This window comes from Pholcus phalangioides, unplaced genomic scaffold, assembly GCF_987345545.1.
Source record: "Pholcus phalangioides strain wild (caught in Gottingen) unplaced genomic scaffold, Ppha-v1.0 ptg000010l_1, whole genome shotgun sequence".
In the NCBI taxonomy this organism is placed as follows: domain Eukaryota; kingdom Metazoa; phylum Arthropoda; class Arachnida; order Araneae; family Pholcidae; genus Pholcus; species Pholcus phalangioides.
In genome coordinates, this window is record NW_028301603.1 from 29752628 (window position 1) to 29824716 (window position 72089).

The following is a 72089-nucleotide window of genomic DNA, read 5'->3' on the forward strand; positions in this document are numbered from 1 at the left end:
CGGACTATATTCGCTGAATAAGTGGCAAAATATACGCTGAAAAGTGCTGAGATATGCGTTTAAAAATTGCTGAAATATGCGTTTAAAAATTGCTGAAATATGCCTTCAAAAATATCGAAATATGCCTCCAAAAATATCTAAATATGCATAAATGAAAAATATGCCATGCAAATTTGTTCAATATGCCTTAAAAGGCATATACATTATACGTAGATCAAAAAATATACGTGAAATATATTTGTGACCGGGCTGTATTCATCATAAACCGAAGTCGTCGCGTTCCTCTAAGATGTCGTAACACAGCGTTATCTCATTGGAGTCGATGTGTTTAGCGCGAAATGTCAAAGTTTTTTGCGCGACTTCCATTTAACTTGAAAAGACATCGTTGCGGAGGTGATGTGTCTTCGTTCCTGTCTACACGTGGCACACCGTTGCATGTGCTACTAAAAGACTACTATCAATAATAATAAAAATAGTATGGAGAGAGAGAAAGAAAGAGAAAAGTCTTTGGTGTGATATTTTGTTTGTTTCGTCTCTTCCTGAAGAGGGTGCTGCAGCACCACATCATAGCACAGGCATTCGGTTTAAGGACCACCCATGGCGGAACAAAGAACCGTTTCCGTGATGTGCCAACAGTTTATAAAAGACCAAGGAACGATTTGCAGCGAATCTTCGGCACAGATGATGTCTTCTTCTTCTATTCCGTCTGGCGAAGAGCCAGTTCAAGTTAAAATTTCTCGCGATGTTAATTTCAATACTAAAATTCGCACTGAAATATCAATATCCAGTCGGAATTTACCGGTGAGAACTAAAATTCAAGTACATCGTAACGGTTTTGTTTTACGGCTTAATGCTATAAGGGGGCCATTCAAGTATTACGTCAGCATCGATGGGGTGGGGGGTGTTTCCGATTTGCTGACTTTTGATGACAAGGGGGAGGAGGAGGGGGTTTGGATGGTGCTTACGTCATCAACCACCCTTTATGAAAATATGAAATTTTTTAACTGGCATCTTACTCGGTGCGCCAAAAATGATAAAAACCCTTTGAATTGATCAGTTTTCACCTGCAAAAATTGAGAAATTTTTAATTTTCGTGTCTGTAAGAATTCAGGTAAATTGATCAGTGTGCATGTGTGTAAAAGTTTAGATAAATTGATGTTTTTTCCTCTATAAGTATTGAGAAATTGATGAGTTTTCGTATCTGTAAGAATTCAGAAATTGTCAGTCTCATGTCTGTAAAAATTCAGATAAACTGGTCAGTTTCCGTGTTATAAGAATTCAGACAAATTGGTCAGTTTTCGTGTTATAAGAATTCAGATAAACTAGTCAGTTTTCGTGTTATAAGAATTCAGATAAACTGGTCAGTTTTCGTGTTATAAGAATTCAGATAAACTGGTCAGTTTTCGTGTTATAAGAATTCAGATAAACTGGTCAGTTTCATCGATTTACATGCCAGTAAGAATTCAGATAAACTGGTCAGTTTCATCGATTTACATGCCAGTAAGAATTCAGATAAACTGGTCAGTTTCATCGATTTACATGCCAGTAAGAATTCAGATAAACTGGTCAGTTTCATCGGTTTACATGTCAGTAAGAATTCAGATAAACTGGTCAGTTTCATCGGTTTACATGTCAGTAAGAATTCACATATGTTAGTCAGTTTCCATGTCTGTAAGAATTTCAGGTAAATTGATAAGTTTTTGTGACAGCAAAAATTGAAACTCACCGGTTAATTTTCGTATCGGTAAGTACTGGGATTAACCGTTCAGTTTTCTTGACTTTAAAGATGCACCTGTTAGTGTTTGTAAAAATTTGTATTGAATTGTCAGTTTTTGTGTTTGTCCTCTTTCTCTCCCATTAAACTCTCAGTTTCGGTGCAGGTAACGATTCGGATTAATCAATTCTCGTGAAGATTTGGAATGACCAACATCCTTGTCTAAAAACTTAGATTAACCGGTGAGTTTACATGTGCATTCGGAATAATTTTGACACACATTTCGTGACGGTGCAAGCATGGATCCAGAAGGGGGCGACGGGGCTCTCACCCCTCGCAAGAGCCGAATAACATTGGGAAAAAATTTGTCTTACCAGTAAAATACGGGATCATATGCACCCACACGGTAAGTCACTTCTCCAACACATCGGCCTGCCTCCGGTCCATTCGCAGCTGAAGTTGTCTGGCTCTGCTTCATTCGCAGTTGAAAATACCTGCATCGGCTTCATTCGCAGCTGAAGATGTCTGCCTTCGCTCATGTGCGGAATCAGGGAAGGCGATGGGAACAACCGCTTTCCCAAGAGCCGAATAATATGGGAAAATTTGTCTGTCCCGTAAAATATGGGACGGTTATTAAACGAACTTATTCGCTCCTCCCGTCCTGGATCCGCGCCTGTGTCAGTGAAAATATATATTAACTAAGATTTTCGATGGTAAATACTTGGAATAGCCTGTGAGTTTTCTTGTAGATAAGGTTTCATGCTAGAGAGAGAGATCGATTTAGAACTTTACCAGGATGGGACGCTGAAACATACCTATCGATGTTAATATATCGAGAAGCATTTTTTAAGAGCCATGCGTATCTTTTCAAGTAGGAGACAAACTAAAAGAAGACATGCGCGTGTCTGTTTGAAATGAGAGCGAAGACATAGATCAAAAGCATTCCTCTCTCTCCAGTTGAAGAAATACCACAGGGTGATGCCATCATCCCAACACAACGCATAAGAATGTTGCCGCTGCCATTACTATTATTTTTAAATGTGAGTGTCTCTGTGTTTTTCACCCCCTATTTTGCCACGGAACAGACAATAGTTGTCAAGTTCAAGCAAAACGTGGGACAGCCGCCAAACAACCTTATTTTTTCCTCACTCTCTTTGAGGTAGGGGCCCTTGGAAAAATTCAAAAAAGTCTAGAAATATTATTTGTCAGAGAGAGAGAAAAAACACGCGCGCACACAAACACACACACACAACGAGCAACGCCTTAAGACTGAATATTAGCCTTTGCGGAATTCAGGGTGCCCTGTTGTGAGAACCCATAGAAGGAAAAACCCTATAATTTGGTTTCTTGTAGTACTAATTTTGTGATTTTCTTCCCCAGGTATGCGTTTTTATACTCGGGTGTAACTAATTTACCCACTCCCATTGGACGAGGAGACGTAAATGTTTACCGGTTTACAACTGTATGCTAGTTTGGGTATTACTTGGCTGTGTTGGGATTCTTCTAGTTTTTTTTTTTTTTTTACGAATAATGCCCATTTTTTTTATCTTTGTAGTGATTTTTGTTAAGGATAAACGGCAACAACGTATAATAGTCACCTAAAAGTCACATATCAAAATGTATCAAAATTCTTTCTTGAACAGTAGGCTACGCCATGCACGAAAACCGACTGTTCAATCAGAATTTTTTATTGACACGCGAAAGCTGACCGTTTTATCCGGATATTTCACTGAAAAATGACCATTCAATTCGAATTCTTACAGACAAGAAAGTTGACATCTTATCAGAAATCTTACACATACAAAAACTGACCGGTTAATCAAAATTTTTTATAGATACGAAAACTTGAGTTTAGAGTTCATGTAGCTCATGTTGAGTCTAATGGAAATTATTAGACAAGAAAACTGATCGTTCAATCCGTCTATTAGACACGAAAACTGACTATTCAATCTGAGTTGATAGACACGAAAATTGACCGTTTGTTTCGAATTCATACAGACACGAAAACCACCATTCAATCCGAATTTCCCCAGACACGGAAACTGACCGTTTGATCTGAATTCTCACAAAAAACGATAACTCACTGTTTAATCCGAACTTTTAAGACACGAAACTTACCATTTCGTTGAAATTCTCAGAGACAAGAAAACTGATCTTCAATCTCTAATCTTCAAACTAATCTTGATTCTCGGACACAAAAAACTGACCGTTTAATTAGAATTCTCAGGCACAAAAAACTGACCGTTTAATTAGAATTCTCAGGCACAAAAAACTGACCGTTTAATTAGAATTCTCAGGCACAAAAACTAACCATTTAACCCTAATTCTCACACACAAAAACTAACCATTCGATCCGTTCAATAGAAACGAAAACTGACCGTTAAATCCTAAGTCTCAGACACGAAAACTGACCGTTTATATAATCCGAATTTTCACACACACACAAAAACTCACCGGTTAATTCGAATCCTTACAGACACAAAAACTGCCCGTTTAATTCGAATACTTACAGACACGAAAACTGTCCGGTTAATTCGAATCCTTACAGACACGAAAACTGTCCGGTTAATTCGAATCCTTACAGACACGAAAACTGTCCGGTTAATTCGAATCCTTACAGACACGAAAACTGTCCGGTTAATTCGAATCCTTACAGACACGAAAACTGTCCGGTTAATTCGAATCCTTACAGACACGAAAACTGTCCGGTTAATTCGAATCCTTACAGACACGAAAACTGTCCGGTTAATTCGAATCCTTACAGACACGAAAACTGTCCGGTTAATTCGAATCCTTACAGACACGAAAACTGTCCGGTTAATTCGAATCCTTACAGACACGAAAACTGTCCGGTTAATTCGAATCCTTACAGACACGAAAACTGTCCGGTTAAGCCAAATTGTTACAGAAATGAAAATTGATCGTTTTATCAGAATTCTTCCATGTATGAAAAGTGGTTCGTATGATCCGAATTTTTACAGGCCCGGAAATTTACTGGTGAATTCAAATCCTCAGAAACCAAGCCATTAAAGAAACTAACTAGGATGTTTCTTTTTTATTCTTGAAAGATAACAATTGGAAAAATATAAAACTTATTGAAAAATTATGAAAGCTTCTAATTAAAGGAATGTAATTTATTGCTCCAAAGAAAATTATATTTCCTGTTATATGCTGATAATATTCTGTCGGGAGTTTGCACACAGGTATATATATGCACTATATTTTATAGATAAATATTATTTTCAAAAAATGTATGTAAACTCTTATCGATTATATACTTACTATAAATTTCAAATATTCCTTAGGGAATATCCACGCTATTAATAACAGTGCCGTTTATAACAGGGATTAACTATTATAATACGCTATAATAGTTTAAGAATCAAGAAACTTTCGGAAAGTTGGGAAAAAATTCTGGAAATTCCAGAAGCTTCGAGCTTAAAAGATATGATTTTTTGTTTCCGTAACAATGAAAGATATTTATTACCTTTTAAGAATATATATCTATGTGAAAACTCCCATAGGCCATAGTGTTAGTTTATTTTCTCTCCTCAACAATATGACTTTCAGCCAAAAAAATCGTTTTTTCATTGTTCAACGATGATGATTATCAGTAGCTTACGAGTAAAATATGTGTCATCGTATCTCGCCTCGTTTGTCAAAATCTTTTTTCATTATTATATACAGTGTGCCAAGGGCGTAAGGCTTGCTATTTGTTAGTAATAGTTTTTATGTACCTCGATTTTTGTCCTTTCTGTTGCGGAATTTTCCATTCTTATTCAGCTGATAACAATCGTCTGGAGGTGTATTTTCTCGAGTTTCTTAAAAAGGAAAAGCCCAAGGCTCCAATTATTTCGTACGAAGTCCAAAACATGTTTCTTTTGTGCCTTCACGGGAATTTTTTTTCTCACTTGTATAAGATATTGCATAAAGGTACATAAATGGATAATACTGGAGAGGAATGTTCGTCGTTTCCTAAACTGAATGACTTTTCACGTTTGTGGTAAATTAACTACACGGATAAATTGTATAGTTCGTGTTATTGTATATTATTGTATAGGTAAAGGCGGCTTTCATTTTCGTACGAAATATTTATTTTTCTCTGGGAAAGTTATCTCAAACTATTTCTATAAAATAGTACATATCTGTATTGGTGTAAAAACGTTGCTGAATGCGTGTTGTAGGCAATACTTGTGATTAATGAGTACATTCAAACCCTTTTATCAACTTGCTCATAAGATTCAATTCCCAAGTTATCGTTTCACGGAAGTGGAGTGTTTTTAGAAACCTCGATCAATAATAATGTTTCTTGAGCCTGCAAATTTAAGAGGGCTTTACACAGGTCCTTGTGGTCTAAAAGCTAACCCGACTCCAACAATCATTTCTAGATGCAACAGTTCTTTTAAACATCACATGCGAAAATATTTCGAAAGGAAATCTCAGTTATGGTAACTAAGTTTTTTTCAAGCATTCCAGATGCAGATCAGCAACGATGTTTGTTCGTCTGCAGCTCCTCAATCTGCAATAATATCTAAACACCGCCGCAGTTATCTATACGGGGTAGTTAAAAATAAACTGACACTTTTCAGACATATATAGTGCCCATTTTGATGGAGGTACTTTGATGAAACTTGATATATAGGATATATGAACCATGAGAAATAGAAAGATTCAATAGAATAAAAATAGTTCAAAATTTTTTACCACCAGGGGGAAAAAGTCGCGCCAGTGTGGCGGACTTGTGTGGTGGATGCATTTCATTGAAACTTGGTATATACGTTATTTGGATCATGGGGGAAAAAAGATAACTGCAATTAAAAAAGTGTCACTTTTCCACCTGGTGGTCAAAAATTGAACTTTTTTATATATTGAATCTTTCTATTCTCCATGGTCCCATACATTAGCGTATGCAAGGGGGAGGGGACAGTTTGGGGTTCTTACCCTCCCCCTCAAGCCGAGATTATAGTGTTATTTTGCAGAAAAAAACGTAACCCCTCCCCTTCAGAAGGAAAAGATTATGTAAGCTCCTCAGTCAGTAATACTGATTTAAATATCTCGGCCCTCAGTAAGCAAAAATATTTGTAAGCTCCTCAAATAGTGATAATGTTAATAAACTCTTCTGCCAGCAACAATATTAATAAATTCTTCTGTCAGCAACAATTTTAATGAACTCTTCTGCCAGCAACAATGTTAATGAACTCTTCTGCCAGCAACAATGTTAACAGACTCTTCTGTCAGCAACAATGTTAATGAACTCTTCTGCCAGCACCAATATTAATAAATTCTTCTGTCAGCAACAATTTTAATGAACTCTTCTGCCAGCAACAATGTTAATGAACTCTTTTGCCAGCAACAATGTTAATAAACTCTTCTGTCTGCAACAATTTTAATGAACTCTTCTGCCAGCAACAATGTTAATAAACTCTTCTGTCTGCAACAATTTTAATGAACTCTTCTGTCAGCAACAATGTTAATAAACTCTTCTGTCAGCAACAATCTTAATAAATTCTTCTGTCAGCAACAATTTTAATGAACTCTTCTGTCAGCAACAATGTTAACAGACTCTTCTGTCAGCAACAATGTTAATAAACTCTTCTGTCAGCAACAATCTTAATAAATTCTTCTGTCAGCAACAATTTTAATGAACTCTTCTGTCAGCAACAGTGTTAATAAACTCTTGTGTCGGCAACAATGTTCATAAGCTCTCCAGTCTATAATATTGTTTGTATATAGTATGTGTCAGTCGGGAACAATATTGCAAATTCCTCAGTCAGTAATAGGCACTCCGAGGCTTTCAGACCTCACTTAGCAACAATATTTATAAGATCCTCAGTCAGCGCATCAATGTTTGACAACACTCCCGTAAGCAACAATCTTCACAAGCTCCTCAGTTAGTAATATCACTTGCTAAAAAAAAAAAAAGCACCTCTGTTCATCTTACACCTATTTATAAAACCTCACAAAAGCTCGTAATAATCAATCGATATAAAAAAGGGAGAAACCGCAATCTTATCGAAATCCAGATGCTCTCCCCTAGAAATAACCTTAAAAATTCATTCTGACATCATCTGAGAAAGTTATCAGAAAAGTGAGCAAATTTTTCGATTTAACGGTCATATCTACATTTATAACAAAAAAAAAAAAAAAATGCCTCGGTTTAAGGGAGAGGAAAAAAAATGGTGAAATGAGGGATTATTCGGGAATATACGTTCATGAAACGGAAGTTCATTATGCAAACTTCCGGTTATATTACTATGGCAACAGCCACATGGCATCATGGACTTGTCGTATAAGAAAAGGAAGAGAGGAGATGGAGGGAGACACACACCAAAGGGAGGGGGGGGGGAATGTATACACAGTATTCTTGGATACTTTCTTGTTGTTTCTTCCCCACCGTGGGTTTCCCACGAAAAAAACTTTTCTTTTTTCGGTATTTCTCAAGTGGGATAAGTTCTTACAAGAAAAGCAGCAAAAATGTTTCTTTTAAACCAAAGTTCTTGACCTTTATTTTCTGTATCTTTGGATGGCGAAGAAGGTGAGGATACGACAGAAACAGATTCTAACGTGTAGGAATCGCATTCACAACTTTGTTGTCATTGTTGTTGTCATTTCAGACTAGATTTGCTTTGTCCAGAGAGAATTCGAAGGTCGGTTATTTATATACCGGAATTTTTTTTTAAATATATTTACAGCACTTGAAACTTGATTTATGTAAAGAAGCATTCATTATTCTTTGCAATAGTTCTTCGGTTCTTAAGGATTTGTTTTTTGGATACTGTAATCATATGAGTCTGTTGGATAGTTTGGATTATCATTTAAAAATGAAGCGTAAATGCTGAACGGTACGTTCTAAGGTTAAAGGATGCAGCATTTTAAAGGACAAATATAGTCGTACATCCCCTCAGGTGTTATTGATTTCGGACAATTCATACTGATAATCCTTTGGATAAATAGCAGAAAATAATATTTGCTTTTACAACCAGCGTCACTTCTTGTGAATATTTTCATTTCGGTTTGTACTTAATATCATCGCAAGTCTTCCCAATTGCATGACACACAAGTAAAATAAACTATACAATTTTTTCATTCTCCATGGAACTTATAAGAGGCATTACCTTAGAAAGAGGCACTCTCCTCAGAACCCTCTGTGGGTTAGATACCTCCTGAAGCCGGTCACGTGACCACCCATAAAACGGCCTCCTCCACTACGTGAAAACTCATTAAAAACTTTTTAATGGTAGAAGAGAAGGCCTCGGTTGTACCAGTGACACTTGGCAATTAGTGCCACAATATTATACCCCCTCCTATATAAACTGCATGAAAAAATATACACACACATACTCGTGTATATCATGCCTCCCCCCCCCCCCACCACGAAAGTACACTCAAATTATCCTTGGTAGTCGAAAAAAGAAGCTATTAAACACGATTGTACATTTTCTAAATGTGTGTCCTGTGGATGCCCTCTTGAGTGACACAAGACACTGTCATTAAGTGTGTTTCTTGGGGACGTGATGTGATGTCAACTAGACGGGTCAGAACGGGACGTGTATTATTTTTCAGTCGGGTGACACCGCCCAGAAGAAAAACCCCTGCTGTTATCCGAAAATTACATCGTAACTATATTTTAGATTCAAGGAAACAGTTATTTTCCGGATATTATGCTGAGGTGAGCTCGGAAAGAAAAGTCATCACGTCTCCGCCGGGACTCGAACCCAGGCCCTCTTGCATACCGGGCAAGCATGCTACCATCTACACCACTGGAGACACATGAATCTGCCTTCCTAATTTCACGCACTGTGTCGTGAGGCGCTGAAGTAGAGGCATTAGTAGCCTCTCTTAACTTCAGGAAATGGCCCCCGGGTGGGACGGTTTTAGAGAGATTTAGATGGCTTTTTTTCTCAGCCAGAGATATCAAGGAAACAGTTATTTTCCGGATATTATGCTGAGGTGAGCTCGGAAAGAAAAGTCATCACGTCTCCGCCGGGACTCGAACCCAGGCCCTCTTGCATACCGGGCAAGCATGCTACCATCTACACCACTGGAGACACATGAATCTGCCTTCCTAATTTCACGCACTGTGTCGTGAGGCGCTGAAGTAGAGGCATTAGTAGCCTCTCTTAACTTCAGGAAATGGCCCCCGGGTGGGACGGTTTTAGAGAGATTTAGATGGCTTTTTTTCTCAGCCAGAGATATCAAGGAAACAGTTATTTTCCGGATATTATGCTGAGGTGAGCTCGGAAAGAAAAGTCATCACGTCTCCGCCGGGACTCGAACCCAGGCCCTCTTGCATACCGGGCAAGCATGCTACCATCTACACCACTGGAGACACATGAATCTGCCTTCCTAATTTCTACTAATGCCTCTACTTCAGCGCCTCACGACACAGTGCGTGAAATTAGGAAGGCAGATTCATGTGTCTCCAGTGGTGTAGATGGTAGCATGCTTGCCCGGTATGCAAGAGGGCCTGGGTTCGAGTCCCGGCGGAGACGTGATGACTTTTCTTTCCGAGCTCACCTCAGCATAATATCCGGAAAATAACTGTTTCCTTGATATCTCTGGCTGAGAAAAAAAGCCATCTAAATCTCTCTATATTTTAGATTGTTGATGTGTCTGCTGTAAATTTCATCTAATTTTTGAGGAACTGGAGCAATTTCCTCGGATCAATTATCATTGATTATGATGGACAGTTTTTTTAAATGAAATATAAAAGGCATTGAACTCGCTCGAACTTCTGAGGCACTGTGTAAGTTTTCTACTAACCTCGATCAGTATCATTCTTTTATACCAACCTTGGACAGTAGCAATTTTTCCCACAGATTTTGGCCAGGAAAAATCTTTTCCAATTATCTCGGACACTAAATAACAATCTCGTAGAGAGAGAAACGATTTCTCGCAGAGGCATATGGGTTTTCTTTCCGAACTTCATCTCCGCTTGGTATGTAGTCTTTCGTACTTTGTGTTAACAATCTTTTCTACTAACCTCAAACAGTAACAATATTTTCTAATAACATCGGACATTAACAATCTTAGACAGCAGCAATCTTTTCTACTAACCTCAGACAGTATGAATCTCTTCTACACTTATTCAGTGAGTAATGAACTCCTTTACTAACCTGGGTCAGTAAATCTTTCCTACCAATCTGGATAGAAAAAAATCTTTTTTTACAAACCCAAGACTAGCAATTTCGTCTACAAACCTGATATTTTACACAAACCTCGGACATTAACAATATTTTCAACTAACCTCGGACAGTGACAATCTTTTCTTCTGACCACAATCATTAAGAATATTTTCAAGGATTCGGCTAAATTTCACAAGCATCCACAAGTTCCCATGAAAAAATTTTAAGGGCTCCTGGAAGCAGGGCTGCAACTAGATACTTTGCCAGCCGGGGGCAAGCATGTGTTTTGGAGACCCAATGTCATGTAGAAGGAGCATTTAAAGGGTGAATTCGGCACCCTCTCTAGTCCAGCGACCGTGACAACTGACCAGCCTGCTTCTTCGCTATAGCTGCGTACCTGCCTGGAAGTTATACAGTTGTCTATATATTCCAGTTGTCTGTGTCTTTGAATTTGTTAGGTTAAAAAGCATCCATTTAGCCTTGTTATCATTTAGCCTAAGTCGAAGATTTCGAATTCTTTTATTTATTGTATAAATATCTTTTCCCAAATTTTTGATCAACTCTTCAGATGTTTCAGCCGAGGAAACCAGAACAGTATCGTCTGCAAACGAGACCAGTTAACCGGATATATTGATATTATGAATTTCATTAATATAAATCGAAACAGATGGACACCAGGACCGATCCCTGAGATACACCTGAATCTAACAAATTCAAACACACAGACAACTGGAATGAAATTTCATGAATGTAATGACTTTCCCCTTAATAACTGTACGTACATTGAAAGAGTAATGCAAATACAACGCCACAACAGGCAAAATGCCCAACGAGGTGGCTGATAAAAAGATGCCCATAAAAATATAGATGCCCATATTAATGCACTATAAATATCTTGGAATTACTATTTCAGCTAACCTACAATGGAAAGATAATTCTAATCTAATTGTCAATAAATTAAGAGTTATCTCAAGACTGATGTTTAGAGAAGTTTGAGAGAAGTATTTTTGGATGTTTCTCCACATTTTATATGGACTAACAGTTTGATGGGGGCTGGACAGTGGCGCGTATATAGTTTTGCCACCCGTAGGCTATGCGAATTTTTCCGCCCTTCTCCCATTCTAGTTTAATTCTCTTGACTATACCATTAGTGATCCCCAAGATGAAGGAGATGTAGACCATTAAAATTAAAATGGGTCTGGCGCTCTACATAACTGTTTCACGGTCACGGCCTTGACTACTGTTTTCTCGAATTCGCCATCTTGTGCCATAACCCGATTGCATCCCCCCCCCCTCCACTCCTGCAAGTACTCCAGTTATGCAAGTACTCATGTCTCTAAGCGACTCTTTTGGTCGCTCCTATGCTATTGACTTCAACTCACTTGTTTTATTATCTGGTAGCTATAATACCCGGCGCTGCCCGGATTTTCTTCAATTACTGAGAGGATTAAGAAAGTGACAAACCATTACAAAGGAATGAACTATTATACATAATAATTTGCAACTTTAAAGAAGTGACAAACCATTGTAAAGGCATATACATCTCTGAAACGCATTTTTAGGGAACCACGGTAACCAAAGTAAACATTCCGAAAGTGATTGTTGAGGCGCAGGAGCCATTGTTGCCCGAATGGTTTTTTTTCCCATTTCGGGCATTTGCCCAGCTCTGACAAGCTTTCAAAGTAGCTATCGTTCAAGTCGGTAACGGTTTGGTGTAAATGCAAAATTTGGTGACCATAGATTTAAAACTGTAGATTTTTATAGAGAGAACACACACAACCGGCCTGTTTTCTATTTGTTATGAAAGATCTGAAAAATACTGTTAATTTTACGAAACATATGGTGCATATTATTGTTCTAGCGTTCGACAAGCTGTTTCGCAGGTATGGTTATACAAGAAATCTGAAGAGGAGACAGAGAAAATTCCCTATCTTTATTCTGGAAACATTAAAAAAACCGAGCAATTTTTGTTTGGGGGTGATGGGGAATGGGATCGAATACCTTCTCTTCTCACACCACAGACAAGACTCTTCCGGGCACCTGTTTCTTATGAAGGTGTTTTTCTTATACAGTGTGTGTGTGTGTGTTGTGTGAGAAAGTTTCTTTCCTTAGAAGGAGACGCGAAAACTTTTTTCCCGTGGGCTCCTTACCATCGCAAGAAAGGAAACAATTTTTTTTGGGTCCCGTTTCTTTCTTGGATGTACACACAATGCCGCTTAATTTTTTTTCATTGTAACATTGACCGATACCAGATAAACAAAGTTACTTGTGATTCGAGATGGTCTTGTTCAGAGGGATGCATATACTCCGACCCGAGAGTCAAATGTGGCCCGCCAAGCGGTTCTATCCGACCCGTGAAAGTTGTTGCGGTAGGAAAGTATCAATACACACAACACGATTAACACCTGAGCTGACCATATTTCTATAGTGAAAATAAGGGATATCGCCAAAACGTTATCAACGTTTATCAAGGCCAGTAAAATTGCCAGTTACAGTCGAAAAAATTGTCAAAGGAAAGTAAAGTTCTCATTTACAGCCGAAAAAATTGCCAAAGGCAAGTTAAGTTGCCAATTACAGCCGAAGCATTTTTCAAAGGAAAGTAAAGTTCCCATTTACAGCCGAAAAATTGTCAAAGGCAAGTAAAGTTCTATTTACAGCCGAAAAAATTGTCAAAGTTGCCAGTTACAGCCAAAGAATTTGTCAAACGCAAGTAAAGTTTCCATTTACAGCCGAAAAAATTGTCAAAGACCAATAAAGTTGCCAGTTACAGCCGAAGAATTTGTTAAATGCAAGGAAAATTATTAACTCTATCGCTAAAATTACTGAAAAATCGCCAATCGCGGAAAATGATGGGTACTGTATGTCAAAATGAAATTCACCAAAAAAAGTGTATGTTTGACAAATATATTGTAGTGACCGATCATAAACGATGCTCTGTGACGTCATGATGTCACGTTTTCCCGTTGTAGCGCTTTTCGCCTTGTGATGGATGGTAACCTAGCAACGGGCGCGGTAGCCCGGTCGATAAGATGCTCGCCTAAAGTACCAAAGGATGTTTAGAGGTGTCGCGAGTTCGATACCCAGTTCGTCCTTGTCAGAAAACTTTCCTGACACAGGGGTACAACAAAAAACGGCGATTTGACCGCAACAAAAATTGCTACCGCAGGGAGTCCCCCATCGAGGGGTTAGCGCACCAACCTCTCGATGAGTATGAAAAACAAGCCTGCCGTTCGGAATCGGCAAAAAATTGTAGGTCCCGGTCTAATTAGCCCTCGTGTGCAGAAAATGACCGTGGTGCGACAAAAATGATCAAATGATGATCAATAACCTAGCAACGGATGGCCAGAGAGTTTTTCGAACGTTTTAATGAGTTGATTGTATTTCGTCGTACAGAATGGATGCCGCGCATAACTTGTCCGTTTGTGTAAATAAAATGTTCATGTCTTTAAAAATGAAATTTACATCTTCTCACTGCCGTCGCCTTTACTGGTGACCCGGACGTGATCCCGAACCTGCCAAGAACTTATCGCCATGGCTGAACAGCAAGAGAGCGATCTTCGAATTCAAGCTGACCACGCGAAACTGCCGACATTCTCGAAGGACAGGATCAAACTTTTTTTCGTCCAGCTCGACGCTGCCTTCAAGATCAACCATGTTACAGCCGAAGGAACCAAGTATAACTACCTAGTCAACTGCCTAGATGTGGAGGTCTTGTCAACGGTAAGTGACATTGTTTACGATCCTCCCGCATCGGATCCGTTCTCGAAACTCAAGGAGAGACTTCTCGCTGTGTATAAACATTCAGCCGCGAAAGAGGTCAAGATATTGTTAGAAGACCTATCCCTAGGTGATCAGAAGCCTAGTACGTTGCTACGTAAAATGCGCGAGCTTTCGACAGGGCGAATTAGCGATGAGACTTTCCTCAAAAATGTGTGGCTTCAACGGCTACCAAAGAGTATGCAAACGGTGTTAGCAGCTAGCAGTGAAAGAACTGGACAAGCTAGCCGAGTTAGCTGATCGAGTAGCTGAGCTCACCGAACCCAATTACGGTCATGTAGCAGAAGCCTCGTCTTGCTCGGAAATAAGAGACCTTAAACTGCAAATCTCGGAGCTGACTAAAAGAGTTGAGCAGTTGGGCAAATATCCGAGGAATAGCCGGAACCGCTATCGAAACTCCAGTCGAGACCGACGTTATTCTGATTCTAGGAATCGCTCGCGATATCGAGACTCCGATGAAAACTCTAACGTGTGTTATTATCATAGCAGGTTCGGAGATAAAGCTTTCAGATGCAAGTCCCCCTGCGCTTACAACGCTCAGAATATTCAGGGAAACGGTCCAAGCCCCCCGCAGTAACGGCATGCGGTGGCGGCGATAGCAGTCTTCACCATAGCCGTTTGTTCATTATGGAAAGGAAAAGCGGCATGAAGTTTTTAATTGACTCTGGAGCTGATATATCAATTTTACCTAACAAAGGCAACGGCAAACCAACAACTTTTGAGCTTTTCGCTGCAAATAGTTCCCGTATATCTACCTACGGTTTGAAACTCCTGGAATTGGACTTGAACTTACGGCGGAATTACAAATGGCATTTCACCCTCGCTGACGTTGAGAGACCAATTATCGGATCGGATTTCCTTGCTCACTACGGACTCATCATCGATATCAAAAACAAGCGACTTATAGATCCGCTCACTTCTCTCACGTGTAAAGGTTTTACTTACAATGGACCTTCGACAACGATTAAAACAATCTCAGGAAACAGTGCTATAACTGAAATTTTGAAGGAATTTCCCGAATTAACGAGACCTCGTCCGTTTTCGAAGAAAGCCTCCCATAATACCTTGCACTACATAGAAACTAAAGGTCCTCCTGTTTTCGCAAAGCCACGCAGATTGCACCCAGCTCAACTCAAGATTGCCAAGACCGAATTCCAGATGATGTTGGACCAAGGTATATGTCGTCCATCCAAATCAAACTGGGCTTCCCCGTTGCACATGGTTTCAAAAGGACCGAATGAGTGGAGACCAACTGGTGATTATCGAAGTCTGAATCGAATTACTGTGCCGGATAACTACCCAGTGCCACATATACAGGACTTCGCGCAGAATCTGCATGGATGTAAAGTTTTCTCTAAAATAGATCTGGTCAAAGCATTTCATCATATTCCTGTAAATCCCGACGACATTCCCAAGACAGCAATCATAACTCCCTTTGGATTGTTTGAATTCGTAGTCATGCCGTTCGGACTCTCAAACGCTGCACAAACGTTCCAACGCTTCATCCACGAGGTGCTACGCAATCTCGACTTCTGTTTCTCGTATCTTGATGACGTGCTCATCGCCAGCCATGACGCAGAGCAACATCACAAGCACCTTAGAGAAGTGTTTGAAAGACTCGATAAGTACGGACTGACAATCAACACATCTAAATGCGTGTTCAAGGTACCGGAAATTTCCTTCCTGGGCTATTTGGTCAATGAACACGGCTCAAAGCCTCTCCCAGACAGAGTTCGTGCAATCCAAGAATTTCCTCTTCCAGAAAACATCAAGCAGCTTCGAAGATTTCTAGGAACTTTGAACTTTTACAGGCGATTTCTACCATCTACAGCAGCTGTGCAAGCACCACTTCATTCCTTCTTGTCCAGCACCAAGAAGAATGACAAGACATCAATTCCTTGGACTCTTGAGACCAGACAAGCATTCGAAAAATGCAAAACACAGCTCGCTAATGCTACTCTTTTGCACCATCCTTTAGCATCATCACCATTAGTTTTACATGTGGACGCCAGTGATTTTGCTATAGGTGCCGCCTTGCATCAAGTATCTAACGATAATCAGCTACAACCACTTGCATTCTTCTCGAAGAAGCTTTCAAGCGCACAAAGAAGTTATTCTGCTTACGATAGAGAATTACTTGCAGCTTATTCTGCTGTCAAGCACTTCAGGTATATGCTAGAAGCAAGACAGTTATGCATTTTTAGTGACCATAAGCCGTTGGTGTATGCGTTCAGCCAGAAACCAGAAAAGTGCTCACCACGCCAGCTACGACAGTTGAACTTTATCAGCCAATTCACAACAGAAATTCTCCATATAAAAGGTGTCGACAATATTCCAGCTGATACTCTTTCTAGAATATCGGCCATTTCTGTACCCACACCTTTAGATTATGTGCAACTCGCAGCTGACCAAGAGAATGACAACGATCTCAAAACCATCTTAAATTCTAGTGTATCATCTTTACAACTGAAAAAACTCAGCCTTCCTGACGCAACAGCCGAAATTTGGTGTGATGTGTCAAACGGCAAAATAAGGCCTTTTGTACCAATTTCTCAACGACGACGAGCGTTTGAATCATTGCATTGCTTATCACATCCTGGCATCCGAGCAACATCAAAACTGCTGAGCGACAGATTTGTTTGGCCTTCAATTAGATCTGACTGTCATGAGTGGACTAGAGCATGTATTCCATGCCAACGCTCTAAAGTTCACCGACACACTCGATCCGCGCTGGCTGAATTCAAGGTACCTAACAACCGATTTCAGCATATCAATCTTGACATAGTTGGTCCATTACCATTATGCCAAGGTTCTCGGTACCTCCTAACGATGATAGACAGATTCTCCAGGTGGATCGAAGCCTCTCCAATGCCAGACCAAACTGCCGAAACAGTCGCCAAAACATTAATTGCCACTTGGTTTTCAAGATTCGGCATACCGCACAGGATCACCACCGACCAGGGCAGGCAGTTCGAGAGCCAGCTTTTCCAAAGCTTGAGCAGATATCTAGGATTCCAACATCATAAAACGACTGCTTATCATCCACAAGCAAATGGGCTGATCGAGAGACAACACCGATCGCTGAAAACTGCCCTGAGATGCCGTATTCAATCGAATCCTGCTTGGGTTGATGCTCTTCCATTCGCCCTACTGGGTCTAAGAGCAGCAGTGAAAGAAGACCTGGGATGCTCTTCCGCAGAAATCCTCTACGGAACACCATTGCAGTTGCCCGGCGAGTATTTTTCGAAAACACCAGACATTATACAATCCGATTTCGTCCATCAAATCCAAAAGCTAATGCGTTCAATGAAGCCGGTGCCTACAACAACTCACGGATACACGCCGACGTATATTCCTAGTGATCTGCAATCCGCGTCGCATGTCTTCGTACGCAACGACGCACCACATCCTGCCTTACAACCAACATATCAAGGCCCGTTTCCTGTCAAAGATCGCAGAGAAAACTTTTTCGACATTGGCATCAATGGGGCAAGCAAGAGGATCTCCATTGATCGTTTGATTCCAGCTTTCCTTGGAGATAGCTTTAAGGTACCTTCAGAAGTGCCCATACAGCCATCCAGTACAGCGTTGCCAGCACAAGCAGTACCAGCAACTGTGACTCGCTCCGGTCGTCACGTCCACTTCCCCGACAGATATTCGACCACAAATTTCGTTGACACTAGGGGGGGGGGAGTGTGTAGTGACCGATAATAAACGATGCTCTGTGACGTCAAGATGTCACGTTTTCCCGTTGTAGCGCTTTTCGCCTTGTGATGGATGGTAACCTAGCAACGGATGGCCAGAGAGTTTTTCGAACGTTTTAATGAGTTGATTGTATTTCGTCGTACAGAATGGATGCCGCGCATAACTTGTCCGTTTGTGTAAATAAAATGTTCATGTCTTTAAAAATGAAATTTACATCTTCTCATTGCCGTCGCCTTTAATATCGTACACAATCATGTACGTGAGATGAATATATTTATTTGACTTTAATTATGATGGAGCCATAATTATTATGATATAATTTATGATCCATGAAAATACTCCTTATTCTTCATTTCAAAAACTCAACTTGGTCATGTTGAAAATAAGGGAAAAACGGGACACGTTTTTTGAAAAAAAAGTCGTGACGCTCAGAACTACTGGAACATCCCGTAAAATCGGATCATATGGTCTCTCTTTTATATATGTTACTGCTAAAGTCCGAAATTGGCCAATTTCGTTGTAAATTGTCCCGGCCAATGTGAAGACGTGACCGGAGCTCCCTGGCCAAAGTCCGATAACAAAAGAAGACATGATTCGGGATCATCGTCAAGTTGGCGTATTATATTTTTTCGTGATAATTATGTCCACATTAGTTACGGCAACACATCAAACCGCAGAATTTGTTCTCCCAAAGTTTGGCAGAAAAATTGTATATACAGTATATATATGTATATATATACATTTATAATAGTTTTTCCTCTCGTCACATGGAGCTAATCCAATCATGTAATCACACGTTGGCGGTGATAAAAAAAGATGGATTCAGCCCCTACCTCGCCCTTACCTTACCTTGGCGGTAACATATACAAGGCTCTGGCCCGCGGACTGAAATTTTGTGATGTGACTCCTTCTTCAATCAAGAATAATAGCCTCGAATATATTTAGAAACTGAAATAATTCTCATACCTTTTCTCGCTCGATATGGTTCTCAAATTGTGTTCGTCGCCAACAAGGGTGTATGTCATTGCGAGGACAAGACAAGGGAACATTGATGTTGATCAAACCGAAGAGACAATTAGAAACGTGGAAAGTTTCACTAAAGAGGCCCGTGAAATTTGACCCGAGGATTCATCACGTCCCGTTCATCAAATTTTCATGGCGACCGAATCGACACGAGCACAGGAAAGAATCACATAATCAGGGAATCGTCGAAACTGGGTGAACCACCCTCCTCGCGTATCCATCCAGAATGAAGTTGTCAGTCAGACATTAGCATTAAAAATTCAACGGACGTGACGTGGAATGATACCACAAAACGGGCAATTACTTTCAGCGACCCATAGAGACAGAAGTTTAGTATGTCTTTCGTGGCACAGTGGCACAATTTGCGGTCCAGAAGCGAAAAGAATAAGTTTCCGAAAAATCCCCATGAATTTTTCATTTAGCGGTCAGTGTAATGACCATTGCATTGGTCAAGTGTCTTCCAATCTATCCGGTCTCGCTTCCTCGACCTTCCCGGACGTGACTGTCAAAATTCATCAAGGGTCAGTCATCCTCGAAGAGATTGGATTAGATTCGAAACCTAAGCTGCTCTTTTAGACTTTTAAAAGTATAGAACTGCTGCTGCTACGTTAATTATCAATCGAATTACATGAAGTAGTGATTCTCTAACGGGGTGTCATGGCAATCAAGGGTGACATGAAATCATCGGTCACGGGTGACACGAAATTTTCGTGGATAAATTTATATTGGAGATATGTATATAATATGGCTGCGATTGTCTGTTAGACGGGGGACGGTGAATTTACATCTCCGCATTCCCTCCTATGCCAATAATGCAATTTTTTTACTGAACGTAGGTGGGGGGGGGGGGTATGTGCACATACACTGCGGGTAGCCGCTACATGAATAGGCCTGTGACTGATAGATTTGTATACTTTTTCAGGAAATAGGTGGACGGGGGGAGGGGGCGAAAGGGGCGATTGCTCCATTCCCCCCCTCCCACGTTCAGTGAAATAACTGTATCATTGGCATAGGTGAGAGGGCAAAGGTGGAAAGGTGGACATTCCCCCCCCCCCCATCCCCTCGAGGAACTTTTATCTGCATATGGAGTTTCAGGACCATCTTAACAATATCATGGATACCCCCCCCCCCCAACACCGGGCAAGAAGTATCTACCTACCAATTGCATTTCTCTTAGGCCAAGACTACACTGTAACAGTTTCGTAAAAGTTATTTCATAAAACTTGAAAAATTCTACCAATAAGCGTATCGGTTACATTCGAGCGAATGTAACCAATAGGCTCATTGGTTGTTTTTGTACAAGTTTTATAAAAGATCTTCTATCAAACTTTTATAGTGCCAATTCCGACATTACTCTTAAAAATCATAGTGCTTATTAGATAATATCCATGCGAGGCCTCTTCATGCACCCCCCTCCCCAGGGTGGGCCCATGCAATAAGACAGCACTGCATTGTTTCCAAATGGAAGCCACTGCCTGTGGGGGGGGGGGTTAGAACCACGTGGAAAAGAAATCATGACGGGAGGGGGGGATTAAAGTTGGGCCACGAAGAGATGAAAAGAGATTCAGATGTAAAGAAATAAAGCTTTTCAGGAATAAAGCTTTACGTTAGGAAAAAGTGTGACTACTTTCAGTATAAGTTCCCATTGAACTGCGGCCAAATGTATGCACGGGATCCCCATACTGGCATAATTCAAGGGGCCTGCCTCATGTTCACGAGGGGGGGGGATGGACATGATGTGATCACGTACCATGATTTTTGAGGGCAAATATGAACGTAACTTTTTGGGAGCGTAACCCCTTCCCCCTATCCCACAACGTAACTGTGCCCCGGGAGGCCCCATGATGGTGAGACGATCCTGCATAGATTGGGGGGGGGGGTGATAGAAGCACTTCACTCACTCACTCACTCACTCACTCACTCACTCACTCACTCACTCACTCACTTCTAGCCTAGAGAACCAGATAGGCCTTTCAAATTTTTTATTCACTATACATTTAATTAAAAAAAATTAATTCAATAAGTGAGAAACGTCTCTCTCTGTCTTTTGGATGGCGGTTGGGGGCCCCAGGAGGGGGGCACAAGAGGAAAACATAATCGAAAAAGTTCAGGAAACATTGGGCTAAACATACCTTATCGGGTGATAATTCGCAAGCTATATATAAATTCGATTCCATGACTTGAATGGATCGACACATGTAAAAACACGTGCCCCCTACATTCTGCATGGGACAATGCTTGAAGTGTCCATGTGAATCATGGGTGGAGATACGAGCCTGAGGGCTTGGGTCCCCCCAGCGTCAAAGGTGAAGTTGACTGATGTGTGTATGCATATATGAATAGACATCATCATCATCATCGTGCCCCCAAGAAATAATGACCGTGTCCCCCCCCCCCAGACTTCCAAGTCTATCTCCGCCTATGACGTGAATACTTTCAAACATTTTTCAGTTTCATGACTACCCATCAAACAATTTCGGAGTCTCATTGAATATACATTGAAATTAATACGATGAAGTCTACTTTCTCCTTGAACCTGCTTCTTTGAGACAGGGCGGCGGGCCATGATCTGGTTTTAGGAGCAGGATTCTCATTAAATATTAATTCTGACGTTTTTGCTATCAATGCTATCTGGCATTTTTTGAAGTTTCATTAATACACATCTAATTATTTTCCGGAGTCTCACGAACACTCGTCTAACCGTAACGTTCACGGAGCGTCATGAACACCCGTCTGAAATTTTCGTGAGAATACTTATTTGAAAATCTCTTCACGAATGCTCATCTAAAAATATTTTCGTTTTAATACTCATCTAAAAATATTTTCGTTTTAATACTCATCTAAAAATATTTTCGTTTTAATACTCATCTAAAAATATTTTCGTTTTAATACTCATCTAAAAATATTTTCGTTTTAATACTCATCTAAAAATATTTTCGTTTTAATACTCATCTAAAAATATTTTCGTTTTAATACTCATCTAAAAATATTTTCGTTTTAATACTCATCTAAAAATATTTTCGTTTTAATACTCATCTAACATTTTCGGAGTTTCATGAATACCCCACCTACGTAACATTTCCGGAGTCTTATCTGGCATTTTTCATTGTTTCGCACATTGATACTCATCAAATATTTTTTGGAGCCTCATGAACACTCGTCTAACATTTACGGAGCGTAATGGATATTTATCTAACATTTTCAAAAGAATCATTTTGAATATTATCTAACATTTTCAAAGTTTTATGAATACTCCTCTAAAAAATGTTTTCACTAATATTCATCGAAAAAAATTATTTCATGAATATTCATCGAAAAAAAATTATTTAATGAATACTCATCGAAAAAATTATTTAATGAATACTCATCTAAAAATAGTTTCACGAATACTCATCTAAAAATGGTTTCACGAATACTCATCTAAAAATACTCATCATGAATGTTAATCTAAAAATACTCATCATGAATGTTAATCTAAAAATACTCATCATGAATGTTAATCTAAAAATGGTTTTATTAATACTTATCTCATGCATAATGGTTTCATCATACTCATTCCGGAGTTTCATGAGTACCTATCTAACATTTTCAAAGCCTCGTGGGCCCCCATATTCCAAGGGTCATTAGGCAGGGACCCTTTCACGGGCCCAAGTCAGGATTTTCACTGGCTCATGTGTAGTAAATTTATAATATGAAAAAACAAAAAAAGATAAGAATCATCCCGGAAGGGGAGGGTAGGGGGGGGGGCAGGCTGGAGACTTTCTTCGAAGGGCCCCCCCCCCCCACAATACTCATAATTCATTCTCCAAGGAAATAACAGCAATGACATTCATACTAACGCACATAATAACTCATTTTTTACGTATATTACGCCCGATTAACTTTATAGGTCATTGCATAATTTGTCTAAATGTGCATAATAACACAAACATATGTGTTGTGTGTGTGTGTGTTGCCTGCTATTCTCCCTATTTCCCATTTCCTGGAAACAAACACATGGGGGTCCGGGAGCCCCAGACACACGAATCAATCAATCGCTAGGGACATATGTTATGACTCTAAATTCTGCCATTTTTCTTTTTACTTACTAACATATAGAGACGTCATATTGGCAAAAATCTCATATCCTGGCTCTTCTCCCGAATGTCTCTGTTCTTGGCAGGGGTGGGGGGAGCAACCCTAATGCAAAGATTAACGCAAGATGGCCTCCCAGAGACACATCGCGGTGTGTCTTTGATGGATTAATCAGAATTTTCTGTCTGTATTCAAGTCTTCGGCATAAAAAATTGGGAGAGTCTCGCTCGCGGCAGATGTTCTCAAGGCGACCACGTGCCCCGTTCGTTATCATTTTTTTGCACCAATTAAAATATAAAAAAATGCCTGGTGTTACGCGTGATCAACACTCTCCTATATGTTGTGGGCCTGTGTGTGTGTGTGTGTTGTCTGTGTGTCTTCTATTTTATTTTTTTAGTGTAAGACATATGGCGTCCGGGTCGTCCGTCTTTTAGAGTAAACAGGAACATGTAGATTACATGCGTGTGCTTTTTTCTTTGCAGATGTTGCGGGAACGTGATTTGTTTCATGTTATTTGTAGTGAGATTGAGTAACTTTTTTTTAGATGCTGGGGAAGTTCTCTGACCGTTCGGGATTGACCAACTGGACTTTGTTTTTGTTTAATGATCATTGGAAGGAGTGTTGCGTAGGAGAAACTGTTATGTGTGTTAATACCTTGGCACATTATTTTTCTAACTTTTATTTTTCTCAGTCAATTTTAACCATAAAATTTAAATAAATTCATTTTCTGTAGCTGTATACTGTATGAGAGAAATATCATATAAATTTTAGATTGCTTTTCTCCTCTATTTTAATCATGAAATATGGACTTTTGAAAGGCAAAAGTGCTCCAAGGTACAACAAGGGGTCCTGTACTTTGAAGTATGCACCTTGAACAGGGTAAAATTAAAAACATAAAAAAAATACAAATGCTACAGGGAAAACAATGCAATAAGTACTTTTTAATATAAATCTTATATTGAATTATAAAATATCAAAATAGTAACACAAATACGATCATTATTGATATATGCAGGGTGGGAAGTCAAGTCATTAGACACCCTTTATCTTTTGAACCGTTGGTTATAGACGCATATTTTCAAATATAAGAAGTATCCAAATAACATGTCCAGCTCTGCTATGCCATTCATTTTTTCATTAGGGGTCGTATATGTATCGAGATACATAATTTAAGTTTTTTATACTGTCCCGCTGTCCTTTAACTTCCAATTAGAAGGGTGTTGCCCTGTCTCTTCTGATCCCAACAAAAAAAAAAGTTCCACGTTTCTAAGTGCAATATTCACTGAGATATTCGAATTCGAAAAACAGAAAATTCGGTAAAAAAGCAGCTTAAATGCAGGTGGAACGGTTTATCTGTATTTAACGCCGTTAATTTAGTCGTTGAAAAGTTTCAGACGAGTATTCCCGACACTCCGAAAAATTTTAGAGGAGTATCCCCGAGACTCCGAAAAATGTTAGATGAGTATTCCCGAGACTCTCCGAAAAATGTTAGATGAGTATCCCGAAACTCCGAAAAATGTTAAATGAGTATCCACGAGACTCCGAAAAATGTTAAATGAGTATCCCGAAACTCCGAAAAATGTTAAATGAGTATCCACGAGACTCCGAAAAATGTTAGATGAGTATTCCCGAGACTCTCCGAAAAATGTTAGATGAGTATCCCGAAACTCCAAAAAATCTTAAATGAGTATCCCCGAGACTCCAAAAAATGTTCGATGAGTATTCATGACTCCAGAAAAACGTTAGTTATATTCACATGAAAAATACCAGACAAGTATTTACGCATAGTTTTTTGAAACAATGCTATCTTCGTAACACTTTTGATTGTTATTAAATTATTAATTGTAACTGGAAGAAAAATATTCAATTTTGAAAAAAAAATGGCTATTCGTGTAAATTTTTTTTCCAAGCTGATTAAGACATTTTTTTAATTATAAATAATCCATTCGCGAGGAAATCCGAAGCGTTAACCAATTAATGGGGCAGATGTGGCACTCTGTTGTGTGCCCTGCATTCGCTGTTTTATTTATTATACAGGGAAGATCACATTGTATTGCCAGTTGTCGTCAATTAATCAGGCCACCGCACATCGTTGGACATTCCTCCTTCCCCCCCCCCCTATACAACTTTGTTGTTTATTGTTACACCTTTTTTTTCATTATCATTATCATGTCCCCAGAAACGTCATGTGGTAAACGAGAGGAAAAGCGGGAAGTGCTCGCGCGTGCCGCTCGTCGCGTAACAACAGCCAGAGCGGCAATCGACAAAATTGTATCGCGCACAAAATTTATCGTATATTCGAATTTCATTGGTGTCGTCTTATTGTATGGCAACGATATTCCCATTTGTAATTTCATGGGGACCTAAGGGTGTATAATTTTCATTGCCCAATTTGAGCGCGAGGGGCCACACAACACAAACTTGAAGCAACGGCCACGATATCTAATAATATCACGCAGTATCTCCAGAACAAACGTTAGAGATATTTCCAAAAATGAATTCATTTATATACACAGCAGGGGTGGCCACCTTTTTTCTGTTCGCGGGCCAACATAATAGTCAGCTATAGCGTCGCGGGCCTCATCAGTGGTGCAACTTCGGTGTATATAAACCGCTCCATTATTAATTGAATTAACTGGTTAGTTATGAAATTAATTTCGTCACCAGTAATCGTAGATTACCTACGCACCTTTAGAAATGTATAGGAAGCTTAGGTACTCCTAGAAAATGCACGTACTTCTGGAAATGCTGTAAGAAGCTTGAAAAACCTCCCTAGGAATGTGCAAACGCCTTGCACGGTCCCTAGAAATACGTATGAGGCTTTCATAACCCATAGAAATGTGTAAAAGTACTCCTACAAAATGCATAGAAGCTCAATTACTACAAGAAATGTGTGGAAAGCTCACGTAGCTACGCCTACAAAATCGTAGACAACTCATATACTTATAGAAATGAGTAGGAAGCTCAAGCACGGTTAGAAATGTGTAGAAAATGCTCGTACTCCTAGAAAAGCGTAGAATGCTTCCGTGCCTTTAGAAATGTGTAAAAAAAATTATGCTCCTAGAAAGTACACTACTGGAAATGACATGCTAAAGTAAAGATGCTAAAAATGTTTAGAAAGCTTACGTACTCTTTAGAATGCATAGAAAGCTAACGTACTCTTTAGAATGCATAGAAAGCTAACGTACTCCAGGAAATGCATCAAAAATTACGCACTCCTAGAAATATATAAGGAAGATTATGTAACCTACTCTTGGAAATGCATAGAAAGTTAACGTCCTCCTTGAAATGCTTAAAAAATAACGTTCTCCTGGAAATATGTGAAAAGCTTAGTACTCTTGGAAATGCATAGAAAGTTCAAGTACTACGAGAAATGCATAGAAAGCTAATGTGCTCCGGAAAATGCATAAAAAATTACGCACTCCTAGAAATAGTTGTATATAAAAAAATTATGTAGCTCACTCTCTCTCTCTCTTGGAAATGCATAGAAAGCTAACTTAACTCTTGGAAATGCATAAAAATCACGTACTCCTAGAAATATGTAAAAAAGCTTAGTACTCTTGGAAATGTATAGAAAGCTAACGTTCTCTTGGGAAATGTGCTGGGAAATTTCATCGCTCCCCCTCCCCCAGAAAAGTGTAAAGAGGCGTTTGAACTCTTGAAAATTTGCATTAGGTTTGAACAACCCCCTTAGGAAAAATGGGGGGTAACAAAAAAAGCTCATACGGAGTTATGAGCGCACGAAAAGCACTGAGCAATCCCAATGACATCTAACTCACTCCATACATCTAATCAAACTTTAGAGAACAGAACGCCACGCGTCGAGCACATGTCGCTTCTTCCCACGGTAATCCAAAAAAACCGCCCAAAACACATGAAAAGCGGCCATTGTCATTTTATGTATCGGAAACCGATGAATAAACTTGATGTCGCAGGATCACGATGACACTTTGCAAAGCCATCACATACGGTACACATAACAGTCTATCATAGCCGCTAATGTAATCATGTCAGTCGGTCGATATCACCCGCGGAATATCTAGCCTCTAGTCTAATTCTGAATTATTTTTATGGATTTTTTTTTATTACTCTACTGGTCTATTCATAAATAAATTTGTTTTCCCTTCCCTACCCTGTCGGGGAATATTTTTTAATTGAATATTAGAATTTCCTCCTCCTTCGTGGGAATCTCTCTAAAGGCAATTTTGGATACTATTTGACGTAAAAATTGGTTCCGTAATGGATTACAGTCATGGACCCTGCGGGATGAATAACAAAATCGATTCTATCGCATCTCGGGAGGAGGGGACAAAGGCAGCGCAGGGTATTTTTGACAATACAGTTTATGGTATTTTGGTATTGCGTTCTGTCAGAAAGTATTATATCGTCATCAAATTTTATCGACTATCTTCGTTGTAGTAGTGCCTCTCAAATTATAGTTGCTTTTCTAGCGCATGTATAGCTGTTGGAAATTAGCCATTGGCTATCGATATTGCCTACAAAACTGTGGGTGGAGTCATAAACTAGCTCTTTTCAGTTTATTTCTAATTTTCACATTGAGTTATTTAAAAAATTCACAGACAGCAGCTCATCGATGTTCAATTCACATTTCGGGTGATTTCATCCGAGTTTTCCCAAATTTCATCCGGGTTTTCACCCTTTCTGATCCAGCACCCAGGCACCAGATCTCTTTGCCCTTTCCAACTTTCGACCCTGCGTATCACAAGCAATACTAGGGGTGACGAATCAATTGGGCATATCACAAAGCAATTGGGCGTATCACGATGCAATCGGACGTATCACGAAGCAATTGGACGTATCACAAGCAATACTAGATATCATGAAGAAATTTGGCGTATCACGAGCAATACTACTACTACTACTGAACCACACATGTAACGAGTCCATATTCCTCTGTGGAACTTCTAACGAATTGTTGGAATGTGTGTGTATGTGCAGCGAACCTGACGCGAAGTTTGTTTCTGTGTAATGCTTGTTGTGTGTAGTGCTTCCATCTGCCATCAATTTTTCTAACTATGAGTGAAGTGTAATGATTGAATAATTGTATTGCTGTGTAGGCCTGTGTTGTTCTCTGTGACGAGACTTTTTAACGGAGATATCAGCTCGCATTCGCACCTCGAAGTTGGGAATCACGAGCAATACTGGGTATCGCGAAGCAATTGGAAGTATCACGAGCAATACTGGGTATCGCGAAGCAATTGGAAGTACGAAGCAGTTCGGCGTACCACGAGCAGTACTGGATGTCACGAAGCAATTAGAAGTATCACGAGCAATACTTCTTCTTCTTCTTCAAACCGAGCACAACTCAGGTCTATCGCCATGGGCAATTTACTACCTAGCGAGTTGTGCCGGAAGTGTAAGTGTACCTAACAGTCTGAATGCATATCTAGTGTTGTATATGATTTTTCAGTGCTGCCATCTATGTTTCAGAGGTAAAGTGAGTGAAGTGTAGTGACTGAATATTTGTACTGCTTGTAGGCCTGTTGCTCTCTGTGGCGAGACTTTTTAACGGGGAGATCGGCTCGCATTTGTACCTCGAAGTTGGGAACCACAGAAAACCAACTTCAGCCGACCACCACTGTGGTGACGGTGGGGTTCGAACCCGGATCGCCGCCAAGCGAGTCCGTCACTATGACCACTCGACCACCACAGCGGCCACGAGCAATACTTTTTTTTCAAATCGAGCACAACTCAGGTCTATTGCCATAGGCAATTTACTACCTAGTGAGTTGTGCCGGAAGTGTAAGTGCGTGTAACTAACAGTCTGAGTGCGTATCTAGTGTTGTGTATGATTTTTCAGTGCTGCCATCTATATCTCAGAAGTGAAGTGAGTGATGTGTAGTGACTGAATATTTGTACTGTTTGTAGGACTGTTGCTCTCTGTGGCGAGACTTTTTAACGGGGAGATCGGCTCGCATTTGCGCCTTGAAGTTGGGAACCACAGAAAACCAACTTCAGCCGACCACCACTGTGGTGACGGTGGGGCTCGAACGAGCAATGCTAGGTATCGCGAAGCAATTGGATGCATAACGAAGCAAATTCATTTTAGTCGTCAAATGATACTAAATGCGGCAGCTGTTCCGCATATAAAAAAAAACAACTGAATCCAAAGTAGGGTCAAGACTCGATCACCATCGACATTTTTCAAAGAATTCCAAATGGAAATGTCGTTAACATTTTGATTACGAACGACTCTGCAAAAGGCATCGTCCGGACATACTTTCAATTTCGTCAACACATCGAGAATTGATCGAGAGAGAAAGATTTGATCTTCCTCTTCATCACCATTCGAGAGAAAAAATGTCTACGGACAGGCGCGGATCCAGGATGATGTGTAGGGAGCAGGGCCGTAACTAGGGGGGGGGGGGAGCAGGCGGATCTCGTGCCCCAGGTGCTGGACCCGAGGGAGCGCAAATTTCATTCTGAAACCTCTCCTTCAACATAACAAATGGGCGTCAAAATGCTTGCTTGCCCCGGGTGACCAAGCATATAGTTGCGGCCCTGGTCGGGAGGGGCGAATCCCGACGTATCGGGTATCCCGACGTAGCGCGGGTAAGTTTTTTGAATAATCCCTTATTTTACGGGACAGACAAGCTTCCCATATTATTCGGCTCTTGGGGGGGGGGGTGATCATTCCTACCCCCTAACCCCCCCCCCCCCACGCCCACTGGATCCACGTCTGAGCGAAGGCATACATCTTCAGCTGCTAATGAAGTGGAGACAGACATCTTCAGTTGTGAATGAAGCCTAGGCAGAAGCTTTCGAATTTTCATATCCGAATGGAGTGAAGGCAGACATCTTCATTTGCGAATGGAGTGGAGGCAATCATCTTCAGCTGCCAATGAAGCCGAAGCAGACATCTTCAGCTGCCAATGAAGCCGAAGCAGACATCTTCAGCTGCCAATGAAGCCGAGGCAGACATCTTCAGCTGTGAATGAAGAAGAGGCAAACATCTTCAGCTGTGAATGAAGAAGTGACAGGCACCTTCAGCTGCCACAATGAAACCGAAGTAGATATCTTGAGCTACGAATGTAGTGGAGGCAAATATCTTGAGCTACGAATGTAGTGGAGGCAAATATCTTGAGCTACGAATGTAGTGGAGGCAAATATCTTGAGCTACGAATGTAGTGGAGGCAGATATCTTGAGCTACGAATGTAGTGGAGGCAGATATCTTTAGTTGCGAATGGAGTGGAGTCAGACATTTTCAGTTGTGAATGAAGCCGAGGCAGATATGAATCAGAGGCAGGCGGATCAGGGGGCCATGTGTGCCACTTGATGTTGGATAACATTGGATCATCTCCTATTTTATCTGGCAGACAGATTTTCACCATATTATTCGGCTCTTGGGAGGGGCGATCGCCCCATCGCCCGATCTAGATCCGCGATTGCGTACGGACAGCCACCTAGGCCACGTACAAAAAAAAAAGAATAGCGTGCGAAAATGCGGATCGTTCTACGGACCATGACTCCCATGATCTCTCACCCTACACTTACCATCGGTCAAAAAGTTCCCCGGGGGGAGACCCACGAGGGTCCACAAGGGCGTGAAAACGATCGCCACCGATTGATATTGAGCTACACTTTCCGACACATCTGCCAATGTTGAATAACTATACATGTAACATTCGCACATGCTCGAGTCAAACAATATGTTTGTTCGTTGTCATCACATATCATTACGAACACTCCCGGATGTTTGTACAAGCCGTTCGTGCCCCTCCCCCCTTCATACCTTTGGAGCATGTAAGTTTAATTGAGACACATACAAAGAACGCCCCCCACTACCTATTCAAATCACACACGAGGATGATTCCGGTTCGTGTAGTACTTTGCGTATGCATGCGTGACCCCTCGTCAATGGTCATGAAAGAGCGGGTTGCGAGAATTTCATTGACTTTTTTTTCCTCGGGGGCGGGAGTTAAAATTGGGCGCTTCTGGGGGGGGGGGTCGCAGAACAAGCCCTCTTCTCACGCGATTTCTACTTCAATTATATGAATTTTAAGCTCACGTGGAACCCTTGTGGTTACGATACTGCTTCACTTGAAACCAAACAAAAACGAACATTGTTGAACTCCAATGAGAAAAATTAAATCTTTTGATGATGTGGAATCCCCAGGGCTCCGAGGAACACCGGTCGGGAAACTATTTTGGAATAGACTTATTCATATTGTGACTGGCACCTTTCTATATGTGAAATACAATTCTTAGCATAAAGTGAACATAACTTGGGGGGCGTCTGGTTCTTCGGGCTCTTTCTGCACTCATGTCAATCATTCATAATTTCTGGAATTCTAAATTTTCATTATTTGGAAGAATTGCTCAATTATTTTGAATTTTAAATTATTCTGGAATTATTATTCAATTAATTGGGAATTTTTATTTGATTCTGAAATCCTGAATCTTCATTAATTCAGAACTTTTATTGGACGAGGGTCAGTTGCACTGCTAGCAAAACCTGTCACACCAATCCGAGGGTCAATTGAATTGGAATCCCCTCTTATTTGATGGGATGATAGCGCGGGGGGATAGATAAAATTCCCCGAACCTTATCTTATCTCATTGTATAATCAACAGTAGATGGTGTTGGAAGTATTATGTACTTAGGGTGACCATAAATTCCGTATTTCCCAGGACATTCCTGTATTTTCACGTAATTTTGGCCATCCCTATTTTTTGTAAAAATGTCCCGTTTTTTTGCGTATTTTTAACGGAACCTACTTGAATTTTTATTCTCTATTGAAATTATTTTTCAACTCAGTCATATCACAGATAAATTATTGATAATTACAAATTTAAGTAAGAATATTCATCTCACATAGCTGTCATGTTATTGAACGTTTTATTTCGTGGAATTCATGTCAATTCAATGTAATTTGCAATAGCACTTCATTTCCCGCATGTGAAATGCGATTTATCGATGGAACCTTTTTTACAAATCGCCCAAAATTTTTCTATCGAATGTTCACTGTTGATATAAATGAGAAATGGGAATTACATGTCACTTCTTATTCTACCAAATAAAACTACCTGCACTTATGAAGACATGATTAGAATGCTCTGTAAGCGCTGTGAAGAGTTGAGATTGAGGTTCGATCCCACGAATATTATCGCTAATTTTGAAACGGCAATCCATGCAACACAATGTTTAGCCAGCATGCAATATTGCAACACAGCGGTTCTCAACCGATGCTCCGCGGAGCCCTTGGGGCTCCTTGTGCACTCTCCAGGGACTCCGCGGCCACTTGAGGAAAATATTAAAAAAAACTGTAAAATTAAAAAAAAAAATTATATTTTTAAATAGTAAAAAAATAAATCAGTAACTTTGATGAATAATTAAGAAATAGGCCTATATGGGGCTCCACCATAGAATTTTTTTACTAAAAAGGGCTCTGCAAGTCAAAAAAGGTTGAGACCCGCTGTTGTAGGATATCGTTTTCCATGCAGCCCAGTCCTGGTGGAGAAAAATCCAGGAACTTGGTTTAAAACGAATCATTACGAAGGGTACGGACGTAGTGCGCGCTGGTTTCCGATTCTGCAAGTCGGTGCCATTGCTGATTGGTTAAACACCTGAGAAGTTTTTTGACGCAAGAAATCGAAAAGCGGACGGAATGAAAAATGAAACAGAAATAATATCAGAATAGAGAAATCACGAGATACCGATAATCTCGAAAGCGGTTTCATCTAAAATTCTGAACTTTTGTTCATTCTGAATTTTCATTAATTCTGAAATTATTTTCTGTTATTAATTCGGAGTTTATTTTCAATTCAATTATGAAATTATTTTTTTTTATTTTGAAATTATTTTTTTTATTTTGAAATTATTTTTTTACTTTGAAATTATTTTTTTTATTATTTCTGAAATTATTTTTTTTATTATTTCTGAAATTATTTTCTTTTTTTTTAATTTTGAAATTATTTTCTTTTATTAATTCTAAAAGTTATTTTCTTTTATTATTTCGGAAATTATTTTCTTTTATTATTTCGGAAATTATTTTCTTTTATCAATTCTGAGATTATTTTCTTTTATTAATTCTAAAAATTATTTTATTTTACTAATTCTGAAATTATTTGTTTTATTAATTTTGGAATTCTAAATTTTAATTCTGAATTTTCATTTAAAATCTTCAGTTATCTCTTCGAATTAATTCTGGAATTCCGAGTTTTTATCATTTCTGGAATTATTGTTTAGTAAATAAACTTTCATTAATTCTAGAATTCAGAAGCCTCGGATGGCTTCAGAACTTCCGTTCAGCCCGATGCCACATGATACTGTCCAGACGGCTTTGCCCTAAGGCAGCCATTCTCAACCGCCGGGACATGACATCAGCCAAAACGGACTCCCCCCCCCCCCCCAATTCACTGCTTCATTTTTCCTCATTTATTCTCCATCGGTCGAGTACATGACCGGGTCTTCCACTCACAAAAAAAAAGAAAGAAATCAACCGGGCCGCGGGCTTCCAAAGGCAATGCCGTCTTAACACATGGGAACGGGGGAGCCTCATGATAACGATACTTGTATGAAATCTTCGAGAGTAAGCACGTAAACTGGTAGGCCAGGCAGACAGGTAGGGACTTCAGAAAATTCTCTTTGCCCCGGAGTCCCTGATGCTCTCAAGACGATCCTGTCCAAACGTTGAGAACCACTGCCCTAAGGGATGCTCGGGCTCACCAAAAAAAAAAATCGTCTTGTTCACACCGAGAACATCTCGAACCAGACATCCGAATATTTCCGATCAGAATTGTCAACGCTCCGTGAATGTCGGCGACCGTCTTATATCCATCCGTCAAATAACAACAACAAAAAAAAAAGGGGCAAAAACGGCCCATCTCATAGCGTGACACGATTGTGACGTGACCGGTTGTAAAAACATCACGATGTGTGCGTACCTACCCTATACTGCTGCCACCAAGTTGGCAGAAAGTCATTGCTCTTTTTAAACGGTAACAAGTGCCTTGTGGAAGGTCAGGCAACGAAAGTGCCGAGGATTAGAAGCCGCCAAAAAAAAAAAAAATAACAAAGTTATTCTTTATATATTTATTAAAAAAAGAAAAACAGTTTTTTTTTTCCTTTTCGGGGGGCCTAATCTTTTTCTTCTTCTCTTTTAATCTGTGTCTCAACCTCTTGTTTTCTTACTTACCCTATCCCCCCATACGTGATCAACAAACCAATCACATTCAATCAAATCGGTTCTCACGAGCACAGGTAGTTAAACCCTCGGTGAGAAAAGCCCTATCTGCAAAACCAACCGCACGGGAATATCAATGTGCAGCAGCAGCAAGCGCCACGAACCCTCCCCGCAACATCGTAGTGGACAATGAGAAAATGCCCGCTTGTGTCAACAGATGGCGCAATATCGTTTGAGAAATTAGGAGCTGATTAGAATCTGTATATCTAAATTATAATACTCGGCTTTTTTTTTTTTTTTTTTGCATCTCGAGACATCTTGTTACTTTATTTACGAGCCCTAAAGGAGGCGGGAGGTCATTATAATGCAGTCTTTGCCCTTTGGGCATCGATAAGCTGTTGATCATTGTCGTTTAAAATGTGCCCCTCAACCTAATGGTCGCATTGTCCTGCTATCTCTTCCATATATTATTATTGTTGTTGATGATGTTAGTGGCGATGTTTCATTTTTTTTTTCCCCAAATGCAATCGATCAAATCCATATGTACGGGGATGTGTTTCGGATGTGCTTTTTATTTCTTTTCACCTTTGGCAAACGAAACTTGTTGGGAATTCAAAAGGTACAACATATGATATATACGTTGCATCTCTGCCGTCTTAATTACTCGCGTAAAAGAGGGTGTTTATGTATGCGCTAAAGTTGGATCAAAGTGAAGCCGATTGATTGGATCAAAGTTTGAAATTTCTTGATTCGTAGTGAAATAATTATTATCATCGGCATTATGTGTGAGGTACTCCTTTCAATATTAAAATGCTTAGATTTTTTTTATTGGGCTATTGATTGATCAAAATAGAGGTTTATCATTAACCCAGGGTTGCGCGACATCCGGCGCCCGGAAGGTGTTCCGTTAGAAAAGTATCCACGCATCGATACACGTCGGCATACATTCCTAGGCTGACCATATTTTCTTCATGAAAATAAGGGGAAAAAAATCGGGATTCATACGGCATATGGCAAATCATCACAAAAAAAATTATCAAATGCAAGTAAAGTTACCAATCAGCCAAAAATTGTTAAAGCCAATTAAAGTTGTGAATTACAACCAAAAAAAAAAAAAAAATGTTAATGGCTGGTAACGTTCCCAACTGCAGCGACTAAAAAAATTGTCAAAGGCAAGTAAAATTGCCAATTACAGCCAAAAAATTATCGAAGGCAAGTTCTGTCGCCATCTATAGATAAAATTGCTGAAAAATCGCCAATGGCGGGCAATAACGTACTACTACATGTCGCTGTGCGTAAAACCAAAATGACTATAATTAGTTATGAAAGTCATAATTATCATTATGTAATTTACAAGCCATGGAAGCAACCTCAATTCTTGGTTTGAAAAAATTCAAGTAGTAAGCTTTGTTGAAAATAATGGAGAAATCGGGATATTTTTTATAAAAATATACAAAAACAGAAATTGTACGGCAAAAATATTACGGGATGTCCCGTAAAATACAAGTCACATGGTCAACCGCGATATATAAAAGTTTCTGGCCCGCGGACTGGAAAAAGTTGTGCACCCCCCTGCATCAATCTAAGTATTATTAGGAAATCTGCGACTATCATTGTAAGCTGTTTGTGAGCATTGCAAGAAAATTTAGTTGTGTGGCAGCACTTCTTAACTAACATAACACGCAGGCCAAACAGATCATGAATGAATGCGTTGGGGAAAATCACACATTACACTCGTGTGCAAAATTAAGAGAATTTGCACATTGTGTGTGTGTGTGTGTGTGTGTCTATTTTCACAAAAAGTACTGAGCCAAAGGTACTAATAGTGCCACCGAAGAAGTGTGCAAATATTCAGTGTTGAATACGTAAGCGTACACGCGTGCGTGTAGGCGGAGCTGTGACCACGGAGGGGATGATAAGGGCACGAGGCGTTTTCCACGATTCGTGTGCTCGTACTCCTCGGCCATGGCCCCCCCATGGGGGGGAGGGGCAGACAGGGCTCTAGCCCTGGGGCCCGGGACGATTATCATATTTTTTTTTGCTTTTTCACGCTATAAATTAGCTACAGAAGGGGCCCGTTAAAAGTCTGACCGAGGGGCCCACAAAAAATCCCAGCCTAGGGGCCCCGCTACAGGATGTGGTCAGCGAATGTCCTCGGCGATATTCTAACGAATCGGCTTTTTTTTAATGCAAAAAATATTTTTCCTTTAAGCCATATATGGTAAACCCTTGACGCGCAGACCAAATGTGGCCCTGAAGGTTATCTAATGTGGCTTGCCCCCCCCCCCCCCACACCTAATTTCGTAAAAATGAACTAAGCGGCACATTTACAAATCGCTTAAATGACTCGTGGCACAATTGCAGAGCATTTAAGTGACCCGTGGCACATTTTCAGATCACTGAAGTAGGCCTCAAAGATCACTTTCACATTCAAAGATCACTTAAGTAACCCACGACACAGTTCCAGAACACTTAAACGATCCGTGGCACATCTAGAGATCCCTTGAGGGACATGTGGCAGAGTTTTAGAGCACTTAAGCGGCCCCAGTGTGGTTCTACATCACTCAAGTTACCCGTTGAACATTCCCAGATCACTAGAGTGATGCGTGGCACAGTTAGTTCCAGAGCACTTTAGCGGCCCGGACACATTTCCTGAACACTTGAAGGAACCGTGCAACATTTAGAGATCACTAAAGTGGCTCTGTAAGGGACTTATCAATAGGGAGAATGTTAGTTCAGGTGTCCAATCATGGCCCCCACATGGGGGGGGGGGGTTGATAGGGCTTTAGCCCTGAGGCCCGGGACAGTTCTCATCATTTTTTGCTTTTTCACGCTATAAATTAATTACAGAAGGAGCCCGTTAAAAGTGACCGAGGGGCAAAAGACCCCAGCCTAGGGGGCCCCGCTACATGATGTGGGGGGCCATGTGCCCTATAACTATCGAAAGGTTTCTTCCGTTTTTGACTCACCGAATAAGAAGCCATTAAGAATATTTCATATCTTCATAAAGGGGGTGGTAGATGACGCAAGCATCATCCAAACCCCTCCCCTCCCGTCTTATCATCAAAAGCCAGCAAATCGGAAACCCCCCCCCCTCCTCTTCTCCCCCATCGATGCAGACGTAATACTTGAATGACCCCTTATATATGGATGAATTGAATAATTCGGATATTGGCAAATTCGTACTTTTTTTGCGGTCTCCTTGTTCTTCGAATATTAACCAATTTCGACTGCATATTCATCACCCCATTCACCATTCAATCAATCGGAATTCGTTTCTGTGATTGGCCCGCAACATTCACAAGGCAAACGATCAATCACAAGGACGGGTTAAATTCAAGAAAAATTGATCTCTGACAGCAATAAAAACTCAAGAGATATATCGTTATGTATCACGAGGAAAAAAAAAAAAGGCGGGAATTGAAAATCGTAAATCACACTCGAGTGCTTACGACCGTTATTCGACTTAAGGCCGGAACTACGAGTGTTTACGGAACACACAAGCCAAGTGAAACCGGATATCATCATGTTCTGCGGGTCTGTTTCTAATATATAATACATGTTTTACGTATTCCTCTAATCCATAGTTTTTACTTTTTTTTTTGGCTCTTGTCACGGAAGGCGGGAAACTTGAGCATATACATTCGAATAATAATAGTGGGGGGAGTGAATCTGGCAACACATGTTTGGCCCTTTTGTTTTTTTGGGTTTTTTTTTGGGCATGCACGGCGTGTTTATTACATGACTGGGGAGAGGTCACGCCATTTGGGATATAACCGCTCCCTGTATGTATGTTACTGTGTGTTGTACGTGGGACATGACCACCCATACCCGATATGGTATAGGCTACATCGAGAAGGTCACAGGTGACATGCCACATTGGCTTTCGAGTCGAAATTCTGCCACGTTCCTCTTCCGGCCTAGTATGATGGTCATAGGCGTCGAATTTTGAATGAGTTTCCCCATCGTATTCTGAATTTCGGGAAATTTCGATTTGACACCGTATATGAGCTGGACTTTGGCCTACCGCGCAAATGCGGGGATCGAACCTGCGGGAGTGTAGTGGTGATTGTTCGTGAAAACGTAGGAGGAGATGAGTAAAAAAATAACTAATAAAATGATGATAGTGATCGACTTTTTTGACTAGTAGCGTCTTAACGGGTGGACCACGAGAGAAACATTGGACTTTCAAAAATTATTGAAGATTCCGGATTTTTTTTCCTAATGAAACCGGATTTCGAAAAAAATTCTGGATTTTAATCATTTTTTAAAATTCTTGGAAAAAATTCTTCTGTTAATTCTCAAATCTTTTATTTTTCGTTAATTCTCAAATAATTTTTCTTCCAATTAATACTAAAATCATTCATTTCATAATTTATGATTTTTCACTCATTCTGAAATTACTGTATATATTTTTAAATTTCCATTTCGGAATTTCCGATAATTCTCTGAAATTATTTTTTTCTTCCGTTAATTCCAAAAGTTCTAAAATCACAGTAATCATAAATAATTTCGCTATGCTGAGAAATTGAATTTTTTTCTGGATGTTATGCCGAAACTGATATTTGGAAAGAAAAGTGATACCATCTCTTCATATCGATTTCGCTATCTATAGTTTTTCCACTCTTTCGGTGTAATTCTAAATTTCTTCTGAAATTGCTGTATTTCTGAATTTCCATTTCGGAGTTTTCGATAATTCTGGAATTAGTTTTGAATTTCCATTTTATAATTTTCAATAATTCTGAAATAGTTTTAAATTTTTCATTCATTTTGAACGAATTTCTGCATTTTCATTCATTTTGAACGAATTTCTACATTTTCATTAATTTTGAACGAATTTCTACATTTTCATTAATTTTGAACGAATTTCTACATTTTCATTCATTTTGAATTTCTCCATTTTCATTCATTTTCAATTTCTCCATTTTCATTCATTTTGAATTTCTCCATTTTCATTCATTTTCAATTTCTCCATTTTCATTCATTTTCAATTTCTCCATTTTCATTCATTTTGAATTTCTCCATTTTCATTCATTTTGAATTTCTCCATTTTCATTCATTTTGAATTTCTCCATTTTCATTCATTTTGAATTTCTCCATTTTCATTCATTTTGAATTTCTCCATTTTCATTCATTTTGAATTTCTCCATTTTCATTCATTTTGAATTTCTCCATTTTCATTCATTTTGAATTTCTCCATTTTCATTCATTTTGAATTTCTCCATTTTCATTCATTTTGAATTTCTACATTTTCATTCATTTTGAATTTCTACATTTTCATTCATTTTGAATTTCTACATTTTCATTCATTTTGAATTTCTACATTTTCATTCATTTTGAATTTCTCCATTTTCATTCATTCTGAATTCTTGTTAATGTTATTCAGTATAAGACTACTTGCATTTTTTTTTGGTATTTTCAAATAAAATAAAATAAAATTTATTCATTTTCAACATACAGAGATTTAACGTTAATTTTTGTAAAACATATTTATCTTGCAGTTAGCATCTGCATGCCCTAAGTAAATGCTTGTACGGATGATTGAAAATTTATCAATGATTTTCCATCAAAAGGACTTTTAGAATTAACGGAAGAAAAAAATAATTTCAGAGAATTATCGAAAATTCCGAAATGGAAATTTATCAATGAATAAAATAAAAAATACGACACATGAGCAGAAACATTAAAAAAAGGACACATATACAACATTAAACGAGACGAAATGCCGAATAAAAAACGTAACGATAAAAATTAACAACGAAAAAACATACACGACACGAGAAAGACAAAATTCCTAATGCACGACGGGAAATGTAAAATAATTTCTGAGCACATTTGATATTTTTATATTAAAACTTGATTAAGTAACAAAACAATTTTTTTTGAAAATGTCCACAATAGTGGGGATATTGGTATGTGCAAAACCACCATTTGGTCCCGATTCTCACGGGATTGAATTCTTCCAGGAGTGTTCCTCAACCTGCCATCTTGCTTCAAAGACCATCCATGAAAATAGAAACCACTTTCAGTGACACTGAACAACAACAACAACAAAGCCGTTTTGTTGAAGTAATAGCGTATAAAAATACACACACATACACAAAAAAAAGGGATATCACCTGTTTTTAAATGACTTCCTGAACTCATTTAACACCGGCGTGTGAACCAAAAAAACCCACTTTCATTATTATGTGTTAAAAGGGTTTCTTCTTCTCATTATAATGGAGACGGATTCCTTTTCTTCTCATTCTTTTTCTCCAGATGGAGCAACTTCTAAAAACATGGGTTTCGTAGATTTTTTTTTTTTTGTGACGACAAAAGTAGAGAAGAATCGGTGTTTTTTGGAAGTTGTTCTCACTTTCGAACGCGAGTGATTAAAAGAAGACCCTCGCTTCTACGTGAAAGAAATATATAGAAAAATAGGAAGCTATTTACAGAAGGGCGAAGTTCAGGTCACATAATGTATGGGAAAAAATAGGGGAAGGGGGGCCTACCAACGGTGGGACCACACCCAGACCTTAAAAAAAAAAGACCGCTCGAGAGGTGGAAAAGGGGTCAAGAAAAAAGCCTTTAACCGTTGGTTGTAGCGTTGGTCATCAATCTCTTTTTGCCCCCTTGTGGTATGTGATCAATTTCTCTGATTGCGCATATAACGCAAAGTAGCAATCGCTTTCGATTTACGGTAGCTCGTAGAGAGATATCTTCAACAGGTAGTTTTTTTTTTTTTTTTTTTTTGGCGTTTTCAGCAAGAAACGTGGCGTTTGAGAAATCGGATCACCGTACACATACTTGAGTTACGGAAATATGCCACGTCAGTGGTGGTGGTGGCGGCGTGGAAAATTGCTCGGGAACTCCCCGCGAAAAGTTCTGCAACAAGAAGCCGTGGTCCAGACTCCAGAGGAATTATTACTGTGTTTGCAACCGTTTCGTCAACAATGAATGGGGGCGGGCAAGCATATGATAGCACAGCGATTCTCAACCGGGGCTCCGCAGCAGCTCGAGGAAAGTAAAATAAATCAACAAATTTGATTAATAAATGAATAAAAATTTCTGAAGGATTCCACCATATAAGTTATATACTAAAAAGGGCTCCTCGAGCCAAACTCGGTGCTTCGCCATAGAAATTATACGTTGGAAAGGGCTCCGCGAGTCAGAATAGGTTGAGAACCACTGTGATAGCAACATAAATCAACTGAGCAACATATACAATATAGAATAAGATTCCAAATAACAAATACTTCCTATCCAAATAAAATAGGATGTTCTGTTTAGGTTCTTCCTACCCAAATGAAATAGACAGTCGAAATGTACAGTCGATCCCGCTTATTGCGTTCCCACTTGGAACGTTTTCCCGCTTAGTAAGATCTATATTGGTGATCCAACTCTAATTAATTCTCATTAAGATTTCCCGTTTAAAACGTTTTCCCTCTTGCGACGTTTTTTTATCAGAGTTTTTTTTTTTGAAAAACGTTATAAGCGGGATCCACTGTATATTAACACTCAGACAAAATTATGTGTACAGGATTGCAAAACTGACTTTGGCCCTTTTTGACCCCCCTCCCCGTCAGAAAAATTTCGTCAGCTCTGCCAAATACCTTCTAATGTATATTCAGATCAGAGACGTAAGGGGGCCATTCAAGTATTACGTAAGCAGATTTTCAGCCAATTTTTGACCCCCCCGTCAGCAAAATTTCGTCAGCAGCTTAGAATATTTCATATCTTCAAAAAGGGTGGTTAATGACGTAAGCAACCTCCAAACCCTCTCCTCATTTGCCATCAAAAGTCAGCAAATCCAAAACCCCTCCCCCCTCGATGCTGACGTAATACTTGAATGACCCCCTAAGCGGGAAAGGGGGGTGCTCATGCCGCCCCTTCCCAAGATAATCAAAAAAAAAAAAAATTTTATGCAAAACATATTTTAAAAAAATAATAAACTTTTCTGAAGTTTAAACCTTAACATGCTATTGTAATCGATTTCTGTGAATTTCAATGCTATTTGAAGACTAAGGACTCAAAATTGCTTTTTGAGAAATTAATTGCGACCCACCCATGGTCCTCGGACCAAATGTGACCCTCGGGGTTATCTGATGTGGCGCCCGCCACCTCAAACCTAATTTCGTAAAAATGAACTAGGCGGCACATTTTCTTTTACAGATCCCTTAAGTGACCCGTGGCATACTTTCAGATCAGGCCCATGGCACATTCACAGATCACTTAAGTGACCCGCGGCACAGTTCCAGAACACTGAAGCGGTCCATGAGCCATATGTGATACAGTTTTACTGCACTTTAGCGGCTCCTAGTGCAATTCTACAATCACTTAAGTTACCCGCGGCACATTTCCAGATTACTTAAGTCAGCGTTTCTCAACCGGTGCTCTGCGGCCACTCGAGAATAATAAAATAAATCTATAAATTTGATAAACAAAAAAAAAAAAAAAAAGAGGCCTAAAGGGTACCGTCGTATAAATACAAGGGCTCTGAGTTAAGCAGGGCTCCGCCATAGAAATTATACACCTAAAATGACTTCGCGAGTCAGAAAAGGTTCAGAACCGCTGACTTAAGTGATCCGCGGCATAATTAGGGATCATTTAAGTGGCGTACGGCACAGTTCCAGAAATTTAAGCGGGCGGCCCGGACACATATCCAGATAACTTGTAGGATCCGCGTGGAGGACTTATCAATAGGGGGAATGTTAGTTCAGGTGCCCGCAAAGGTCAGGGAAAGGTTTTTCTTGTTTTTAGCACACCCGCTAAGATGCCGTTAAGAATATTTTTATAAAGGGTGGTTGATGATTAATTTTTAATAATGTAAATGTGTAGGTGTGCATCACCCCCCCCCCCGCCCCGAAATTTGTGTACTACTAAAATGTGTACTTCGACCTTAGCCAAAACGCCGAGCAGCGATCTTGAAATGTGTAGGAGGGAATCGCTTAATAGGTTTGCCATAGCTCCCACAATGAACGGCTGACGGAGCTCTAAGCACGGATTTCCAACTGGTGTTCCGTGACAGGTGTTTTGGTGTTCCGCCAGATCAAACGCCACGGAGTCCTTAAAAGTCCCGGAACCCGAAGAGCTTTAAAAGAAGGGAAGTTTCTCGCTACTAATCAGTCGAATCCCGTTTTAACGAATGCCGTTATAGCAAAAATCTCGTTTTAACGAACACTTTTTCTAATGCCCCAAATAAGTTTACGTAGGAACAATGCTAGGTAACCTGGAATTCCTTTATAACGAAATTTCGTTTTAACGAAGTGATTCCTCCGGTCTCTTGGCGTTCGTTATAACGGGATTCGACTACTCACAAAGCTGTTCTTCTTTTGAGTTTTAAAGAGACAGTGTCTCTTAAAAAAAATCAGCAGATTGAAATAACAGCATAAATCAGGGGGAAAGAAGCGTTGCCCATTAGTTTTTGTTGTTTCCCCCCCCCCCAACTTTCCCTCGATTTTTGAATTCAAATATCTCTGCGAATATCGCACTTATAAACGTGGGGGGGGGGGGTTTGTTGGCTCCAGGAGAGACAGGACAACAAGTTTCTAACTGGGTTTTTGGGGACATTGTGCTCTTATAAAAAGTTTTTTTTCTATAATGATAACTATACAAACCCTGGCAACATGAATGGCGTATCTGAAGTCAAACATCATTTTTATACTTTTTCTAATTAGATGCACGCCTCTAAAACAGAAGTCTTCAACCTTTTCCCAGTCACGAGCACTGCATGAACCCATCATCAAAAGAAGAGCACTCTTACGGCAAGTTTAACTTACGAATGCATGAAATGACGATGATTTCAATATCCTTGAATGCAATTTCTCCAAGATGTTTATTAGGAACGTGGATCAAGTGCTCGCGAGCACGAAACTGGACACGAGCGCCGAGCAATCTGGGCACTTCAGGGAGCACCGTGATGCTCGCGAACAACGGGTTGGAGATACCTGCTCTAGAATCAACGGTTTGCCAGTAAAATGAGGCAGGGTGGGGGTAATTGAGATAATCATCCTGAATATGCGGAATGCGAGAATTTCTTGCTGAGTCCTGCCGTCAAGGCGATAACAGCATCCTGAATATTATATGTAAGAAAAATCACTAAACTAGAACTATTGCTGCCATCTATCAAATAAAAAATACAACTGTTGCGATTCTTCGATTGAAACGACCGGTTTTCGATTAATGCACCGCATGGAAAAAAGTCAATATAGTATGATATTTATAAATATTTTTTGAGCAACAATATCAGTTGAATATACTTGAAAACTTTAACAGTTGGTGTTTGTACATGGTAAATTAACGTTAATACGATATGCAGAACTTTTTAAATAAAATTAGATGGAATCTTAATGATGTTAATTTACCACATACAAACAGCAATTGTTAAAATTTCGAAATAAATTTCCCAATTCAACTAATATTATTGCTCAAAAGAAACATTTATTAATATCATGCTATATTGACTTTTTCCATGCAGTGCATTAATCAAAAACCCGGTCATCTCAATTTCAATCGAAGAATCGCAACAGCTGTATTTTTTATTTGATAGATGGCAGCAATAGTTCCAGTTTAGTAATTTTTCTTACGTATAATATTCAGGATGCTGTTATCGTCTTGACGGCAGGACTCGGCAAGAAATTCTCGCATTCCGCATATTCAGGATGATTATCTCAGTTCCCCCCCCGGTAGTAGTAGTAGTTCCAGTTAAATGATGTTCAACATGCAGAAGTTTACGCTGATGCTTTACATTGCATGATGTTTTGGGAACGGATGTTCATGAGGAACGGAATAGTGTGGGGTGGGGAGCAGAGAGATGTTTAAAACTTTCGCATTTTTATAAATTAAGACAATGCCCCCCCCCCCCCCCATACACACAAGGATGGGGCTGACGGGGCTCCATTCTTGTCCCCGGGAAGATTCTCATCGTTTTTTGTTTTCATACAACAAATTTACTATAGAGAGGCCCGACAATGGTCTTGACCAAGGGGGTCCTGCTGGAGATGGGGGGGGGGGCATGATTAGGACCTTACCCAAGTATAATTCATAGATTCCTTATGTAATTCTGGAATTCATTCATGGTCGAGGTGCCGGCGGTGATTCTACTGATTTTGCGAGACTTTGTTTGTACGTACATACCTCAAAACAGAAGGTTGGCCCATATAGGTGGATACAGAAGAAACTCTCTAGGATCCCGAAGATTGATGCCATAGGAAATGTTTGTAGCTATTGAAACTCTGACAGAGCGAACCATTGATGGCAGAAAAAGCGAGAAAGTTGTTGAAAAGAAAGCCATTTTCACTTTTTCTCGGAGAGGAGCCATCTTTTCTCAAATCGAAGCCTCTACCTGCTAATTTGCAAGGATTAGCAACCTGCAGCGAATGTGTATGGGTCATGTTGCAACTCCACCTACCTCATCACGTGGCCCCCTCTTTATTCATCAAAGGAAGCAGAATCAGTCCTGCCCTCGTCGTTGTACAGAGGAAGACCATTCCGACAATGGTGGACTCCCTCAGGGACGGCATCGTGTACCTATTATCGACAAAGGATAGGAAGGACATCAATAATAAATCACCGGCATGAAAAGTTTGGACTCCTCCCCCCCCCCTCCCCCTCTTTCTTCCAAGATAGAAGAGAAAGAAAAAAAAAGAGGGGAGCCAAACTGTCTCTGTCTCTCTGTTATTTTTTTGTCCGCACATATACATATCAGCTGTCCATGAGGACCTACAAAGAGTCACACACACACACACGGGACAGCAGCCATTTTTACTATTGGTCACGCTATTCTCTGAAGCAGAAGTTGATCATTGTGGAATCTTTTTTTCTTCCGTGTGTTTTATGACCCAGCGATATGGTATGTAAATAGTGGCCATCGAGTTCATTTCACATGGATGTCACTCACTATCATCAGACAGAACGATATAATGCGTGCCTTAGCAGCTTTGTTGCCGTCGTTATCTTGTGACAATAATAATGATGTACTGAACTTCGCGAGTTCATTTGTACTGTAGATACATGTTTGCAATCTCCGACTGAAGATACCACAAACTTCTCACAGATATTATTGCATCAATTTCAGAGGAAGAAAAAGACTTGGATGTCACATTCACGCATAGGATGGATACATTTTCTTTCTCACACCACGACTTCCATCGAAGACATTGAAACTAACGTATTTTTTGCCTTCAAACTTGACCTAAATGACCTAAAATGAAGTAAAAACTCTTATTTTAAATCAATGGTTGGGCATACGATTAATAATCACTAATCAGTAAATGACAGGGAAAAAAGAAAGGCAAAGTAAAATAATAATGTACAAAATTTGATTATGGCGCTATTATGTACAAAAGAAGAATGCAATAGCTTCCTATTAATTTTCTAGAGAGGTATGGCAGCTTTCTGTGTGTTTCCCAGAAGCAACCAAGATTCACAAGTATTTCTACTAATTCGCACATGTAGTAAATGAGTTTCCCAAAAGTAACGCGGGCTTGACAAGCATTGCTAGAAGTATGCAAGCAAGCATCCTATTTTTATGTGGGATCACGAAAGCCCTCTATACATTTCTAGAAGAAATGGTATTTACATGCGAAGCTAGAAGACGCACGCATGATTTCTGAACGTTTTTTAGTGGCATGCAAGCTTTCTATGCATTTCCTAGAAGCACGCAAGCTTCTCGTGCATTTCCTAACCTAAGTGTACATAAGCTTTCTATAAGTTTCTAGAAACACGTAGTTTCCAATCATTTTTTGAAGTGCGCAAGCTTATCATGCATTTCTAGAAGTGCGCAAGCTTATCATGCATTTCTAAAAGTGATCACACTTCACAAATACTTCTAGAAATTAGCGTGCTTTAAAAGCATGTTTAGAAGTAAGCAAGTTTTCTATAGCTGTTGGATTACGGAAGTCACCTTCTTCGTTAAGACAAAGTGGTGGGCCATATTCTGGTTAGGAGGAGGATTCATTTCTAGAAGTAAGCAAGATTTACAAGGATTTCTACAAGTTCGTGAGCTTTGCAAGCATTTCTCTAGATGTACGTAAGTATTCTATGAATTTTCCATGAGTATGCAAACTTTCTATGTTTCCTAGAAGTAAGAAAGCTTGTCGTGCATTTCTAGAAGTGATCAAGCTTCACGACCACTTCTAGAAATTATCTTGCTTCTCAAGCATTTCTAGAAGTACGCAAGTTTTCTCTACATCAGTAGGGGGAAAAGCTTCCTATGCATTTCTAGGGGAGAGGCTTTGTCAGCGTTTTACTTCATGTTAAACCTTTGACGGATAACTATACTGATCTACAGAATCCAAGTAGAAATAAATATTTCCCCCGTATAGATGATAGATTTCCATTAATTTTCCCGAATATGCTTTCACTATAACACCAATGAAAAATTTTACAACTCTCATCGTGAAATTCATCCTGAAACCTCGAGCTGAACTGCAGTTGACAAATGACAAATGTTCTGCGGCAGTGTTACTCAAAATGTACGCTGGATGGGAGGGGGGGGGGTCACGGCCAGGGCCGTCTTAAGAGGATCATGGGCCCCCGGGCCAAGTGATTTTTCTGAGGCCCTACTAGGCAAATTCTCGAACATTTCAAAAAGATCTCATTTTTGTGAGGCCCCTCTTCTCTTGAGGCCCCCGGGCCATGCCCGGGTGGGCCCATGCCTTAAGACGGCACTGGTCACGGCGTGCTTAGGGAGATATTTATTTGTGCGAATATTTATGGTTTGAAGTGGTTCTTTCACATAAGAGGAAATATCTACGAAACTATTTTGGGAGCTGTAAATGCGCCATGAATCGGGCAAGAGAGCCGCGGCCGACAAAAGTTTGAGAACCACTGTTCAGGAATATGTAATCCTAATACGCATTTCTACGGACAGATATGCAGTACTTTCTACGCCAGTCGCCGCGAGCACCATTGTGCTCCCTTAAACACCAAGTGTGCACAATGTTAGTGTCCGATTTCGTGCTCGCGATCACTTGATCAACGCTCCAATTAAACACACCCTGTAAAAATTGCATTAAAGAATTACAATTATGCAGATTTTTCAGCCATGTTTATGTCAACGTTGCCGTCAGCACTCTCACGGCAACTCTAGTTCGGTGATAAGCATAAGCAGTGCTCGCGACTGAAGAAAGGTTGAGAACTCTTGTTATAACCATTTCTTAAGATACGCAGACCTCTCCTACGCGTTTTCGCCGGGGGGGGGGGGATACTTGAAGCATGAAGGGTTAAAAACCAGTTTTAAATAAAAGAACTGTCGTTCGTTAGTTAATCGCAAGGCTCTAATTGCAGCAATTGCTAATTAAATGCTAATTTAGTAATCGTGAAGTTGCCGCCTAATTTGTACGAACAGTCTATTCATTGAATAAATTGATATTCAAATGATGGAAGATTCTCATTCAATGTATTCACGGAGAAACATTCATAAGATAAAGAAGCGATGTGCGATCGAAATGTGATATCATAATTAATTATGCGTAAAGTCAATCATCATCGTCTGATGCGGAAGAGCGACGCATGCGTAGACTATGGAAAGACAATGTCAACATATTGTCCATCAACGATTCTCCCCTAACAGGGATTTTGTGTGTGTAAGTCAGGGCCGGAACTAGGGAGGGGGGGGCAACTACTCCCGTGCGGAAAAATTTAGCGATGACAGTTTTTTAGGTGGGAACAAAGAACACCATTATAAAATTATTGAATTTTGTGGGAGAGACTGAATCATGTTTCCCCCAGGCGGCAATAATCCTAGTTACGCCTCTGGTGTGTATCATATTTAAAACTTCCTTGAACATAAACAATAATGGTATTTTTTTTGATAAACTGCTGCTGCGTTTGTATGTGTGTGAATTTTTTTTTTAAACTGTATGTGTCTTTGTGTGTAAACAACTTTTTTTTTTGAGTATTCCTTGAATCAACTATGATATTTTTTGGTAAACCATTGTTGGTTTGAAACAAAGAATTGTTTGACTGAACAACAATAATTTTTTTCCTTTAGAATTTCTTCAAATAACATTGGCATTCAGGTATTACAACAGTTATCAAATATTTTTTTAGATTGAACAACAATTGTTTTTATAATTTCTTTAAACCACAATGATATTAAAATATTTCTCTACCTGTAGTTAACAAATACATTTTTTTGATCGAATAACAATGTTATTTACAGAATTTCCTCAAACAATAATGATATTTTTTTTTACAAACCGCTGTTGTTGTAATTTTTTTTTTTTGATTGGATAAAAATATCATTCAATACTTCAATTTTTTTTTTGACAAACCATTGTTGTGTGCTTGAAATAAAGATTGATTTCAAATAAAGGGTTTTTTAATTGAACAACAATGTTTCTCTCTGAGAATTTTTTAACATATAATGACCATATTTAGATCAGTTACAAAGATTTTTTTTGGCTTGAATAAGAATAATAATCCTGTATATTATTTTGAGAATTTCCTTAAACATAAAAAAGCAATTGTTATTGTTTTTGATAAACCACTGTTGTTGTAAATTTTTTTTTGTTTGAACAACAATATTATTTTGATAGTTTCTTTAAAACAACAATGGGATATTTCTTTTTATAAACCGTTGTTTTGTTTGAAACAAAGAGGCTGACTTCACACAAAGATTTGTTGATAGTTGAAATAATATATCATTGTTATTTTTTCATATAAAAATGGTATTCAGATAATACTAAAAATAACAAAAACAATGTCATAGTTTCTTCAAACAATAATTTCATTCTGATATTGCTACAGTTCTCAGAAGTGTTAAGATTTATAAACATTTTCAAAATTTTGCTCATTATAACAATGGTAACTTCATTCGGTTGAGGCTGAAATCATTAAAACTAATAACCCAAATATTAGTAATTAAAAAATTAAGTTAGCTATTTTTCAGCCACCTCGTTGGGCATTTTGCCTGTTGTGGTGTTGTATTTGTATTTATCCGGATACCGTTTTTTGTGGAAAATGATTTATTTTTAAATTCCATTAAATACAGTAAAAAAGAGCGGATATTGATCAAGTTAAATTCAATATTCTTTAGCTCTACACGCACACAAACGAGCACATTTTAATTGCATTACGTGAAAGAATGTAGGGAATTTGTTATATAACCTATAGCAGTATTTCTTAACCTGGGGCCATATGGCCCCCCTTGCGGTCCTGGGATGTTCTGGGGACTCACGGGTGAAAAGAAGACGAAAGTAGAGCCACGACAAGTGGTGAAGTGGGCTACAGAGAACTGGAAAGAAATAAAGCTTCCAAGTGAAATAATACGGGAAAGAATGTCGCTACTTTCAGAATCTAGCATTACTGTCCATGGTACTAGCGCAACCTTAACCCGTATTTACAGCCCGGGGCTTCATCTCCATAGGGCTTAAAGGAATAGATCTGGTGCTATGATTTTCGAGTGTAAGTAGCAAATATGCAAGCTGTTATACTACCAGCTAATTATGGGCCCCCCAGAACATCACTATGTCAGAGAACCCATGATGCTGAAACTGCGAAAAAATGCATACAACCCACAGTTACAGAAACCTATTTCTCCCCATATAATTCGACTATTGGGTGGAATGAATCCCCTCAATGTGCATCTGTGATTTGCCCAGGGTTCCAGAGATCGATCATATTTATCGAATTTTGTTCGTTATAAATTTAGTTCTGACTGAATTCGATTCGATTCAATAAGTAAAAAAGGTCTCAGATGAGGGGTAGGGGCTCCCGATAAGACTTGGGAGCCAGAGAAGAAAATATGGTCCAAAGGGGGCCATGAGCTGAAAAAGGTTGAGAGACACTGACCTATTGTATAAAGTTCTCCTAAAGTGATTCTTCCACCTTTTCGAGGCTTAGTTCATCCTGGACTGGAGTATGCCGAGACCTTACCTACAGAGGGACATAGACTTATTACTTGGCCGACGGGGTGCAGAGAAGAGCTACGTGTGCACTTGTATGTACACAAGGCTTGGGCTATGAAGAGAGACTTGATTTCTTGAACATGTTTACAGTGGAAGAACGCAGGTGTTGGGAAGGGGGACATGTGTGATCGAAGTGTTTAAAAATTTTCATGGATAGGATGTACCATGAATTATTAATACGCCGTCAATCGATTGCTTCGACGAGGGGACACCAGTATCGATTGGTAAAGGACAGCTCCAGGTTGTCGCAGGGAATTTTTTTTTTCTGATAGGGTTGTCAATTACTGAAATAGCTTACCTCCGGTTGTCGTGAGCTCTAACACATTTGACACGTTTGAAAAGATGTGCGATAAATATATTGGGATAAATCAAAAAGCTATCATACTTAGATGTGACCTAGGCCAGAATTAGAGGGAGGGGGGCAACTGCCCCTGGCAGCAGTGCCGTCTTAACGCATGGGCCCACCCGGGCACGGCCCGAAGGCCTCAGGAGAAAAGGGGCCTCACAAAAATTAGATCTGATAAAAATTTTCTAGAATCTACCAGATAGGGCCTCAGGAAAACCACTTGGCCCGGGGGCCCATGATGCCCTTAAGACGGCCCTGCCTGGCAGCAGAATTTAAGGGCGACAATTTTAAGTGAGAACAAAGATGAGGAAATCATAAATATTTTTTATGGGCACTGCATTACATTTTATCATGTAATATATATGGTCTTTAGTTTTTATAATTGCACTTTTAATATGGTTGCTGCATTTTAGAAATTTATGACAACCGTATTTGTGTCATGGGCATCTTTTTCTCAGTCACCTCGTTGGGGATTTTGTGTGTCGGGCCTTGTATTTGTATAAAGTATGAAAATTCTAAATTATAGTGAATTCATCTCTAGAAATTCTCAAATCTCTCATACAAGAAGAAAAAATAAAAGACTCTTCAACAATCATTAAATTTACAATCGATGTCACCCGATTATCGTGATTGCATCGTTCAAGAACCGATTTTTATAAATATTCCCTATAATCGAAATATTATCGGATAATGGAAGAAGAGGAAGAAATTCCAATAAAAAAAATAAGTGTGTTAAAGAAAATAAATTTGAAAAGTTATAAAAAAAACAAAAAAACTCTCGGTTTAGCGTTTTCTCGTTCGCTACTCGGAACGCCATGTTGAAATGATTTGAGGTAATAGCCACAAGCCGCACGTCACTACATGCAATAATTTCTGTTGTTTTAAACTTGAAATTCCATGAAAAAGAAATGAGAGTTCGCAACATTTTTTTTTCCGCTCTTCAATTTTCTCGAATATATATATATATATATTTTTTAACATTATTTTTTGTGCGGTAACTGGAAAAGAAAAGGGAAATGATGACTTTAAATTGAGTTATAAATTCATATATGCAAATTATTCTTCACCAAACGCGAGAACCTTGATGGCTCCTTTACTTTGGTGAAATTTATTCATGAGCGCATGCGCTGTGAGCTTTCTCCAATATTTTATTATTCATCCTTTTTGTGTGTGTGTGTGTGTGTATGGTAGGTCCTTCCTCTGTTTTTTTTTTTTTCTTGTTTCATCTGCCTTACAAATTTGAATTTTCGTTCATGAACGTGAAACTTTTTCTTATGAGAAATTTCATTTACGTAGATTTTTCTGTTTTTTAATGGTGTGGGGAGGATAGATATCGATTCATGAAATGCTCGACTGAATAGAGAAACATACGTAATTTCCAGGATTTTTTCGGTATCGTGAATATAACTTGTACGATACGAAATACGTCAAAAACAGATCATAATCATTTCGCGTGATTGATCAAATGAATGATCAATGAATTTCATAGTAGTTTTTGTGAATAAATTTTCATTGGGGAAGAATTTATCGTTTGTTGCCGATACCATCACCATAGAATTGTTTCCCCTAATTACGGTTCCCCCTTTTTTTCCACGAAATACTCTTTAAAAATCGTTTTGAAACGCATTGAGATGATTTAACCACGAGTCAAAGTGGTTAACAATGCGTTAAAAATGTTCTTTTTACAACGTTTTTACTTTAGTGTTAATATAATGTAGAAGAAAATATTTATGACAATTTTTGGAAAAAGAAAAAAAAATGAATTTTTTTATTAATGCGTATTACGAGGACGTTGGTTTTTGAAACGAAATTAAACAATACTAAAGTGTGATAATGATATTCAAAACTTGTTAAACAATGTTTGTGTTCGCTAAAATTTTTTTCTCACGATGTTCGGGGATGATTAAAAATTTTCTAGCCATGCTCACGATATGGTTGGTTGTTGATTTTTTTACAACGCTCAGGATGGGTGTTGATTTTCTAAAACAGTCGGTTTTCTAACAATGAAAAGCGATTATGGAAGATCCATTATTATTTCAACAATGCCAATAAATATTCTAGCAATGCTTACCGCGATCAATGATTTTTTTAACAATGCACACTGTCGTTTACGATTTCTCTAACAATGCACACGATGATTTGCGATTTATCTAACAATGCACACGATGGTTTGCGATTTATCTAACAATGCACACGATGGTTTGCGATTTATCTAACAATGCACACGATAGTTTGCGATTTATCTAACAATGCTTACGACGGTTAAGTATTTCATCAGAGCTTACGATTGTTGGTGATTCTTTAAAATTTGTAACATAGATCTCACGTAACAGTTAAAGATTTTTTTCAAACATGCTCGCGATGACAAATGATTTTTCCAACAATGCTCACGATTGTTAGTGGGTTTTCCAACAGTGTTCACGGTTTTTACACGATGCTCGCGATGGCCAATGATTTTTCAACAATGCTCACGATGGCTAATGATTTTTCAACAATGCTCACGATGGCCAATGTTTTTTCAACAATGCTCACGATGGCCAATGATTTTTCAACGATGCTCACGATGGTCAATGATTTTTCCAATAATTGTCACAATGGACACACTAGCAATATTCCTGGTGGTGAATGGTTTTAATCAATAGAGCTCACGAAGGGAAATTCACTACCAATGCTCGCGACGGTTAATGATTTTGCAAACTCTCGATGATCAATGATTTATTTATAACAATGCTTCCGATGGCTATGATTGGTCCAATAGCACTCCCAATATACAATTTACTAGCAGTATTTGTGATGATTAACGATTTTTCCAAATATCTTCTTGATGGTAAACAGTTCACTAGCAATGCTCACGATGGCGAATGGTTTTTTCACCAATGCGTTACGATAGTTAACGATTTCCAAAAAATGCCAAACAATGCTCTCGTTTCTTTTAAGAACTTTCAACTGTTTTCAAACAACACCCAAAATGTTTTGCCCAAAATTTTTCTGATGATCTCCCATGAGATAACAGTTTCCTAACAATGTCTGGTTGGATTATTCAACCGATGCTGACAATGGAAAAACAAGCATTTAAAGATTGCAAGGATTTTTCGAATTATTTCCCCGACGACACTGGTTTTTTTTTGGTAATGAAGACACAATAATTTTGTCATAGAAAATTGTCGAAGTAAAATAACAACTTAGAATAAAACTCAGGGAAGTGCAAAAATACTTTATTAAGTTTCACGATAATCATCACAAACACAGCAAAGACTTTATCGGAAACTGTCCCCAACAAATTCAGTTCGACAAACAAAACCTGCTAATTTTTTTCAATAAATACATCTTTGTTTACTGCGATTTGCAGCGGCTCTTTATTTTAATAAATTTTGCAATATTTAGTAAATTTGTCATAAACTGCATTTTTTGGCTACAATTAGGGATATTCCGTATTTAGGGTCGCACAATTTCCCGGATTTTCTTCGATGAGATATGGTGACCCCAATTATGAAGCTATAATTTTCATTTGAACTAAAAAGGATATTATTAATATCAATTAACAATTTTTACAATCAATTTGGTGGTAAATTACGAAGTCTGCCTGCGGACCACCTCTGTCATCGTCGCGGACCCGCGGCCCATAGGTTGAGAAACGCTGACTTAGAGGGATTTGCGACTAGTTCTTCATGGTCACACAAAAGATTTTTGATACCGATTTTTCTTTTGATCCTGCTGGTATTATACAAGTATCTACTTGTTGTAGTGAAGAGATTCATCTCGGTTCATCTTCTTTTCCTCCTTGCGTGTAACAATGACAAACACACACACACACACACACACACACACACATACACCAGCCAACAACCACGCTTGATCGTTAATCTGCTGGACCAGCGGGTGAACTTCACCTTGTTTTCAACTTTCTCACGAGGCCACCGCCACCATCACCACCATCACCATGATTACGACGATACCTGCATTATTTTGCTCTTTCTCTTCTCTTCCGTTTCTTACAGAAAAGAAAGGAAAAAAGTATACTTTTTTTTTTCTTTCGGGTGACTCTAGTTCTGCACCTGTCGCCGCCTTGTGTGTCGCCGAAATCGGCAGGTGCTGACGTCACCTACGTCACTTGATACTTGGCACTCTGTGGAGCTCCCCCATTTATTTCCTTTTAACCTTAACACATACACACGCTCTATATTTTTTTTCCTTGTTGTTACTAAGGCCAGTTTATTCATAAAATATTCATGCAAAATGTTTCCGGTAAAAGTGTGCACCATTTATATCCCCCCTCACCCCATCTTTAACGTTTCGCCAGGTATCGTCACTTATCTATTACTCACTTGTCCAATGATTTACAATAGCTTTTATCACCGTGTTGCAAAACCTAAGACCTATTTTATGGAACGGAGGATATTAATTTTACTTTTCAGCAAACACTTTCAACTGCTCGTAAGCATCGTGGTGCTCATTGAAGCACCCAGCAGGTCTCCGTGCGACTCGCGAGATAGTGGTGAATGATTTTCCAGTGATTCCCTTATTATCCGAGTAGCAAGCAGCGTTTATGATATGACCAGTATGCATTTTGGAACACCATGTAATGTTGAATGCATTTAGGAAGTCACCCATCTGACCCAGCACGCAACTCATTGTTGCCGTCCTGCCATCTTGAAAAAAAAGGGCATTCGTGAACCAAGGGTCTTCTACCTTTTTTACAAGTGGCGAGAGATTCTGCCCATAAGCTGGAAAGGAAGAACCCTGACGAGCAGTATCATACCCAATTATGTATATGAGGTGCACATGTACGGTTAAGTATATTATGTTATATTTTACATCTGGAAAAAGGGCACCCATATACCAAGCTTTTCCCACCCTTTTTCGATTTGCGAGCAGTATTTATGAAAGTATCATGCCTTCCCCCCCCCCCGCCGGCCAAATTGTTTATCTAAGGCTCCACCTCTGACTAGAAATGCTTCTACCTACCAATTTACGTGCGTAATCTTAAAATTCTTCACCAGATCTCGTTATCATAAGGCCCCCTCTGCATTTGAGGGCCAAGGGCCGAGCCCGGGTGCGCCAATGCATGAAGACGGCGCTGTTCACGAGCAGCGTTTACTCCCAACATCTGAAGAAGAGCACCCATAAAACAAGGGCGAATCTTTCTGCGCGTCACGACAGTGTCTATGCCCAGCATCTGTAGAAGAGCACTCATAGACTAAAAGTCTTTAGCAACTTTTCGAGTTACAAGGGATGCTTATGCCCAGCATCTGAAAAAGAACACTTATATGGTAAAACTCTGTCGCGTGTTCACACATAAACAAGCATAATAAGATTCTTGAATACAACTTCACGTTGTTCAATTACTCCTGAATATATTCAGGATCAACATATGATTCTATACATATATATATATATATATATATCGGACACAAGATTTGGACACTACGGGTCTCTCGAGCAACGGGTTGCAAAATACCTTCTTTAGGAATACTATTCAAGTGGACTAGAGTGGGCAGCTTTTATATGCAACATCTGAAAAAGAGCACCCATAAACCACGGGTCTCTATATTTTTACGTGTCAAAGACGGTGTTCATGCCCAGCATCTGATGAAGAGCATCCATAGACCAAGGATCTCCAAACCTTTTCGATTCAAGTGCAGGGCCGTCTTGAAAGCATCATGCCGCTTTCCCGGGGAAATTGTTTTTCTAAGGCTCAAGTTTTTGAAATGCCTCTGCCTACCAATTCATGGGCATAATCTTGAAATTATTCACCAGATCTCATTATAATAAGAACCCCCCCCCCTCTGCATTTGAGGCCCAAGGGCCCAGCTTGGGTGCGTCGATGCATTAAGACGGCGCTGTTTCACGAGCAGCGTTTACTCCCAACATCTGAAGAAGAGCACCCATAAACCAAGGGTGAATCTTTTTTGCGCGTCACAGCATCTGAAAAAAGAACACTCTAGTAGCAAAACTCATATGTTCACACATAAATCAGCACAATGCTAATTCCTGAATGCGAGTTCATGTTAATATCAATTACTCCTGAATATCAGGAGCGGGATTTAAGCACCAAGGTGCTCCAGAGCACCGGGTTTCAAAGCGCCTTCTCCAGCAATTATTCAAGTTTGACTAAAAAGTAAACGGTTTTTTTTTCCATTCGTATTCACCACCATTGTCATTAGATTCTCACTCAGTGTAGAAATCCCCCCCACCAATGAGAGAATCTGAAATAGCCACCAAGAAGATTAAATGCCCCGCATCTTTTAAAACGTGAGTAGAAAAATCTAATTCGATAGTGTCAACAAACAGGGCCCTACTTTATCATTTCAAGGTCTCCTTCGTGGAGAGTCTTTTATTAAACATACAAGAAGAGAGAAAGAGAGGAGAAAAAACATTAATGCATGTGATGCTGATGATAAATACCTTCATAAATGAGCCAAACATACCAATAACCTCATCGGGAATCCGGTCGCCATTTTTTGTTTTTTGGTTACGCAACATTTAACGATCCTCATTAATCCAATTGTTTTTATCGCAGACGACGAACTACCAACAATGTATTAATATAACGATTAGTTTTAATGTCTTCCCTTCTTCCTCTACTGTCCTCGTCTGTCTTCGTCGCTGTTGTTATATATATAAAGTTGTAAAGTTATTTATTATTATTATTATTTTTTATTTTACTCTCGTCCTCACCCCGTTACTCAAACAACGTATTTATGAGAGACGGACACAACGGTTTTTTTTTCCTTATTTCGGTTACTCTCGTTCACCCCCCATCAACACTTAGTCTGATTCATGGTTTTGTGCCGCCTTTTTTTCCCATTCTGCTCTAATTTGCTTGACCATTTATTCCTCATTCACTCCCCCCCCCCTCCGTAACCCGTAAACATGCCTCGGTCTTCTAGTCACTTTTTTTGCCATCCCTCACATACTTTCACATCCTTTAAGAGTCACTCCTTTCACTAGGGGATCTACTATGATTACAAACTCTTCTGGTGACTATGATGCTTACACACACTCTAGGTCAGTGGGTCTCAAACTTTAGCTGCTCTAGGTTATTCTTTTGGTCACTCACTGACCTGGACTCCCTTGTTAATCACATGTTTGAATACAGTTTTTGTCGCTCACAACTGTTTTAGGCGCTCCTTAGGTCAGTGTGGGGGGGGGGGGGTAGATCACTTCCGTGTTCCCTCTTTTATTCATTCACATTCTTGCACACTCTCTAGGTCACTCTTTTCATCACTCACATGCTTACACACTGTTTTCGTAACTCACATGCTTACACACTGTTTTCGTAACTCACATGCTTACACACTGTTTTCGTAACTCACATGCTTGCACACTGTTTTCGTAACTCACATGCTTGCACACTGTTTTCGTAACTCACATGCTTGCACACTGTTTTGGTCACTCTTGTTATCACTCTTGTTGTCACTCGCATGCTTGCAAACTCCCCAGGTAACACTTTTGGTCACTCCCATGCTTGCACGCTCAGGGCCGCAATTAAGGGGGAACAGGCGGGTCTCGTGACCCGGACGCTGGACCCGAGGGGCCGCAAATTTCATTCTGAAACCTCTCTTTCAACATTACAAGGGGGCGTCAAAAGGCGCGCTTGCCCCGGATGACCAAGCATCTAGTTGCGGCCCGGTGAACGCTGCTTTGGCCACTCACATGCTTACACACTGTTTTGGTCACTCATATGGTTGCAAACTGTATAGGTCACTCTTTTTGGTCAAACACTGATCTTGTTCCTTGTTCTCTAAGTCTCTCGTTCGGTCACTTACTGACCTGGTTCCTCACTCTATAGGCAAATTCTAGTTTGTTGTTTTACCTCCCGTAGGCTAAAATTTTGTCGCCCACCTTCCCATGATAATAATTTTTTTGACCACGCACTCCTGAAATTTTCCACCCCTCGAACTTGCCGCCGCCCTCTAAGCCCACTTCCCCCCGTAAATACGCCTCTGCCAACACTCTCTCATGTCCCCAACAAAAATATTCTCGACACAGATAACGAAACAAAAACAAAAACTACAGTAGTTTTCTTATCCCCCTTCCCCCTACCCGCTATATAACGCTCGTAATGTTTCCATCCACGAGTATTCGTATACATATGGAAGGGGGAAAATAAAAAATGTCGGGTCGTGGAAAAATTAAGGGGCAGAAGAGAATGCGTGTGCAACAATTAAATAATAGCTCCTTGACCCCCAGCGATCTGAATTGTTTCGAGCGTTTCTATTGGATAAAGAGAAGCAGACGATATATATCCATTCTCTCTATCTCTCTATTTTTTTTTTCTTTCTTTCTTTCTTTCTATGTATTCTTTCCGCGTTAATAAGAGATTGGTTTCACAGACAGACAGACAGAACACGGCTCGTTGTTCCGCTTGAGTGTGCTAAGCGTCGCAATACGTAAGTAATTTTTCACAGGTAATTGTAGTGAGAAGGAGACGCGTTATTATATTGTGTGCATGGAAATAATGTGTATACAGTAGATAAAAAGAAATAGTATATAGTATATATGTAATAAAAAAAAAGGAACTCTTACGCCGTCGAAAAAACGACAATGGCGTGAATGGAGCCCCGACCTTGAGGGTCAAAAACTCTTTTTTTTTTATGCGTCTTCTATTTTGTCTCACTTCTGTGAAGGTTGTAAGGGTTATACGCGTGTAATTATCGAGAGGTTTCTTTTTTTCCTCTTTTCGAATCTTTTCTTAATACAATGAGTATATACTACTTTTATTCGTTCTAGGCAGTGGCGTACGCTGATGTTACACTGGAAGTAAAACCAATTCAAAACCATTCAAAATGATTATACAGACCAAGGATACCCATGATTTTCAAGTTTGCGGCACCCAGGGAAAGTTATGCCCCTTTCATACAGAGCGGGTCCGGATCCGCATGCCCTTTCACACGAGCACTGAAGATGCGTTCGTTTCGCCCGCATCTTTAGACTGATTTTGTTTTCACCCGGTGAACGCCATACGTGGATAGCGCAATGTTCAATAAAAGTATTTAATTTTTTTAAAGTTTTATTCATGGTTTTCAATCAGTCCAGTGCGCTCTCAGTTTAAAATTCGTGAATTAAAAACTATTTTGTTTTTCAATTTTTGTAATTATTTTTCCCCTTCATTCCCTGATTCAGTGCCCATAGGCAGCCTAGGGACATTCTTTGGTGGTTTAATATAGAGCTCCATAGAATATATGGGTAAAAAGATGGCTTCATTTCGATCCTCACAAGTAGTCGATGAAAGAAAATCTCTTAAAATATGTTCAAAAGATTTTGAAAAAAAAAAAATCTGTCTTTTCGGAAAAATATAGAAGAAAAATTCCAAAAACATCCAATGATGTTCCAAAAAAAGAAAAAAAAGATCAGAGGATATCAAAGACTTTGCGAGGAGAAAAAAGGGGAGGGGCAGAGACTTTTTCAAAATGTCTGTGCTTAGAAATGTTCACATCACAATTCTGTCTTAAGCCTGGATTACACTATAAAAATTAATTCATATAAAAATTTATCGGTTGCTTTTTTTCAAGTTTTATAAAATAATTTTCATAAACCTTTTAGAGTGAAGTTTATAGATATCAGAGGGGGAGGCACCAAAACTATTCAAGTGCTTACAGACTTCAAACGTCTTAATCCGGCCCTGAGTGAACGCCGTACGTGGATAACGTTGTTTAATAAAAAAATATTTTTTTGAAGTTTAAAAAGAAATAAAAAAAATATTTTTTAAATAATTTTAAATATTTAAAAAGAATAAAATTAAAATTTTTAAAATCCCAGTGGACATGTATCCGGGGCTTACCAGAATAGTCTAGCAAACAACCACCTCATGGTATTGTGGTGACGCGAGTGCTGGTGGATGTCTCGTTAGTTTAGAAACATACTGTAATGACTCCTTTTCTTTTTTAAGTTATTTAATAGAAGATATAGAAGAGGGAGAGATTTTTACATGTTCGGTCGACAGGTGGAGCCAGACTGAACTGCAATACAAGAAGAAACTAGATAATGCCTAGCTAGTGGGTGGCATAAAAAACATAATAAAAAAAATAAAAATTGCACAAGACAAGCAGCGCCACAGTATTGTAACTCTCAGACAGCTCACCACGGCACCCCTGGCAATAGCTGGCGGCGCACACTTTGAGAACCACTGCTATAGTAGAAGTAAATTTTTTCTTTAAATCAGGAACTTGCCCAAGTATAATAGCTGTGTCCATGAGTATGTGTGACCAAGTTATTACAATATTTTAAGTTTCAACATCTCCCTTGATTCTTCCGATTAGACGGACCGGTGTTCCGTTCTGAAAGAGGAAAAGAGAAAGCCAAATGTACCTGTAGTATAAATTTACTTAGAGATGTTATTTATTAGCTTAATTACACTGAATTTCTGCGTTAAAAGGAAGAAAGGGAAAAAAACCACCTGCACAGCCACCAGTCAGCCAGCCAGCCGGCGAAATTTCATGGTGTGACACACCAGTCCTTTTTTATTACTATTATCTGGGAAGAACCACCATTCGGACAATTTTTTTTCCCTTCTCCTAATTATGTGACACTTGTACTACTTTACAGAAAAAAAAAAGGGGTTTCATTTCTGTTTTTTGTGGATGACCTTCCAAAAGCAAGCAAGCAGATGGTTATTTCAACCTGCTACTACTTTACTGCGAAAGCATTCGGTAATAATATTCAACTCCTGGTACATTCTCTTTTACGACAAGAAGAATATATTGAGGATAGAGTTATTTAACAAAGTGTAAATACACTGTGTGTATGTGATGTTATTGATTAAAATTTTCCTATAATAAGTTAGATTCGTTGTGGGGACAGGTGTACTGGTGGACAGGAAGGAAACCTGCTGTAATTTCTGTTTTTTATTTTATTTTCTCCAGCAGGTGATGGATACCGACAGTGCGTGTGACTGTGTGTGTGCAAGCTCCTGTACCGTGAAGATAGGCAGCGAAACCTCGGTGTGCATAGGAAAGAAAGCTGGCCCCGGCCTTTAGCCATTTTGTTATGTATAGGTTCTGATTTTGAATCTATTTTCTTCCGAATACAGTATACGCACACTTTTTTGGGCCATTGACAACCAGAGGAGCCTTTATATTCTGAAGCGAGTTCTCAGTCAGAGCGTCGTCCTTATCAGAAGCGGAGCCCGGTGCGTCTCAACAATCTCAGGGCACCAAAAATGTTTAGTACCTAGTATCCCCTCTCCACCCGATTTTATATGCTTTGTGTGTGTGTGTGGGGGGGGGGGAGAATGGAATCGGCTTCCATTGTTGCAGAAAATACAAGAATGATCAATATTAAAAGATGTTCGCTAAAAATACTAAAAATTTTGAACATAGTATTTAATGAAAAGGGGTCATTCAAGTGTTACGTCATCATCGATGGGGGGGGGGGAGTTTACGATTTGCTGACTTTTGATGCCAAGGGGGGAGGGGGGGGTTTGGATAATGCTTACGTCATCAACCACCCTTCATGAAAATATGAGTTAGGATTCAGAGGGGGCAGAGCTGATGACGAAATTTTGCTGACAAGGGGAGGGGGGTTAAAATTGGCTAAAAATTTGCTTACGTAATACTTGAACGGCCCCAAATCAGCACAAAAATTCAGCGCTGAAGGTGATTGTAAATAAACTGCAATATGTGAGAAATATTTCCCAAAACAAATGAAAATTTTGTGTTAAAAAATTCTGAATTAAAGGAAAAAATTTCAAAATTGATTCCAGAACTGATGAAAATTCCAAATAAATGCAAAAAAAAAATTTAAGAATTTGTGAAGGCCTACAATAATTTGCCGTGAGTGCGGGGACCCCATAAAGAGCGGGACCCGGTGTGATCGCACTTGTCACAGATCCCTAAGCGCGGCTCTGCTCTCAGTCCAGGATTTTTGGCAGTCTTACATTGCCGCCCATAGGGGCACTTATAGTGCAGACAGAATAGAATTTATAGTGTAGACAGAATAGAATTTTCTCCGTGATTCATCGCTTAAGAATACTCGGCTGTAAGAGGGTATTTACGGCCCATTTCGGATGCCATTGCGAATCAATTTCGGGTCGTGACCGATAGCTCAAGAATCCCTGGCTATAAAAGGGTTTGTACGACCCTTTCTGAAAGCCATCGCGAATCAAGTTTGGGTCGTGATCCAAAGCTCGAGAAACCATGGCTTTAAGAGGATTTGAACGACCCATTTAAGAAGCTATTCCGAGTCAATTGGTCGTGACCCATAGCTCAAGAATACTTGGCTGTAGGTGGATTTATACGACCCATCTCAAGCTCGACCCACCACTGCGAATCAATTTTCGGTCATGACCCATAGCTCAAGAATCCCGGCCGTTAATGGGGTTTGTACGACCCATTTCTGAAGCCATTGCGAAGTTTGTATAGTGACCCATAGCTCAAGAATCTCTGACTGAAAAGCTCAAGAATCTCTGACTGAAAAGCTCAAGAATCTCTGACTGAAAAGCTCAAGAATCTCTGACTGAAAAGCTCAAGAATCTCTGACTGAAAAGCTCAAGAATCTCTGACTGAAAAGCTCAAGAATCTCTGACTGAAAAGCTCAAGAATCTCTGACTGAAAAGCTCAAGAATCTTCATTTTAGAAAGGCATTGCGAATAACTCGGCTGTAAGTGGGTTTAAACACACTATTTTTTCCACATCCTAGAGACGAGACAACGGGGGTAGAGGGGCACATGGGTTGTTGTTCTCTACACTTTAAATTCTGATTTATAATTGCTAATCACTTACTTTCCCGAACCCAGATCATCGGTTTCAACGCAACGCACTCCCAGACCGAGGAAAAAAGCATGTGCAGGCCTATGTGTGTGAAGCTAATTTATATATTCTTTTTCAACAACGCCCTCCCTCCCTCCCGCACATTGTTAAAATACAGTATGTGTCGAATGAATATATCCTGCCCCTTTATCTCAATCACAATTTTTTTTCTTTTCATTCATTAAAGATAGGTTTTAAATCAAGCAGAGGGTGGAGGTAAGTTACATGTTTATCCGCTCGCCACCAGAATATTGATAAATACATGATCAAACCGCTTCAGATGAGATGAAGATTCCCCCCATGTTGAAAATCACGAACATGAGGTATTACATTAAGTTTAGGGGTAAAAAATACCTCTTAGGGGCCATTCAAGTATTACGTAAGCAGATTTTTAGCCATTTTTGACCCCCCCCCCCCTGTCAGCAAAATTTCGTCAGCAGCTTAGAATATTTCATATCTCAAAAAGGGTGATTGATGACGCAAGCAAACTTCAAACCCCCCTGTCATCAAAAGTCAGCAAATCCGAAACCCCCCCGATGCTGACGTAATACTTGACTGACCCCTTACTCTTCTCTTTGTAGTATCTGATTTTGTTGACGAGCGTTTGAAAAATGAAGTAGAAGATGTTGCAGGCATTATTGTAGATTGCTACGTAATCAGCTGCAACTTCAGCTAGCTCGTCTGTGTGATACTCCGGGTCAGCGAAATGCTCGGCAAGCCAGTTCCAATTTTCACGACCGTTGCATTTTTTGTGAAACCAACCAGGCCCGTCATTGGGGGGTCGGGGGGGGGGGGGGAGTTACGTTGTTCAGACATCGGAATCCACATTTGAAGAAATTATCGTTTCGATATAGATCCACCAGCATCTTCATTATGGACTCGATTCCCACCTTCCAATGGTAAGAACTTTCCTTAGGCGTTACAGTGATGATGATGATGATGATGCCTAAGGAAAGTTCTTACGTATGGAAGATGGGAATTGTGTCCATAATGAAGACACTGGTGGATTTATATCGAAACGAGATATTTTCTTCAAACGTGGATTCCGATTTTTGTAACGTATGTATCTTTGTAACGTAATTACGTAAAAGAAACTAATAGTATTTTTTTCCATTATGCGTACTCGCATTGCACAAAGCGTACACACTCAACCTATGGTCCTAGAGCCAAATGTGGCCCTCGAAGGCATCTGATGTGGCCCTAGGAGGCATATAATGTAGCCCTCGGACGCATCTAATGTGGCTTGTGACCTCGAACCTAATTTTCACCCAACTTGTAAAGTGAACTTAGCGGCACATTTCCAGACGAGTTGAGTGGCCCATAGCATATTCCCCACATCACCCGCGCTTAACATATTTCCAGATCACTCAAGTAGCCCGTATCCTATTTTCAGATAACTGAATCGGTTGCGGCACGTTCCTAGGTCACATGAGTGACCCGAGCTTTTTTTAACGTTTCCAGATCACTTCAATGTCTCGCTCCCGTTCCCAGATAAATAAATTGACCCGCGGCATATTTACAGATAAGCGTGGCACATTTACAGTTCACTCAAGTGGCCTGCGACATATTCTTAAATCACTGGAGTGACCCACGGTCAGAGCCGTAGCGTACCTTTTCGGGGTCCCGGGACAGAAATTTTCTTTTGTCCCCTAAAAAAGGGAAAAAATTATGAGAAATAAGTGTACATTCATTGTGAGGCCCCCATTTGTCTCGGAGCCATGCCCCCCCCCATCCTGAAGCAGGGCCCTAGGCTAGGATCTTTTACGGCCCCCCCCCCCCCCGACCAGAGTTTCACGGGGCCCCTTTATGATGAATTTATAGCGTGAAAAAACAAAAAAAAAATGATTAAAATCACACCGGGCCCCAGGGCTGGAGCCTTGTCAGCCCACCTCTTGTGAGGGCCATGCTCGGAGCCCCAGTTGTCCCAGCCTAGTTACGGCCCTGCCCACGACACAGTTCCAGATCACTCAAGTGACCAGCCGCTTAGTCCACTCAAACGACCCACGGCTCATTTTAAGGCCACTTAAGTTGTCCGTGGCCAGGGCAGTCTTAAGGAACATCGTGCGCCCCCGGGCAAAGCGATTTTTCTCAGGCCCTACCAGACAAATTTACATGATTAATCTCGAAAATTTCAACCAGATCTCATTTTTGTGAGCCCTGCCCCCGCCCCCCCCGGACCATGTAAGGGGGTGGGGCCCATGCGTTAACACGACACATTTACCGATCAATTATGTGACCCCGCGTCATAGTTCCAAATCCCTTAAGTGGCAAGCTCAGACCAGTGAGAGAAGCACCAGAACGGGACAATTTTTGGTGCGGCGCAGCCAGAACGACCCAAAACACCACTACTCGCACTCTCTAAACGGCAGAGCACCCTTGCTATAAAGCAGAAGTCTTCAACCTTTTTCCTAGTCGCGAGCACTGCCTGTAACCATCATAAAAAAAAAGAGCACCCCCCAAGTTCGACATACTAACGCATGAAATCAGGACGATTTTAATCCTTGAATGTACGAAGGTGTTTTGATATATCGGAATTTGATTAAGTGCCCGCGAGCACGATATAGGACACGCGTATCGAGCGCTATGGGTAGCCGTGGTGCTCGCGAGCGAAGGGGTTGAAGAAGATGCCTCGTATAAATACAGAGACCGAACTAAACGGTCTACCCCAAGGGACATAAAAGCGCAATAAAATACCGCATAATTTAGTATTTAATATCTCCCCATTTTATTTACTGTTGTTTGTCGTCATCTTCTAAGAGAGAAAAAAAAACCCGACTTACTTTCCATGAGAAACAGCGCACATATGGATATTATTTTCTTCTTCTTCCTGTGTTGGCAACACCACCTGTCAAGACACCGAACCCAATACAGGTAGCCCCCCCCCCCCCAAAAAAAAAAAATATAATTTTTTTCTTAAGGCTTCTGTGAGAAGAAAATGCTAAAAAAAACCGTTTTCTACCAACCTGACCTCTAAAAAAAAACCTGTCTATATAACTAAAAAGCCGACGAAGATACAACAAAAAAAAAAGGTGGGACCACGGGAGGAACCAGATAGGTGAAGCTACGTAGTTTGGAAGAAGAAAAAAGGGGGCACTTGCTATCCCTTGTTCTCCCCCCCTCCGCCTCCTTTACCTGCAAGTCCCGTATGCGTACATGGCTTCTTTTACCCATTGTCAAACTTATTTCCTCACTGAGAGAGAGAGAGAGAGTCGAACCGAACCCGTACCAAAAAACTGCGTACGTACGCAGAAGAAGAAGAAGGGGTCGAAACCTCTGCCGCCGGTCCAAGTTGAAGCTGGTGTTGGCTGGTCACGGTCCGGTGGCCATATCAACATTTTCCACGCTGTGTTATAACATGTACTGTAATATTAAAGGGGAAAGAAAGACTGACCGGAAAGACGGCGCATGCGTTATTGCATCATGGCTACTGCTAGAAATGATGCTTGTAGAGAGAGAGAGAGAAAGATGGAGAGGCGAGAGAGCTTTTTCTTGGAAATCATGATAACGATGATGATAATAATAATAATGGTGATGGATAACTAGCATATATATATATATACATATCCCTCATCGTTGTATTGTGGTGAAGTTTGTTGATGTGGGGTTCTTCTCTGGAGCTTGGGGGAAAGGGCACCGAACGGGTGTTTCAAAAGTGCTCTCTATTCTTCAGGGCAGCGGTTCTCAACCGGTGCAACGCGGAGCCTCAAGGGCTCCGTGGTGCAACTCCCAGGGGCTCCGCGCCGACTCGAGGAAAATAAAATGAATCCGTAAATAAGAGAGACCTAAAACGTTCTGCCATAAAAATTATGTGCAAAAAAAAGGCTCCTCGAGCAAAACAGGGCTCCGCCATTTAAATTATACACTGAAAAGGGTTCCGCGAGTGAAAAAAATGCTGAGAACCGCTGCTTTAGGGCATATATGCTCAACCCATGGCCCGCGAGTCAAATGTTATGTTCGGGCGTCATCTGATGTGGGCCCACGACCCAGGCCCGTCTTAAGAGCATCATGGGCCCTCGGGCCAAGTGATTTTTCTGAGACCCTCCTTGGTAAATTCTAGAAAATTTCAATTGGATCTCATTTTTGTGTGTCCCCTCTTCTCTTGAGGCCCCTGGGCCGTGCCCGGGTGTACCCATGAGTTGAGACGGCACTGCTACGACCTCGAACCAAATTTTGTAAAAATGAACTAAGCGGCACATTTACAGATCAATCAAGCGACCCGTGACACATTTGCAGATCGCTTAACGTGACCTACGACACACTTCCAGAGCACTTGTGTGACCTGCGGCGCGTTTACCGATCACTTGATTGAACTGAGGTGCAGTTCCGCAACACTCAAAATAATTCGCGGCACATTTCCAGATCATTTAAGTGACCCGCGATGTATTTGCGGATTACTTAGTTGACGGGGGGGGGGGGCATAGTTCCACGGTACAGTTCCACATCACTCAATTTACCAGCGGCAGAGTTTCAGATCTCTCAGGAGGTTCGCGGCACATTTCAACACGACTCCATTGGATAGGGCACAGTTTCAGTGCAGGGCTCTTGGCACATTTTCAGATCACTTGAGTGATCTGCGGCACTTTACACATCGCTTGAGGGATTTACGGCACATTTTCATATCACGTGAGTGCCCCGCGACTCGTTTTCAAACCAATGAACTGTCCCGCATTCTCCTAAAGGCTGAGCACCCTTGCTTTGAGGGGAGGGGGGGGGGTTGTTCTCAAATTTAAAGAGCATTTATTCATTGATTGACATCTTTGATCTTGGTTTTGAGGTCCCACAAATGCCAAAGCAAGGGTGCTCAACCTTGCTTTGGAGCAGGCGGCCAACTTCATTGATTCGAAAATGTATTGCTGGCCACTTAATTCAGTGATCTGGAACTGCGTCGCGGGTCATTTAAGTGATTTGTATGCATAGGCATACGCAGGATTTTCTCAGGGAGGGGGATTTAACGTTTTATCCTGCAAAATAACGTTATAATCTCGGCTCAGGGGGTTGGGGAGTCAGAACACCGACCCTTGCGCACGCCAATGTCTGCATGTACCACCAAGGCCCACATCAGATGACTCCGAGGGCCACATTTTCTTACGTTAAATACATTATGTTTATTGTGATTTGTCGCAGCTCTTTATTTTTCCCCCACCCTTCAGCATTTTAGAACTAATTACTAAAATTGCACTAAATTGCAATTTTTTGTAAAACTAGTGATATCACGTATAAATCACACCTCGATGACATATAGCGAACCTGAGTATGAAGGTATATCTTCAGTTAAACCCATGTGGACATTATACTAATACCAATATTGCAACTGAGAATTGAATTATCGAGTCTGCGTGTGGGGGACCGCTCATGCATTCGTCGCGGACCATAGGTTGAGAAACGCTGGTTTAGTAGATATTGTCACTAATATAATAACCACTTCCAAGCATAAATAAGCATGCAAATCAATATCTCGAGCTCTCCGCGACGCCCCTGAAGGTTGGTGACACCTCTTGCATAGGGTGGTCAGGTGTCCCGGTTTTTCGCCCTGTCCCGAAAGGGACGCCTGTTTGTCCCAGTTTTTGCTTGTGAGCTATAAAATAGAATTATTTTCAGTATTTTTTCCAAATTAACTTTTTAGCTAGGAATTTGTTATTTCACTGTTATGTTTTTTTTGCCATGTTAACATGTACTACATTGCTGATAGCTGTTATTGGTATGGCAGTACAGTTACTGATTATACTATTGATTACATTGATTGGCAACAAGTGACTTACAGAAATATGAAATCAGTTTCGAAGGAATTGTGGCCAGATTGCTTTGCATGCCGAGAACTTTGACACTGAGATTATAGATGATATAGTAAAACCTCTTTTAACGGACACCCCCTTTTACGGACGAATTTTTTTTTGTCCCGCCAGTGTCTACAAAAAGAGAGGGTTTTATTGTTTCAAAGATACCATATACATGGGCCCGCTTTTGCTTCAACATGGGATATAGCCCGTCATAGGCGTACGCAGAATTTTCTCGGGGGCAAAATAACACTATAATCTCGGCATGGGGGGGGGGGATTAGAACCCCAAACCCCCCTCCCCTTTGCGTACGCCAATGTAGCCCGTAAGGTTGGGATTGTCTCTTCTAGAGAAAAGCGTTTGCAGCGTAAAAACTAACGATTTCAATCGGTTTTGTACGTTATGCACTTGAGCGTAAAGCAGCACTGCTGTGAAAGTTGACATTAAAAATATCTGGAGTCCGTCCCTTTCACATTGATTTCTATGTCGGGGGGGGGGGGGGCACTATTTCGGTTTCTGAACAATTCGGTTTTCGAACGTACTTCCGGAACGAATTACATGCAGTAAGTTCGTAAACCGAGGATCGACTGTCCGTAGAAGCATAGACGTTGTAATATGATATTAGGAGTACTTAACCCTCCCCTCCCCCAGAATAATTTATGAGTATATAACGTAACGCATCTCACCCTTCACGGCATACGCCCTTCAATCACGTATATACGGGACGTCTGCCAACACTGGCTTTCCCATCCCGATGTTTTACTCGTTCTTGCGCCTCTGCGTGAAAGTAGTGTGATGATATTTTCGTAATGCATCGTTAGTCTTCAATTTTACACTGTAACACCCACTAAATGAGAGTTTTTGAAAATGTCCCAGTAATTATTGATGGACGTCCCGGTTTTCAAGAACGATTTATGGGATTTATCCCGATTTTGCAGGCACCTCATCTGGTCACCTACTCTAGGAGCCGAGACAATGCTAGGTAAGTATTTCCTGAAGTGGGCGATGAAGGGTCCGGCAGAAGCATTGGATTTAGTATAGGATCCTCTCGGTTGACTTGAATTGGGGGGGGGGGGAGATGAGAAGAAAAATTTTCTGAAGAAGGGGGCGATGGAACCAGCAGTTTGGGGAAACTATGCTATAGGTGGTGAGCGAGCAGACACTTGATAAAATTGATTCTAATAAAACTTTATTCTAAATGAAGGAAAAAAACCCATTCAACCTTTGTAATTGATATTAGTTTTTCCCCATATGGGTTCAAATACCTTCATACTTGGGTTCAACATACATCATTGTGGGAAATGGGAACTACGATCCTACGGGATGCGATAAATACGGGGTATCACTAAATTTAGTCAAAAAATGCAATTTATTGCCTCAAATGCCATTTGCTGTAGAGTAAGGGTATTGAAGGACTAACTGCAAAATAGTAGTAAAAACAAAAACGTATTTCACGGGAAAAGAATATTCCCATAATCAGATAGATGACCATATTTCACTAAGAAATATACGTTGAACTTGGATCTTAAATGGGGAAAAATACGGTAAATCGCCAATTGTCATCAACAACGTTGCCAGAAGTAGGCACAATCACCAATTGTTATTAAAATTAACCAAAAATTGGAAAAAAAAAAGTTAAACCTTAAAAATTTGTGAGAAGAATACTTATTGTCATAATTATCGTAATATAATTTATGTATACATTAAGCCGGGATTACTCTATAAAAGTTTGATAAAATCCCTTTTATGAAACTTAAAA

The 72089-nt window shown here is 39.9% G+C and overlaps 1 protein-coding gene across 1 annotated transcript; it reads left to right on the plus strand.

Moving 5' to 3' along the window:
- Positions 1-14370: 14370 nt before the first annotated feature.
- On the plus strand, positions 14371-14856 carry LOC149081261 (uncharacterized). The gene has a single exon (XM_089238310.1). It carries the CDS (start codon positions 14371-14373, stop codon positions 14854-14856), a length of 486 nt encoding a protein of 161 aa, XP_089094436.1.
- Positions 14857-72089: the final 57233 nt, after the last annotated feature.

Bases quoted from the DNA above. Each gene is read 5' to 3' on its own strand.
- LOC149081261 (XM_089238310.1), top strand. From the start codon at position 14,371: ATGGCTGAACAGCAAGAGAGCGATCTTCGAATTCAAGCTGACCACGCG.